Source organism: Mauremys reevesii, linkage group 6, assembly GCF_016161935.1.
Source record: "Mauremys reevesii isolate NIE-2019 linkage group 6, ASM1616193v1, whole genome shotgun sequence".
NCBI lineage: Eukaryota > Metazoa > Chordata > Testudines > Geoemydidae > Mauremys > Mauremys reevesii.
In genome coordinates, this window is record NC_052628.1 from 30,505,027 (window position 1) to 30,577,115 (window position 72,089).

Genomic DNA, 72,089 nt, shown 5'->3' on the forward strand with positions numbered 1-72,089 from the left:
AGAGACAGAGAAGTATTAATGCCATTGCACAAGGCACTGGTAAGACCTCATTTGGACTACTGTGTACAATTCTAGTCACCCATTTTCAAGAAAGATGCATAAAACTGAAACCGGTGCAAATAAGAGCTACTAGGATGACCAGGGGAATGGAGGCCCTCCCTTATGAGAGGAGACTGGGAGAGCTTGGCTTATTTAGTCTAGCCAAAAGAAGACTGAGAGGGGAAATGATTGCTCTATATAATATAAATTCATCAGGGAGTAAATATGAAGAAGGGTGAAGAGCTATTTAAGCTAAAGGACAGTGCTGGCACAAAAACAAACTGGCCATGAACAAATTCAGGCCTGAAATTAGAAGAGGGTTTCTAATCATGAGAGGGATGAGGTTCTGAAACAGCCTCTCAATAGAAGTTGTGGGGACAAGCAACTTAATTAGCTTTAAAAGAGAGCTGGATAAATTTACGAGTGTAATTGCATGATAGGGTTGCTTGTGATGGTAGGGGGCAGGGGCTCACTTTTGGTTTATATCTTACATTCACAAAGCTCATGCTTCAGTATTTCAGCCAGCCACCAGCATTGGTCAGAAAAGGATTTTTTTTCCCCTATGTATTTGGAGGTGGGTTTTTTTAACTCCCCCCTCTGAAGCCATTGGCTCATATGGTACATTGGGCAAGGAGGTCCATGGCTCTGAGGTGACACCAAGCATTCTCCTTCTCTCACATGTGTGGCTGGCTGGTTCTTGCTCACATGCTCAAGGTCTAACTGATCACCATATGTGAGGTGCGGAAGGATTTTTCCCCCAGGTCAGATTTTTTCAGGGGTCTCCTTCTTCTGCAGTATGTGGTCTCATTTTGGTTGTTGGGTTTAATGTGTATTCTGGGTGGGGTTGGTAGCCTGTGATATACAGACTAGATGATGTAGTGGTCCCTTCTGGCCTTAGACCTTATGAAATTTGTTACACACACACACGCGCACACACACACACACACACACACACACACACACACACCACAAGCAGGAGACCCACCACTCCAGAATAGCCTGGATGTCAGAGACCCTGGGTCAATTCATTGCTCACCCTAATTTGGAGCAGGGACTTGACCCTGGGGTTATCATGTCCTAAACCAGTGCCCTGACCATCAGGCTATTGAGTCAGTCCCTAACTTGCTGGCCTAATGAATATTTAATGAGTTACACAAAGTGGAATAGCTCTGTGATGGGATATACAAACCCCACACTGGACAGCAAGGGGTTAAGGAGCTGCCCTACCCTGCCACACTTGCTGGGTGTGTACAGGCTGGAAAAGGAGTTCAAAAGGAAGCAGAACAGCTCATTTGTGAGCAGGTCAAGGAAGAGAACAGACCTTCAACTCTCAGCTCCTGAGGAAAGGGCCAAGGGAAGGCAAGAATTTCCCCAACAACAACTGCCTGAAGGTCCCTCCATGAGGAAAGAGTCTGATTCTGATACACCCTGAGAGGGAGGCATTCTCCCCCTTGCCCCCACCACTTACTAACTCAATTTATTTCTGTTCATTCACCTTGCTTTTTGTTGATAGACTACCCCAGAAGGGAAGAGAGTTGGAAGTGACCTGGCTGGAGGACCAAGTCACAGAGGCAGAGCAGCCAGTAGCCATAGACCCCAGAGGAGAGAAAGAGCTGCCACACCATACCTGGTCACAAGGAGGAGCCAAGCAGTGAGCTGACCCCTTCGCAACTGGTGGAAAAAGTGAGCATCCTTCCCACCCCTGAAGACAGGGGAGGAATGACTGACCCAGATGGTCAAATTCCTTTGATCTAGAGCCATGGGTTGGTAGGCAACATGGACCTAGAGCATCTTTTTAAATGGGTGACTGATAACCAGCAGCAGCAGCTGGTCCAGGACTTAGGGGCACAACAGCAGGAACAATAGTAAAGGCTGGTCCAACACATAGTGACTTTTATGGAGCCTCAGGGCCTCCCTGGGGCTTCCCTTCCAGAAGCTATAGGCCAGGCCCAGTGGCCCCAACCATTCCAGTGATCACCTGTAGGCCTTCCTGATAACGTTTGAGCAAGAGACAATGGCAGCACAGTGGCCACCTGACCAAAGGGTCACCCTTACTTGACAGGACCAGCATAGGCTGCATATCAGCAGCTGGATGCAGCATCTTCTCAAGAATATGCACAGGTGAAAGCAGCCAGACTTGACTACCTTGACATCATGGAGGAAACCTTCCAATAGCGGTTCCATGGAGAGAAATACTCCCAGATTGCCCAGCCTCACATGGCCACCCAGAAATTAAGAGACCTATGATATAGGTAGCTATAGCTGGAGATGTGGACTAGAGTCGAGGTGGCCGAGGTCATTGTGGTGGAGCAGTTTGCCCACATACTTCCGGAACAGGGTAGGGACTGGGTGCTCAAACACCAACCAGAATCTCTAGCCAATGCATTCTGGCAGATGTAAAATTATTTATAAGTGGAGAGATGGCTCTGACTGCCTCATATGAGCAACTGCCTGAGGCCAACGGGGCCCTTCAACTCAGGGTAGAGCCCAACTGGGCAGCTGGCAATCAGATAGGATGGTCTCAGATGCATCAGCCTCTAAGGGGCCAGGCAGGCTGCCGAGCCCTGGACTAGGCCCCGATAGGAACTCCCAGTATCTCAGACCCCAGCCCAGACAAAGGCCCTTGGGATCCCGATTGGCTCCTCTGCTTGAAAGCCAGGAGGTGGGGAGCAGACAAGACACATAGGGAAGGGTTATCTCAGATATCAGGGCCAGGGCCAGTGGCCAGTTGGCCAGCAGTAGGGGCTTGCTTTTCATGAGGGCGCCCAGGTCACCAGTGTCACAGGTGTCCCTATGTCTCGTGTGGCTATGGAAAGGTGTGGACAGCAGAAAGCAATGTCTGTAAGTGAACTCCAGCTAAAGTAATGGTCCCTGTGCAGATAAATGGAACTGAGGTAATGGACCTGATGGATTCTGGGCAGAAGCGGATTACCATTTTGTGGGGCCCTAGTCCAGGGAAAATGGGGGCCCCTCTCCACTCCTTCTGCTTGCAGTCGCCCCCCACCCTCCTGGCGCTCCTGACAGAGAAATGGGGTAGGGCCGTGGGGGCTTCCCCTGCCTGTCACTTTTGCCAGGGAGAAGGGTCGAGGCATGGGGGCTTACCCCACTCCCCAGCAGGAGCACTGGGTGGGCAGAGTGGGTCAGGGCACAGGGGTGCCCATTTTTCTGGGGGCCCCTAATTAGCTGGGGCCCCTGGGCATGGGCCTCGTTAGCCCAGTGGCAAATCCACCACTAATTCTGAGTGTGCGCAGACTTGGTCTTGGTGGATTCTGAATGTGGGCAGACCCTGAGGCCCCTGGGGAGACTATCTTCCTACAGTGTATCCACGGAGATGTTAAACCTGTCTCAGTGCACATGTGCAGTTGACTGTAGGGGAAAAAACAAAGTCCCTTGTAGTCAGGCTGGCCTCAACCCTAGCCTACCCAATTATATTGGGTCAGGATTGGGAGTATTTCTCAGAGGTATTGAGGGGGTTAAACCAACTGAAGAGACCCCAGAGAAAGTAGCCAAAGGGGCCCAGGGAAATGGAAGACCAAAATCTGCAATGTTGCTAGGTGTAGGCGAGGTGCTGAACCATAGGCGCCAACTTCTGGTGCCAGTGGGTGCTTGACCCCCCTCTGCCCCCCGCCCCACCTTGACTCCACCCCATCCTGCCCCCTCCCACACCCATTCCAACCCCTTCCCCAAAGTCCCTATCCCAATTCCGTCCCCCGCCAGCCCCTATTCAACTCCATCCCCAAATCCCTCCCCTGTCCCTCCCAGAGCTTGCTACAGCTGTTTGGCAGCGGCAAGCACTGAGAGGTAAGTGGAGAAGCAGGGATTTGGCACACACAGAGGAGGAGGAGGGGAGGAGCTTGGCTGCCGGTGGGTGCACTCTGCCCACCCAGTGCAGCCACTAATTTTTCCCCACAGAGTTGGCGCCTATGTGCTGAACCCTGGAGAGGGGATCCAGCCAGTGGGAAGCTCCTCCAGAAGGAATTCCTAACAACAAAGCAATATTAGCCCCCGCTTCCCCCCCCCCCGCCCATAAAGGACAGCGACATCCAGAGAGACTGGCTTCATAAAAAACCGAAGGGAAGATTAAACCTTGAGCAGCTCCTGATTTTCCAAGTGTAGATGCCTCCAGGTCCAGTGTGTGATAATCCTAGACATATGCTAACAAGCTCAGAAATATGTATCCTACTGGAGGACTTCTGGGGGCAGGGCCAGCTCCAGGGTTTTGGCCGTCCCAAGCAGCAAAAAGAGGAGTGGGGGGGGGGGGGGAAAGCCACGGTTGTGATCTGCAGCTCTACCGCCGCCGCTTCAGTTTTTGGCGGCAATTCAGCGGCTGGTCCTTCACTCCGAGAGGGAGTGAGAGACCCACCGCTGAATTGCCGCCAAAGACCCGGACGTGCCGCCCCTCTCCGTTGGCAGCCCCAAGCAGCTGCTTGCTGTGCTGGAGCCTGGATCCAGCCCTGGGTGGGGGGTGGAGGGGGAGGAGGGAAACATGAGAAGGTTTCAGTGAAACAGGGAGCACTAGGTCAGGGAAACAGAGGAGAAGGAGAGGGAGGCTCAGCAAACTCCCAGGAAGAGCAAGCCCTGGGCAGAGGATGGAGAACAATCCAGAGAGTAGGTATTCCTGGCAAAGGAAGCCTTAATGGGCAAACCTACCCTGATAATCCAGAATCAGGGACAAGATAATTCAGGGGAAGAGGGATCCCAAGATTGTGTCTCTAGAGCGGCAACTTATGTGGGTAGATATAAACCAGGAGCTGGAGGAAAGACCTTTGGGATGTGATTGGTGTAATGACCAATAGGCCAAGATGAAGCTATTGGGGAAACCTCCACCTTCTAAATGTACCTTTTGTAGGTTGAAGACAGGAGATCCTCACTGGTGGTCCATAGAAGGCCAGCCCCAAAGAGTCCAAAAAAGTCCTGTAGAATGCCAACCTCTTACAGAGGGTAAGGCATGGGTAGCAAAGAAGAGCTCTTCTGGATGCAAGAAAAGTCCTCAAGTGAATAAGTGATGGGGTGGGAGAAGTGTGACAGGGCACTATTAGTAGCACCCTGGTTACTGAGGTTGTTCCAGCACCAGGAAAAGTGCAGACTTACTTGAAGACAGTTAACCAAATTCCATTGGGGATTATTGGCACTTGGATGGTGATACCTGGGGCAATTGGCTCAGCAACTGGGAGGCTATAACTGGGAGAAACAGGAATCGGGGGGAGGGAACGGTGTGAGCTCAGAGGATCAGCCTGGGCTAAAGAATGAAAGGTACATGGAAGCCTCCTCTGTTATACTTTGTAAGGAAAGAATAAATACACATATGGTGTAAGAGTAATAACCTGGTGTGTGTTTGTGATTGCGAGGCCACATGACCTAGCCAGGCAGTGTGATATACAGGGTAGCAACAGAGGCGCCCTGTGACAGGCGCATATGCATATATTTAAGTGGGGATATGGGGTACTACTACTTCCGAGTATAGAGTACAAGTTACTTGCTAAATGGCAAGGACTATACAAAGTAGTCCACCAAGTTGGGCCAGTTAACCATGAAATCAGGCAGCTCAACAAGAGGAAACTCATCCAGGTCTACCATGTTAACCTTCTGAAACCAGGGGAGGAGCAAGAAAGCTTATTATCACATCTTATCCCACCCACCCCCAGCCAGAACAGGATCCTCAAGTGCCAGACCCAAATCCTATACAGATGAGGGAACGCCTCCACCTGGAACAAAGTGTCCAAGTGAGATGATGTTTTCCTCCTCGCTGGGGAAGACTCATCTCATGGACCACCATATTTAACAGAATCTGGGCAACTCATCTGGGAGAATCCATGGCCACTCACCAAAAAATGAAGGAATCCTTGAGGCAAGAGGTCCAGGCAATGTTGGAGCAAGGGATCATTGAAGAATCCTGCAATGAATGGTGAAGCCCAGCTGTATTGGTCCCAAAACTGTACAGGACTGTCCTGTTTTGCATAGACTTCAGAAAGGTCAATGTTATCTCCAAATTTGATGCTTACCCCATGCCCCCAGTAGATGAGCTATTGGACTGGCTGGGTGAGGCCTGGTATATCACCACATTAGACTTAACAAAGGGGTACTGGCAGATCACAGGAGAAAACCACCTTTGCCATGTCATTTGGTCTCTATCAATTTAGAACTATGTGCCTTTGGGCTCCACATTGCCCCAGCAATATTCCAATAGCTCATGGATCAAGTTCTTCAACAACATGGCTCATATGCCTATTTTGATGATGTGGTCATCTACAGCTGAGAGTGGGAGGAACATCTAGCACAAGTCTCTGCCCTACTTTGGTCCCTAAGAGGGGGCTGGGCTAACACCAAACCCAGCAAAGTGAAAGACTGGGAAAGAAGAGACCACCTACCTGGGATATGCTTTGTGAAGTGACCAAGTCCAGCCCCTCACGGACAAGGTCCATGCCCTCAAAGCACGCCCACTCCCAGCCAAGAAGAAGCAAGTCCAAAGGTTTTTGGGGCTTGCAGGCTACTACCACTGATTTATGCCAGGGTTTTCGATGATAGCATCCCCCCTTACAGGCCTAAATCGGCCTAATCCTTGGACCAGTGCATCTGCTTAGGGCCTGTGAGAAGGCCTTTCAGAAGTTTAAAGAACACTTATGTAAAGAGCCTGGCCTGTCCGGTCCCAACTTCTCCAAAGAGTTTATTTTACAAACTGACACCTCAGAAGTGGGACTAGGTGCAGTATTGTTCCAGGAAACAAATGGAGAGGACATCCAGTATTCTATTTGAGCCACAAACTTCCCAAAATGCAAAGCTCCCCAATACTGATATTTGATCTCATGAATTGCCATTGCTTCATGTACCACTTATACATTATAAAAAGAGCATCACCTTTTTAGATGCTCATTTTTGCATAACATTTGGATTCCTAATTGAAAAGGAAATTGTTGGTAGTAGTTGGAAGTTTTTAAACCCCTTGATTTAATTATCAGAATCCTGTTGCTGCTTCAAGGCAGGGTATTTTTTTTAATTCAAAACAAACTATGAAGCAAGAAAATAACTTGGGGTAAACTCAAGACCCATTAAAATAATATTGCATTGCCATATGTTTGCGAGCAGTTGTTTAAATGTATTGTATGAATGCTACATAACATTATAACAAACAGTGTGCTGAGTGCTCCTTTGTTGCTAATGAAGTTAGAAAGACATTCCCTATGGCTGCATCTTAAAGAATGGTACACGTATCTCCAATCTAATGTAAGCAAGGGTCCTTTTATAGTGACATATAAACCACCTAGCTCTTTACTTGCTGAAATAATGGGTAAGGTGATGGACTAAGATTTATAGGTTTACAAAAAGAAACCTGTTTTTCTTATAAAATTAGAGTAGGCTGCTTCCACCTTGCCAAATAAAGTATCTTCAAAAAGTATCAATTATTTAATAATAGACTTTTACATTATATACTGTAACAGGCAGAATCTATCATAACAATGGGTACTGAGCGTTGAACCACCACCTTTTTTTTATAGCAGCCCAAGACAATATATTGACTTCAGATCTTTACCATCTTGACTTTGCACCTAGATATCATGATGCACTATGAAGGGGCAATAGACACTCCTTTGTTAACACTACAACTCTGTTTGTTAACACTACAACTCAGTGTCCATTAAAAGCCTGATTTTGACTCCCCCCCCTACACACACAATCATGTTGACCCCAAAACTGAATTAGATTCACTATTGCTAATTTGTATTCCACACAATAAAATGCAACAATGCATGTTTTCAGATGATAGACATCGTGGAGCTAGGGCAATATTCACATAGTCAAATTGAGCCAAAATAATTCCTGCTGAATCTGCATGGAAATCAGTGAAATACACCACTGGATGAATTTAACCCAGTGACTTTAAAGATCCACTTTACATTTGACCTGCTGACGCCTCTCATTATTGAAAGCCACAGATGGCCATACTGATCCAACTAAGTCATGTTAAAAAGCAGTATTTGAACCTTGACAATTCCTATTCAAATTCCTTACTTGTCTAGATAGATACATTCCAAAGCTGAGCAAGGTCTTAGTGTTAACCCTTGATACTAAGGGATTCTTTGGCACTTGCAAGTATTGCTAATATGTTCTTTTTTCACTAGCAATTATTTCAGAAAATCCTGAACTTTGGCATCGGGGGGAGGGGGTTGATGAATTATAAATGGTTATATTAACCCATTGGACAAATGACCTTCATTGCAGTTCTGGAAGTGGCACATTTGGAGAGCTAGTTTATACTCTCAGCCAGGAAAATAGCATAGACATAGCTGTTAACATCAGCCAGGAAAAGAGCAAAACTCTCATAGGTGATGAAATATGATTCAAAATGCTCCATGTATGGATCTAGGTGCAGATAAATTCTTCATATAATTGTCAGTTAGAGAAAGACACCAACTATGTAATTGCTCAGAGACTCCAGAGGTTACAACAAATGAGAAATCAATCTGAGGGGGACCCTTTAAAATGCTAACGTGGTACAAAAGCAATTTCAAATTTTCTTAAGTAATGCTATTCTGGAGGACTTTTAAAGGCATTATCATTGAAATCTTTACCTTGCAGTTGGCCTCTGAAAAGTCTGTATTTGTATTTCTTTCTCTGAGCTTTATCAGCCCAAAACATCAACAGTAACCCATGCCATTGAATGTGTGGTTGACAATAGATTTATCTTTCTTTTCAGCGCATGATGGAGGAGATTGACAACTTAGGTGCCCAACTCCCATGGATTTTACCCTGTGCCTTTGAAAATCTTCTTTGTTTTATACAGATCTTGTGTGTTAGACCTGGAGCTTGGGTCTACGAAGTGCAGTTGTACAGTAGAAGGTGATAAGAGGGATGTGGAGGACAATGGAAACTGATCCTGAACTAATGAAAGGACTGCTTCCTGGCAGCCAATTTCTTTTTGCCTAACTGTAAGGGAAGGCCTAAGGGGAGAATGTTCCACTAAGCTCCTCATTAACACCTCCCACCCTTTTTTCCCTTAGTAATTTCTAAATAAGGAAGTGGGTTCACAAAGGCCTTGAGACTTATTGCCATATAACTAAACTATATTTGAGTCAAAAAAAGGGCTTCGTTGGCTGTTACCCAGGAGTATTGCAGGAATAATCGTTCATTTGCTTACAGTTGCCCACATTTTGAGACTCTACATAAGCAGGATCCTAAAGCTTGATTTTAAACCTGGTGTGGGTTTGAATTTCATGCCAGTTCAAGGTGAAAGGAGATGAGCAAATCAGAGCCCCAGGAAGTCCCGATCCTGCATTAAGGAGAGCAGAAGTACAGCCTGAGAAGGCAAAAATTAGCTACATTTCTCATTAACATAATGAGATTTGTGTCTCTCCTCAGGCAGGGCCATTTTTCCACCACACCACACCCCTTTTGTCCTTGTGTACTGTGTAAGGAAGTAGACAATTAGGGGACTTGAGCCTGCTCACCCTGAAAGATTGCACTTTATGTGTATCCTTACTGAAGCCCACATACAGCCTCGCCTACACTTGAGATGCAGCACTACAGCCTTGCCTTCCATCCTAAGGTTTAAGGTCATCGAGTACCAGGCATCCATTTTGTGCCATAGGACAGGAATGTTTGTTCATTTTAGTAGACTCAGGGGAAGGACTTATTATGGCATTTGGGTTCGGGCATCATGCAGGCTTTTCCCATATTGTGACCTCTTTACAAGGGATCCTGAAAATGAAATTCCTTTAGTGTGTGGGTTGGAACGTCTTCCTCATTTGTCATAATATGCAAAGGTGCAGGTACAGCCTGAAATCCTGACCACCTTCCTTTCCTTGCTGACCTGGAGACTTCTGAGTTTTGAAAATGGTGGAGAAAATCATCTTGGTTCAGTCTTGTCAATGTCTTTCCTCTCTCTCTCTCTCTCTCCTTTTTTTTTTTTTCCTACAGCCATTATCTGTCACACACTGATTATTCTTTTTGTTCCTGCAAGAGGTTTCCCTGGACCATACTCAAACCATTCCTTTTTATTTTAGAGATAGCATCAACCTCCCAATTATATGACAAAGAGCATGCCCCTTTATCACACACATGAATAAATATTGTAAGATTGCTATACCTTTATATTTAATTAACATTAATTACAGATTTGAGAATTTGTTCTCTCTGTGTGTTTCCACATGATTATTCTGTCTTTGTTTGACTGTCAATTTTCTAACAGGATTATTTAGGGGGAATTAAAAAAACTGATAAAACTTATTTAAATTAATATTTTAACAGGTGATTTAAAAATTATAAAAATGTTAGGACCAAAAATTGAGTTTACACATTTTTTTTAACCTAAATCATGGGGGAAAGCAGGGTGGAAAGAACCTCAAAAGTCTGAGAATAACAGGAATAAATGAAACATAATGAAAGAAGAGGAAAGAGAACAAAAAGATTATGTCATTTTGATTCCAAAGACTTGTTTTTTATTTTAAAGTATCTTATGACTATATGTGACTATTTCTCCATTCTTTCAACACAGTAAAACAAGTGAAGACTAGCTATTTTTAGAATACTATGAGCCAAATTCATCCCTAGCTGACTTCACCAGGAATTAATTTCACCCATTACTGTTATAGGAACAGATCATGCAAAATTCTTACTCTCATTAGTGATACTTATCCATTTGACTTGTCCAGCTGAATTCAATAGGACTGTGAGGATTACTCATCTGAGCAAGAGTGTTCAAGAATTGGGTCCATATACTATGTTTAGTTTGCAAATACTGACCACATAACCAAGGCTTTCTTTGGACTTTATTTTATCTAGTAACTCGTAAATTAATGCAGAACTTCCAAACCAGACCTTTTGCTGTCTATTCATTACTTGCAGTTGCTGTCTGTGCAATTTCCTTTTATTAATGTACAAACAAAACATGATGAATTAAACATGCTATTGCATGTACTTTTTGGCAAGCATCAAACATGAGGCAATTGAAGACAGTTATTATTTCCAGCTGTACAGTGCTTGCACATTGTAACATTTAAATAAATACTGGAGAAAGTATAATAGGTATTTTGGTTTTAACACTATTATCCTTTAAGCTTCCAAACTCAATAATTTAGACTAATTATTTCTGGTGATACCACTGTCATATAGAGAAGTGCCATAGAGAATTTAAATTATTTCTGATATGAAAAAATTACTGCAAAAATAATAGTTTTATTATTAGTAGCTGAATATATATAGATCAAAGTCAAATCATTGGTGTAAATATATTTCCACAGGTAAAGAATCATTTCTAGCACAAATAAACTTATTTTGCCCTTTTTTATGTTAGAGAACTGCATAATGGTAAGAAAATAATTCATCATTATTCAAGATATTACATTAAAATTTGCTCTAAGGATGTAAGTTGTTTCTAAAGTGACCATTTTAATACTGTATCCAAGGTTTCCAGTACATTCATCTGTATAACCTTCAGTTCAAGGCCACCTCTACTAAGCAACCATTGTTGTTGTTGTTTTGCTGGTCCTTTGGCTTGTGGCTTTCTACAGGTTCCATTCTATTTAGTAATTCCTTCTCAGAGGTTTTGATTTAGTATAAATCCATATATATGTTAAAAAAAAGGTTGGACTCAAAATCTTTCAGCAAAACCATACAGCCCTAGAATCTTAAAATACCATCTTCTATCGGCAGAGAGGGAGCGTCCAGCATCTTTATTTAAATAAACATTTACAGTGGTGTTCTACAGTAAATCCTTGAAACATTGCAGTATCACTGTTATAAGATATTAGGCCAGTTCTGCTCTTACATTTACAAGGACAACTCCCAATGAGGGACCTTTGTACCTCAGAAAATCATATATTGCAAGTTGGGCCCCAAAACTTGAGGCACACAAAATTAGTGAATACTTCCAAAAATGTTGGCCCGGGTATTCAGTTATACTTGATTCTGCAAACTATTGCTAATCAACAAAGCACATATGCATATTCATAGAGTTTCAGGACAGAAGGAGTCATTAGATCATCTAGTCTGATCGCCTATCTCTCACAGGCCATTAAACCTCACCCAATACCCCTGTATTGAGCCCAATAACTTGTGTTTGGCTAAAGCATATCTTCCAGAAATGCATCTAGTCTTGCTTTGAAGACGTGAGGTTAAGAGATGGAGAAAACACCTCCCTTTGTAGTATGTTCCCACAGTTTATTGTCCTTACTGTTAAAAAAGTGTGCCTAATTTTTAACTTGAATTTATCTGGCTTCGATTTTTAGCCCTTGGTTCTTGTTATCCATTTCTCCACTAGATTAAAAAGCCCTTTTGTATTTTTTTTCCCTGTGAAGGTACATATATTCTGTAATCAAGTCACCTCTCAATCTTTTTTATAAGCTAAACAGATGGAGCTCTTAAAATCTCTCACTGTAAAGCATTTTCTCCAAACCTCCAATCATCTTTCTGGCTCTTTTCTGCATCCTCTCCAATTTTTCAACATCTTTGTTAAAATGTGGACATCAGAACTGTATTCAGCATTCCAGAATCAGCTTAATCAATGCCATATGAGGGGAATAACTGGTGAGGCAGTAGTTCTGCTGTAAATAATCTAGGGGTTATATGGATCACAAATTGAATATTAATCAACAATTTGATATCCTTCTGAGATGTATCAACAGGAGTTTTGTATGTAACATTCAGGAGGTAACTGTTCAGCTTTACTTGGCTTTGGTGAGGCCTCAGCTTGAGTATTGTGTCTTGTCTGGGGGATCACACTTTCAGAAAGATGTGGACAAATTGGAAAGAGTCCAAAAGAGAGCAACAAAAATGATTAATGGTTTAGAAAACATGACCTGAGAGGAAAGGTTAAAAAAACTGGTCACGTTTAGTTTGAGAAAAGAAGATTGAGCGGGGAACTTGACAACAGACTTCAGATATGTTAAGGACTATTATAAAGAGGATGGTGATCTATTGTTCTCCATGTCCACCAAAGGTAGGCTAAGAAATAATGGGTTTAATATGCAGCAAGGGAGATTGGTTTAATCTGCAGCAAGGTTAGATATTAGGAAAAGTTTACTAACTATAAGAGTAGTTAAGTACTGAAAAAGGTTACCAAGGGAGGTTGTGGAATCCCTGTCACTGGAGGTTTTAAAAAACAGGTTAGACAAACACCTGTCTGGGATGATCCAGGTATATTTGGTCCTGCCTCAGCCCAGGGACTGGACTAGATGACCTCTTGAGTCCCTTCCAGCCCTACATTCCTGTAATTCTGTATACAGAATTAAAGTATAATTACCTTTAAGCACATGCTTAATTCTCATTGAGTTAAAAGGGACTTAAGCATGTTGTTAAGTACTTTGTTGAATTGAGGACTTAATACGTTAAAAATACAGACCACCATTTTTGAATGACTTCTATTAATAGCTTTATTTTTCACTCTAACAAAATACACCAATAAAACTGAATTTTTTTAAACTGTCCACTGACTCAATTAAAATCATGGAACTTTCAAACATTTTTTTTTAATTGTGGGTAAGTACAGGATGTAACATTTGTCTCCTGTCATGTCTCTGCCTTTGGATCTGAAGTATTAGTACAAAAATTTCCATAGCTACACAGTGAACATGTCTGGCCATCATATTGCCACTCCAAGCTGTAGAAAATATTCTTAAAGCATTTATATCTCAGACCATTTATAGGTACAAGTTTTGGTGACTATGGAAATGATTTAGAAATCATCCATTAGCAAAGCATTTTCAAGGTGTGTATCCTCTTCAGTATCATTTTTGTCCTTTTCCACTGATACATTTTCAAATGTTATTGCTCAAAAAGTAACTGTCAATGTCTCTTTGATTCATACTGTAATAAAAATAATAAAAACCAATATTACTTTCATTATTTACTGTACAAATGTGTGAACAGATCTAATCATCTTCGGAGCTGAGGCCCTGATCAGCACTGAAGTAAAACACACGCCAAACTGCTTTAAAGTAGGAATCATATTACTCATGGGCTTAAAGCTAAGCATATGCTTAAGAGCTTTGTTGAACTGGGTCCTGGATCCTTGACATATTAAGGAGTTTTCGCAATTAAAGGGCCCAATTCTGTACTCATTCTTATCTGAATAATCCTCATTCACACGATTTGTCCCAGCTATCAATGGAACTGCATGTGTGAGCAAGGATTACTCACATGAGTAAGGGTTGCAAGATTCATTGCTTCTAACAGATTTTTTAGACTACTTGCTGCTCATGAGTTAATATTAAAGTTTATGCCTTGAATTTCTTGTGACTAATTTAAAGGTCATACTTCTTAACTGTTGCAAATTTTTGCCTATGGAACCTTTGACATTATAAAATGAAATATAATCTTATAACACTCTAAAATTCATTCAGTTAATGGATTTTGTTTCATACTATGTACAGTTTCACATCTTGAAAGCATGGCATTCCAAGCCCAATTCTTCAAGAAAAAAAAATAGGAATATATTGTGTAATTGACTACACAGACACCTGTAAAGATTACTAGGAAGCAAATATACTGTATCTAGAATATTAAGGGCACAAATTTCTTGAAATTGAAAGAAGTTAACTTAAATTAAAAAGTTAAAAATTATTGTTTGTTTCAGAGTTTGCCTGGGAAGAGAAGAGTGTCAGTTTCTGATGTTCCTAATTCATGTTGAGTGGTATCTTACTCTGAGAGTAGTTCCATTTAAATCACTGGAGCTAGTCAAACTACTACTCAACAAGAGTAAGGTTATCAGAATGTGATCTTCTGGGAGTGTATTTTCATGCTCACAGAATGTCCAGGTAGTAGACTTATTAACTCAACGGATTATCAAATTGTTAAAGTAATATTTACAATGATTCAGCTTTTTTAACCTCTGAAACATATGCCAGTCTATGTAATTTTATGACAGTAAGGGTATGTCTACACTACAAAAAAACAAAACAAAACACTTGCAACAGTGAGGCTCAGAGCCTGGCTTGTGGGACTCATGCTATGGTGCTAAAAATAACAATGTACATTTTCCTGCTCTGGCAATTAGATTTGGAGGTGACACTATCACCTTTGTGCCTAGAGATCACATCAAGTCTTCTCTGGAAATCTTGGATGAAGTCCACACACCAACACCCTTGTATTCTGCCTTCTGGCTAGTGGGCTGTAGGAATACAGTCATATCTTTTAGATGACGTTAAATCAAAGTTTTCCAGAGATTAAAGATTACATGGTAAATTTTGAAAAAGAGAAGGGGTTATAAATCTGGTGTCCCGACAAATTTTTTCAGTAGTCTTCATAACCCCTCCCTAAGACGAGGGCATGGTCTCTTTGGAAACAAGCATTCATACTCAAAGAAATGCTCTGTTCAAAAAAAGCTGCTAAAAGATTAACGGATATCTAATGCTCTAGGACACATTGCAATATGCCATTTTTGGAATGCCACAGTTTCACGGTTGCCTTAAAGTATAATTTTATTTCTTTGCTCAGCATACAGAATGCAGATGGCTCTATTTTACACTGGGTTATTGAAACACTGGCCTTTTGAAATACCATAGTATTCAAGACCACACATTTCATATATATATAAAATCCTAGTTTGAAGGTTCTGAGACAGCTTTTGGAATTTTAGTCCAAGAAAATGATTGCTTCTTTTTACATTGTTATTTCCCATGAATAAACTGGATATCAGCAGAACACTTAAATCCAGTTTTTATTTCATATTCAGCAGCATTTTAATAGGATGCTCTGCAGCTGAGTACACTCTTGAAAGAAGAAAGTGTTTTTTGCACAGTATATGAAAATATTGCCTTTTTATCAAAATATATGTTTAATATGTTAGCTTTGAAAGGCCAAATGTTTAATTATATTGTCTTTTTGAGGAAAAAAGTAAAACTTCTTTGCACTAAGCATGAATAAATGTTCCTGATACTGGATATTGATTCTTTCAAAGATTTCAGATCAGCATATTGATATGTTTGGGGATTTCAGTGGAAGTCTTTGCAGAGGTTAAATACATTGACATTTCTATTATTTAAGCAAGAGATTTAGATTTGTTATTTAACAAACAGTTCTTAAAATATTACTGCTATATATTGGGTGTCTACATTAGATCCCTGGCTTTTAGGCATGTAACAAGCATCCTATCATTGTCATAACTGAGATTCACTCAAACTAAACAGAGTGTAGCAATAACATTGACACTTGCTTTGCCTGTAGAAACCTGCAGGCTTACTTGTACTTTGTGTCTACCAGATATACCCTGGGGAACCAAATGCCAGAAATTACAGCACTGAAATGGCAATAGATGTGTTAAAACCACTAAATAAGATATGGCACATAGGTTTTAATTTGATACATGAACAGTTATATATGACATTAAATGAAGATATCTTGATGATCTGTATTAAGGCTTTAAAATGTCTATAAGTGTAGTGCTTGTGCAATGTGCTACATTAACATCCCTGAAGTCTGAAGCCTCCTATTTATCTCTAGAATAGTTACAATATGAGCAATAAAAATGCAGGTCTCTTCTCACTGCCCCACCAATGTGTCTCACACCTGAACTAGAGGGACAGGGATAGTACTGCATGTTTACTGATTGACTTCTTTGAGGGTCCTGTTCTCTGAGGTGCTGAATACCTGTTGAGAAGCACTGAATTCTGCCTCCAGGCTCAGGCCCTGCAATTACTAAAAAGGCAGACAAATTGGTACTAGTTGTGGTGGTAGGTTTGTGTTAGGGGCACCTGTCCAATCGGAAATGGAACTCACTTCACACAGACCATTGAACAGCCCTGAAACTGTGACCACTTTAGGCCTAACACATGGGCAGACTTCTGTACCCAAGTGCAGCCCTACTGACTTCTATGGGGCTTTGTGCAGATGCAAGAGTTGGTTTAGATGAGTAATCTGAAAAATCAGGGCCATGGAGACAACTGCCTTTGGCTATATCCAGAATAATGATGTAGAAGTGAAAGACCTGATTGACCCTTCCTAACCACTTGAACCACTGTCTTCTATGAACTCACTTTTGAAACAAAACTATTGGAAAACATTTGATTTAGAAGACTAAAAATAACAAGTGTCTGAGAATGAACTTTCATATAAAAGAGATCAAATGGAATAACTCTACTTTTCTATTTTCACTGTTCTATCTTCATTCTTTGTATAAGCTAAAAAAAGTCACATTATTAATTCCTATTGATATAATACACATATCACTGTCCATGCCAAGGGGGATTCCAAGATATCTGGCATGTGCTGACTTCTATAGTCATGGTTGCTATATAGAAGTACCTAGACAGATACATATACTACCTCTTAATGCACCTATTACCAGAGAAATATTAGACTTTTAGTCATACTGGTGTAAATCTGGAGTATCTTCACTGAAGGAAATAACTAGAGAAAGTTCAGAAATAGCTCATGTCAGGCATTGAATTAATTGAATAGTTTTAAGTTTTTCCCTGCTGGAAATTTGGCCACATCACCAAAAACAAAACAAAAGCCTTAAATTGGGCTATCCTGAGAACAGCTGACAGACTGCAGAGACTCAAATCTGAGAACAGCTGGCAGGCTTGAATAGAAAGCCAGAACTGAAAGTGACTGTCAGAACTCTGCATCCATAGTGCCTAACCACACTGTGAACTTGATTCTCCACTCAAATCTTCACTTTGAAATTGGTAAGAACAGGCATTACAGCGGCTCCAGAATAAGTTGGATGAATAAACCCATACATTTGGGTGGGGATACAGGCAAAAAGGGCCCTAAAAAAGATAAGTGGTCTCCCATTACTTCCTCAGAATATAAGTATTATGTCCAAGCCAGGAAGACATTGTAATGGACATATTTGGGGACAGATTGTCCCCAATACTTCTGCAAGCGGAAGGAACCCATATCTGTAGAACTGGCTGAGAGGGCATAAAGGGGAAACTGGCATGATCTCTCCTCTGGAATGCAATAAAACTCCGTCCTCTGGAGTTTCATGAGGATTGGGCTCTGTGGAATTTCAGGGACTTGAAGAAGAACTTTATATCATTGCCTTCCTCCACAAAGCAGTAGTGGATATGTTTTCAGATTTCTGTGCCTAAGTTAATATTGCTTGGAGCAGTAGTTACAGTCTTCATTTCTCCACCACTCTTAGGAGTGGGAGAAGGGGGAGTTGTGCAGGCACAGATTGGCTGCCCAATAAAAACAGAATTCTGCAGGAGTCATGTCTCCCCAGGAGAGGAGAGACAGAAAATCTGCAGCACACAAGTCATTTCTCTTCAGCACTGGGGTTCCCTTCCTGTCATATCTCCAGGACCTATGAGATTGGAAGGATGCAGCATTACCTCCTCCAACATTTCCCTAAAATGCTCTTCCTTGAGAAGTGAATATAAGGATGAGTTAGTCTCCCACAGGCATATCCTGAGAAGGGTAGCATTTGCTCCTTAATGTCTGAGATAGGCTTAGTTCAAGAAAACTTGAATGCAACTTCAGAACCTGCTAAAAACATGGTTTGATCCTGTGGAGATTTGAAAAGAGGGTAAGTTGGTAAGGCATAGAAATGCAGGAAGGATGAAGAGGTGAAGGTGAGATTCTGCAATGGTGAGATTCTGAGAAGGGACAGAGAGAAAGCAGATGCTAGATGAATGAAAGGAGCAGTGAGTAGAACAGAGATATACAAAAGATCCATGACGTAAACTGTAGAAAATCCTCAGGGAGTTTGTCAAACAAGGAGGGTAATTTTAAACTGGATTCTGAAATCTATGCCAATAGAGTCATTTATGGCTCAGAATGATATGGTCAAATTTCTTGGTATATGTAAGAAAGCAGGCTGCAGCATTTTGTATTCCAGAGACCAGAAAATTGGGGGCATTTGAGAGAAGGGAGATGCAACAGTCAAATAAATGCTGATTGTTTTGCAGGAGATAGATTTCAGGCAGCATAATTCAAGGGAAGTAGTATGTAGGTGTTAGTAGATAGATTTCAATTATATGAGGCACAAGAGGAGAAGGAAAATTCAGGGACAATGAAGCATATCCAAGAGTGGGAGCAGTGGAAGCAAATGGGAGGTGAGAGTTAAGGACAGAGAAGGGGTTTTGGGGAAGTTCTTCTTATTCTAAGAAAGCACTTCTGTCTTTGAGATGTTCTACTGAAGGAAGAGACAAAGCCCTGAGTTTAAGTCAAGGCAGAGTGTGAGGAATCATTAAAGGTGTCAAAAGATACATTCAATTAAGTGTCATCAGTGTGAAAATGGAACATGTAGTTATGTTTAAAAGTAATTAAATAAGATGACTGATATGGTACATAAAAAAGAGCAGAGAGCTGAGAATTAACCTTATGAGACTCCAGGAGCCAATTCCTGCTCTCATAGCTGGAGTAACTTTGTTGATGTAAGTGGAGTTAAACAGTATTTATACCCATGTTACAGAGAACAGTAACATGGCCCCATATGCTTACAAGTATTATATTATGCAATTTGGGTTAAGATGAGAATTGGGATTTTTATAAATATGAAGGGAACATTAGTGGATTTCTGATTTTAGTGAAGGACATTTTAACTCAATAGATAAATATACCCCCTTCTCCCTCATTTAAAGATCTATGGATTATGCATTACAGAGGAAAAACTTACCTGTGGTCTTATGTGGGTTGAAGTCTGCTTCTTATATACCTAGGGTGACCAGATAGCAACTGTGAAAAAAACAGGACAGGGGATGGGGGGTAATAGGAACCTATATAATAAAAAGTCCCCAAAAATGGGACTGTCCCTATAAACACGGGACATCTGGTCACCCTATGTATACCCCACTTACCAGCCACACTAGCTGCTTGTTTAGCTCCTTTGATACACAATAGTAGAAGAGATTATATGAACCATGATCAGAGTCTTTTGGGGTATAACCAGGCACCCAGTGGTCTCATGTGATGTAAAGTGTGGGAGGTCTGAAACAGTGTAGTAAGTGGAGCCAGAACTGCCCACAGTTTCCCTGAGATAGGCAGGGCTGGAATGAGATTTCTTGTGCATCTTTGGGCTCTGTATAACTCAGAATCCATAGCAACTGCCACTCTAAACTCATGCTTCCCAAGGGGATAATGCCTTGACAGCTCTATGCAGTGAACCACATGGAGTTTTATGAGTTACTTTTCCAATTCCACACATTGCTATATCTTTGGCTTTGGCCTAGGAGAAGCCTGGGTCTGATAACCTCTATCACATCCAGATCTTCAAACAGAGATCTGTGAAAATAATCTCTCAACGTTCTGAGGTCATATGTACATCTATTAAGTGGCTGAGAATTAGGCCAGTGATACCAACCTCTCATTCCATGTAGGATAAAATTTAGTCACAACGTTCTGAAAGGAACTACACAGATAGAAAATGTATGACCCTGATCCTCTAGCTGAATTGTGACCAGAGAAGAGCTTGGGAGATGCGGGAGGGATACAAATGGATTTATGCCATCGTTCTGTTTCCCTGATCCTAGGGACCCAGCACAACTTAGAGCAGCTGAAGGGGCTGTTGCACCCACAAAGGACCAGCTGGAGCTCCGGGGTGCTGCTGACACATGGCCTGTGGTGGAGGTTGTGAGACGGGGGAGGTATACAGCTAATATAGCAAGCCTAAAACATTTGTGGATTCCCACATCAGCTGTCTGACTGGGCCACCTTTATGACCCCTTTTTGCCACTAGAACAACACAAATGGGCTGTAGTGGAGGGCACAATCTGACCCTATATGTAAAGTGTAATGTAATAATCTACTTATGTACATGGATGAATGTATAGTGTGTGCCTAGCAAACTTTTGAGGAAAATCTCAGAGCACCAGGTATGTGCAAATTACAGGGGTAGTGTATTTATTCTTGGAATTCCTGTGACCCTAAACCTAAAGGAGAGTGTTTTAATTGGAGAAAGGGGAGATTATTTGAATAGTATAGTTTTCCTAAAGTCCCAGAACGAAAAACCCACACTAAAATAACAATATTAAGTGTGGAAATGGAAGCTGGTTTGGACCAGGCAGGCTGGCAAATATAACGTTTAACTGAAAGAGGCACCAACAAGTTTTCTCTCCTATTAAAAACCTAAAGAATTTTAATTTAAACTTAATTAGAATTTCAAGTAAAACATTACACATTCGCCAATCAGCAGGGAACATGCAAAATAATGTCCTTCTTCAGGAAGTTGGTTTGGTTCTGACAAGCTGCCAACTGTCAAACGTAAGTAAACATTTTCTTAAGGAACTTGCATACTCACAGATGAAAATGTACAGGAGCTGAAATACATACAGGAAAAAAAGAGACACTATCAAATCTGGTTAAAGTTTACCTGTGTGGTGGTTGTATTCTGCTTCTGATGGTGGAATGATAGTGTATAGGATTCCAGTGAAACATTTGTTAAAAGATTTCTACAATAGCTAAAAATGTTAAGTGCTTTCCTTTAGAGATAGATAGATAGATAGATAGATAGATAGATAGATAGATAGATAGATAGATCCATTTATTGGAGTTGTTGTGAAGGCTTTAGCCAATGCCTTGTTGTAATAGCCACTGGGGAGTCACATGGCTAAAACATTCTCACCACTCTAACAAATTTACTCATAAATGTAAGTATACCTAGTTTAAAATATAAGAGAAAGCCCTGAAATATCAGCGCACTGCAGCAGAAATGGAAATCACAGCCCCAGGCCTGCAGTCAGATGCACATAGGCAGGCCTTTAAGCTGCTCAGGGGTCAGCTTGTACAAAGCAGATTGCAGGATCGAGGTCTGGATTTGTAATCTTCATCTTTTTCTCTTATCCATCAGTTTGTCTACTCATATTTTTATAATGCACCCAAGACGGGTATCTGAACACCTTATAGTGGAAATGCACTACTTTGTTATTGTATGTGAACTATGTCAAGTCTGCTAATGGGATTCCATGGGATTTTGCTTAATTAAGAAATGCAGAATTTGGCCCAAATACTGAACTTCTAAGTTAACTTTTGATTGTATTGCACCTCTCACAATATTTAGTCCTTTTCTTGAAACCCCAGCTCCTGGAAGCAGCAGATTAAAGGAGAACTTCAGCTTTTATGTAAAAACAGGATTCTAGTGCTCCTGGCTACAGAAAAAAGGTTAAAGACATGACAAACACACGACCCACACTCCCTCTTACAGCTCAAACACCAGAAGGCAAATAAAAAGAACCCAAAATGTATTATTTTAAAATTGTCTTAAAGTCAGTTGCATGATTATTGGGGCCTGACTCATGATTTTTGAATGCTTGGAGTTGGCAATACTGTAAGTGTAGAGTTAGGGTACTTATTCTTAGTTATCATATTATAGAGAATGCAAAACCCATACCTGATTATACTAAATTCAGTATTGTCCCCTCTTACGGCCTGATTGACTTACATTGTCAGTGATGGATGTCAAGAAATTTATCAAGAATCAGATAGACAGCCCACAGGAATCCATTAAAATAACAAATAAAAGAAGCCACTCAACATCAAACAAAGGAAATGTGTAAGGCCAACCAAAAGAGAGAACTCAGGCAAATCACTTATTTCCTGCCATTGCTGAATGGAGTGTACTGAAAGTATCTCAGCTGGGGCAAAACGAGAGTGTTAAAATAGAGATTGCAAAAGTGAGGAATAACTCAGCATCCTCCTTGGAGCTTAGAGGTACACCTCTAATCAGCAGTCTGTCAGGGTTCCTATATTCACCCCTAAGTGTAGGGCCAGGGGATGGAGAGCACAGTTGGAAATAAGATGGTGGGCAGGAGAGGAGCCGCAGTGGGAGGAAGGAAGAAGAGGGGTCTAAGGAAAACAGCAGAGGGAGATGCTGACATGAACTGGCCACGTGGCCAAGGGAAGAAGAAATGACCCATGTTACAGGGAGGTATCAGAACGAAGTGGAGCGTCTTCCATTGGACTGACTCAGCCCCATCATAATTGTCACGGAAGAAGAAGTGGTTGAGCTGTCCAAGTTACATGTACTATAGGGAGGACACTGCCTGGAATTGTACCTGCATAGGTGTTGGACAGACATCATTCAGCCAAAGGCAAATATCAGAATCTTTTCTGGAATTCAAGATGAATAATTATTACTAGGTAAATGTCAGTACAGCCCTAATGGCTCAAAACTCCAGGACACATGAATGACAAGATCTCCAGTGCAGTGAACTTACAGACTAACATATACACATTGAATTAGTATCAGAGGGGTAGCTGTGTTAGTCTGTATCCACAAAAACAACAAGGAGTCCGGTGGCACCTTAAAGACTAATAGATTTATTTGGGCATAATCGTTTGTGGGTAAAAAACCCCGCTTCTTCAGATGCAAGATCCACCTGGGGAAGTGAGGAAACAGATTGACAGAGTGAGACAGGTACCCAGAAGTCACCTACTACAGGACAGGCCCAACAAGGAAAACACAGAACACTGGCCATCACATACAGCCCCCAACTAAAACCTCTCCAGCACATCATAAAAGATCTACAACCTATCCTGGAAAACGATCCCTCAGTCTCACAGACCTTGGGAGGCAGGACAGTCGTCACTTACAGACAGCTCCTCAACCTGAAGCAAATATTCACCAGCAACTACACACCACACCACAGAAACACTAACCCAGGAACCAATCCCTGTAACAAACCCCATTGCCTACTCTGTCCCCATATCTACTCTAGCGACACCATCAAGGACCCAACCACATGAGCCACACCATCAGGAGCTCATTCACCTGCACATCTACTAATGTGATATATGCCATCATGTGCCAGCAGTACCCCTCTGCCATGTACATTGGCCAAACCTGACAGTCTCTGCATAAAAGAATAAATGGACACAAATCAGACATCAGGAATGGTAAAATACAAAAGCCAGTAGGAGAACACTTCAATCTCCCTGGACATTCTATAACAGATTTAAAAGTAGCCATTCTTCAACAGAAAAACTTCAAAAACAGACTTCAAAGAGAAACTGCAGAGCTACAATTCATTTGCAAATTTAACACCATTAATTTGGGCTTGAATAGGGATTGGGAGTGACTGGCTCACTACCAAAGCAATTTTCCCTCTTTTGGTATTGACATCTCCTCATCAATTATTGCTAGTGGACCACATCCACCCTGATTGAATTGGCCCTGTCAGCACTGGTTCTCCACTTGTAAGGTCACTCCTTTCTCTTCATGTGTCAGTATATGTTTGCCTGCATCTGTAATTTTCATTCCAAGCATCTGAAGAAGTGGAGTTTTTTACCCAGGAAAGCTTATGGCCAAATAAATCTGTTAGTCTTTAAGGTGCCACCAGACTCCTGTTGTTTTTGTGGATACAGACTAACAGGGCTACCCCTCTGTTGCAAATTATACCTGTAGGCCACACACCATTCGTTTCTAGGCTGAGGCACAAAAACCAAAGATTTACAGAGTGTCCAAACAACAAAGTTTTATTGCACAAGGTTCAAACAACGTTCGAACGTGGTGTCCCCCTGCTAGTCAGGGAGAGACCCAGGCTGCAGATTACATAGAAGCTATATACCTTTTAGGAGTGCATGCTACCCTCATGGATCGGAAGCCTTAGCCAATAAACAAGCCATTTTCTTATCTTTAGCCTATTACAGCTAGTCATTGTCCTCGTGCTGGCTAGTGCACAGTCCAGCTGTTACCTTGCATACTAGAATTTTTCCTTAATTATGCTGTTGCAGCTGTTTTCCTATCCTCTTTCCTGTTTCTGGCTTTATCTTTCTTTAATGCTGCCCTTGGGAGCTTTGTACATGATGTGCTCGCTTTTAGTTAATGATGGATACAAAATAGGGGAACTTACAAAATGGAGTCGCTCATGTTAATTACCCTTAACACCCTCTGATACTTGACACCATGCAGGGCACTACATTTAGCCATATGAAGTGTAAATCCATCAACCTCATCAAAAAACTTGCACAGATACAGACATGCATCATCTTCCTCTCCAAGTGCAAACAAATGGATATCATACCAAATGGACTGAAGGTAGAAAAATCCATTGCAGTCAACATACTACACTACTATGGTGAGAGATTGTGCCACACACTCTCAAAGAAACTGAGGAACCACCTGATCAGTATCCTGTACAGCAAACAGGAGAAGATCAAGAATGAGCTCTCAAAACTGGAGACTCTCATACAAAACCAACCTTCCACACATTGAATTAGGAAATTATATTAATGAGACATTAAGACCTACATTTAGAATCACAAAATATCAGGAAAGGAAAATTTTATGCATTATTAATTCAGCCACATTGCAAGTAAACAAGCCATGCTGTGGGGGACAAAGAGGGGTAGTCTGTGGAAATCAGAGGGACAGTGAGGGTCATAATCCTACATCACTGACCAGGGAACAGCAGTAAAGAGATTATGTATCCCTACATAGTAGGCCACACAGCTGCTATAGCACACACATTGTGGAAAGAGTTGGCTAGACAGAACTAAACCAAGCTGTTGAAATGGTACATAGGGAGAAAATTGGTCTCTGCGGTTGCATTGACTCAAATCATGTAGGGCTTTATAGATCAAAGTCATCACCATGAATTGACCTGGAAGTAAACTGGAAGCCAGTACAGTCTACAGGTGTAATATGCTCCATATGGCTAGCAATGCTAAATAGATGAGAAATTGTGTTGTGAACTAGCTGTAGATTGCAAGTGGACTTCAAAGCTAAACCAAGTAGAGAGCACTGAAGTAATCCAGTGGAGTCACAAAGGGCTAGTCTACACTTACCTGCCGGGTCGACGTGGTGAGTTCGATTTCTCGGAGTTCGAACTATCGCGTCTAATCTGGACACGATAGTTCGAACTCCCCGCGTGCTCCGGTCGACTCCGGTACTCCACCACTGCAAACGGCGGTGGCAGAGTCGACCTTGGAGCCGCGGACTTCGATTCCGCGGCGTCTGGACGGGTGAGTAGTTCGAACTAGGGTACTTCGAATTCAGCTACGCTATTCATGTAGCTGAATTTGCATACCCTAGTTCGACCCCCCTTCTTAGTGTGGACCAGCCCAAAGGCATGAATAACTGTGGCAAGGTCCATATCAGAGCAAATGAAGGCAGAAAAAGGCACTCCTGGAAATCTTGGCTACCTGATAATCCAGAAACAGCTGTGCATTGCAGACTGTGAACTCAGGGTAGACAAGAGGGACACAGGTGTCACCTCATTCTCTCCTTCTAGTTGTATCATTCCAGCATCCTGAAGGATTCATCTCTATCTCGTCTGGACTGAACTAATTTGCTGGTACTGAAGTTAGGTTTACCAGCCTGTAATTGCCAGGATCGCCCCTGGAGCCTTTTTTAATAATTACATTAGCTATCCTTCAGTCATCTGCTACAGAGGCTGATTTACATTTGATAGTTCTACAATTTCATATTTGAGTTCCTTCAGAACTGGTCACCATCTGGTCTTTGTGACTTATTACTGTGTAATTTATTCATTTGTTCCAAAACTTCCTCTACTGACACCTCAATCTGGGACAGTTGCTCAGATTTGTCACCTAAAAAGAGTGGCTCAGGTGTGGGAATCTCCCTCACATCCTCTGCCAAGAAGACTAGTGACAAGAATTCATTTAGCTTCTCCACAACAGCCTTGTCTTCCCTGAGTGCTTGTTTGGAACCTTCCTTGAGTGATTCTTTGGCAAACTTCCTATGTCTGATGTAATTAAAAAAAATTCTATTAGTTTTTGTGTCTTTTGCTGGTTGCTCTTCAAATTCTTTTTTGACCTGCCTAATTATACTTTTATGCTTGACTTGCCAGAATTTTTGCTTCTTTCTGTTTTCCTCACTAGTATTTGACATCCAATATTTAAAGGATGCCTTTTTGCCTCTAACCACTTCTTTTACTCTGTTTAGCCATTATGGCATTTTTTAGCTTTTCTTACTGTTGTTACTTATTTATTTGGAGTATACATTTCATTTGAGCCTCTATTATAGTGTTTTTAATAGTCTCCTTGCAGTTTGCAGGCATTTTATCCTGGTGACTATTCCTTTTCTTTTCCATTTAACTAGCTTCTTAATTTTTCCATCATTTCCATTTTTGAAGTGAAATGCCACTGTGACAGGTTTCTGTGGCATTTCCTCCCCCCTTCCCCCCCCCCCCGCCCAAGGATGTTAAATTCAATTACATTATGGTCACTATTACCAAGCAGTTCAGTTGTGCTCACCTGTGCTGCATTTAGGAAGACTTGCCTCTTCCCTTGTGGGTTCCAGGACAAGCTGCTTCAAGAAACAGTCATCTACGGTGTCTAGAAATTTTCTCTCTGCATCCCTTGCTGGGGTGACATATACTCAGTCAGTATGAGGATAGTTGAAATTCCCCATTACTATTGCATTTTCTGCCTTTGTAGCCTCTCTAATCTCCCTTGGTGTTTTACAGCCTGGTCAGGTGGAGAGTAATATATTTTTACTGCTGTACTCTTATTATTCAACTATGGAATTTCTATCCATATAGATTCTATACATTATTTAAGACTTTTACTATATTTGACTCTATTCTTTCTTTCACATATAGTGCATGACCTACTCTGTCATTCCTATATATTTTGTACCCTGATATTACCATGTCCCATTGATTTTTCTCATTCCACCAAGTTTCCATGATGCCTGTTATATCAATGTATTCAATATCCTTGTGCATAGCAGACCCAATCTTACAAACTATTATTCACATGAGTAAGGCCTATACACATGAATAAGAATTTGCAGGCTCAGGCCCACAAAGCCCATACCCACTACTCTTCTCAAATTTCGGAATACTGTAAATATTAAGGATAATCTTAGCTTTCATTTAATACAGAGGTCCTGTTTCTTTGCAGTGATAGCCTTGAAAATGTAAGCCAGTGAAAATCAATGTAAACTGATAGCTGAAGCTAGAAGTTTGTCACTGTGATTTTTTCAATAACTCATATGTTGCAGGGTTACTCTTTGTTGCCCTGTGAAGATCACAACATGTCCATGTTTGCGGGGAAGGGGAATGGGGAGGAATGCCAGACTAGCTGGTGGCTACAGTGGACTCAGGGCTTCCTAGGCAGCCATTAATGGTGCTAACGTCAACAGTCTCCCTCCCAGATACCAGGCCACAGCTGAACTCCACCTCTGCTGAGCAGTGAGTGATCCTCTGATCAAATAGGGAACAGCTCAATAATGTGAGAAGCAGTGTAGACTAGGGGTTTGGAAACAAGGGACACCTGAATTCTAGTTTTGGCTTTATTGGAGCTAATAATATGTATCTACCTGACAGCATTGATATGGCTAGTGAGTATTAACGTATTAGTACATTGGGGGAGAGGGGTGATGCAGGAAGACTTTGAAAGACAATAGTGGCCTAAAGACAACAGCTGCTCTAAAGTTGGCATAAAAGGAACATAGGTTAAGACTGAGGCCACTACAGCGAATATCGATACTGCACTCCCCATGCAGTGACACCCCCACTGCAAGGGGCATTCAAGGGTGGAGGTAAGGGATGGTCAGGGAGTGGAGGGAGATGCAGTCAGGGTATCCCTCCCCCTCATCTATTCTCTGTTGCCTCAGCATCCAATCAGGTGATAGCAGCAGGGGTTGCAACTGAAGGTGGCCCTTAAGGCTGCCCAAACCTGCATCAGGGACTGAGCCACAAGGCCACCTCCTCTCTAATCCTGTGTAGCGCCCCACAAAACCCATAGCTAGTCCAAGGGTGAATTTAATTGAGAGAAAATAGTACAAAAAGTGAAAAGAAAGAAAACGGTTCAGAGATGGATTGAACAGGCAGGATTCCATTAAGACGATCCAGGGCCATAGTCAGATCCCATACAGAGACCTTTGAACCTCTCCCCCTCCACCATCATGGCCACATGCTCTGCTTTAAGGAGCTGGTGATAAGGGCCTTTAACTAAAAAATCATTGAAGTGGTGAGGGGATCCCACATCTCTTCTTCAGCCAGGCTGGGGCCTCTCTTCCTCAAGCCCTGGCTCCTTGTCTTTGGGCAAGCTGAAGGAAGGAAGCAGAGGACTTTATTTTGGGGGGATGGTGTTGGGGGTAGTTCTGCTGTCATCCCAGCAAAGGACTCTGTTTTGTGAAAAAGGACAAAGAAAATCCAAAAAATATAACTACACATAAACTACACACACATAGTTACTGCATATAACTGCCTACACTGGTCCATATTGGTTCCCAATGCAATTACAGAATATCATTATATATACTTAAATTAGTTACATGGTCATCCTTCATTGTAAACCAAAACAGAGATGCTATAGTTTGTTTAGGATGTCGTTTAACACCTTTCCAGTTCCTGTCCCATTCCTACTGCTTTTCCATCTTTTTTTAGTGCCATCATAGCTTGAATGAAGATGACATTAAAGAATTCATGAAATTATACTTCATCTTTGTGATATATTTTAAGCCTAAGAATTCCATTCTCAACAGTATTTTGACTGTATCTGAGTCATTTCCAGTCCTCATTTTCTTTTCTGAAAAACCACTTTTGTTAATTGTCAGAACAAATTGGGTTTGTCTTAAGTACAATTTTAAGTTGCTATTACAAATTTTGTTTCTGAAACCAGACACAGTTTAAAAATACACTCAACTAATGCTGGAGAGAAATGCTAATGATAGCACTGTGCTTTGGTTTGTGACTTTTTGAAAAAGATTTACATGTGTAGTGTATATATGAAAAAGAAAAATATATATATCAAGGGCTTTGTCTTACAACCTTTATTCACATAAACCTTTATAACAAATGGCCCAATCCCATGTGAATAAACCAAACCATACATATCAGTAGTCCCATCAACATCAGTGGGACCACTCACATGAATATGTGTTTAGTTATCAGAAAAGGATTTCCAAGCTAAGGCCCAAAACCAGGTCTCAGTACAAACCTGAACCTGGCTCAACCTTACTCATCCAAGTACTCCGTAGTCATGCTTTTGACACAGTCCTACATTATAAGCAAACTAGGGAAATGTGGTCAAGATGAAATTATTCTAAGGGTGCATAACTGGTTAAAAGACCATTCTCATAGAGTAGTTACACTCTCCCAGTTTGACAGTGGATCATTGGCATCTACTGGAGCCTCACAGGGGTTAGTCCTGAATTAGGTATTATTCAATATTTTCATTAGCGACTTGGATAATAGAGTAGAGACTATGCTTTTAAGAGTAGAGGTTGATCCCAGGATGCGAGGGGTTGCTAACACTTTGGAGGACAAGATTAGAATTCAAAAGGACCTTGACAAATTAGAGAACTGGTTTGAAATCAACAAGGTGAAATTCAATAAAGACAAGTGCAAAGTACTTCGCTTAGGAACCAAAAATCAAATGCATGACTACAAAATGGGAAATAACTGTGTAGGTGTTAGTACTGCTGAAAAGGATTTGAGGGTTATAGTAGATCACAAATTGAATATGAGTCAACCACCTGATGCAATTGTGAAAAAGACTATTATTATTCTGGGGTGTATTAAAAGGACTGTTGTGTGTAAGACATGGGAGGCATTTTCCTGCTCCACTCAACACTGGTAAGGACTCAACTGGAGTTCCTTGTCCTTTTCTGGGTGCCACACTTCAGGAAAGATGTGGATAAAATGAAGGGAATCCAGAGGAGAGCAACAAAAATAATAAAAAGTTTAGAAAACCTGATCTATGAGGAAAGGTTAAAAAAATGGGCATGTTTAGATCTGAGAAAAAGAAGACTGAGTGGGGACCTGATAACAGTCTTCAAATATGGTAAGGGCTGGTAGAAAGAGGACAGTGATCAATTGTCCTCCATATTCCTGAAGGTAAACAAGAATGGGTTTAATCTGCAATGAGGGAGATTTAAATTAAGAAAAACTATAAAGGTAGCTAAACTCTGGAATAGGCTTCCATGGGAGGTTGTGAAATCCCCATCATTTGAGATTTTTAAGACCAGGTTGGATGAAGATATGTCAGGGATGGTCTAGATTTATTTGGTTCTGGCTCAACACAGGAGGCTGGATTTGATGACGTCTTGAGGTCCTTTTCAGATCTACATTTCTATGCAACTGGACCCTGAAATCTGTTTGAATATGAATTACTCACAGGGGGAAAGATTTGCAGGATCTGAAGTTGGGCCAGGTTTACAAACAAGGGCCAACATCCAAAAGAATCTTATCTGATTTCTGATCAATATTTTATGGAGTCCTTGCAACATTCAGCTATTTTACAGTTATTCCCCTGAAACCAGGCAAAACTTGCCAGTTCCAGAAACTCTCTTTGAGTTTTGGGGTTCACAAGAGCCTCCAAATTCAAAATGAAATTAGGTACTGCAGAACCACATAAACTAACTGCCTCGTCTCAAAAACAGAAAGCAAAATTTCACACAGATCCCAGCAAATTGAAATCAATCAGATTAAAACAGACCTGTTAGACTTTGTTCTTACTGTGTCATTGCTTAGGCTCTTTGAGCCTGATTCTCCACTCATGTACACTAGTGTAAACTGGGAGTAACTCCAAGGAAAGCAATGAAGTTATTCTGGAGTAAAATCATTGTAAATCAGGATAATCAGATAATCTGGATAATCAGTGCCCTTCCTCTTCATGTGTGGTAAAAGATTGCTTAGTCCAAATGTACTTTCTCTTGGATAGTAGAGGAAGTTTACTGTTGAAACAAAGATGGTCAATGGGATTCCCTGTCAGAACATTTCCAGGAACTGTATGTCTCTGTAACTGTTGTTACAGAGACATACCAATTCAGCTCATCAGTGAAATAAAAATAATGGCTGCTAAAAACACAGGTCCAAATTCTGCCCTCAGTGGCCTGAATTGTGCTTTTTGGGGGATAGTGAAAGTGAGAAGCAGGGCAGGATCCAAATCTAGGACTCAAGGGGACATGGTCTGCTGCTATTGTGGATATTCATGCTGCTTCTTTTCAAAAGAGCAGCAGGATGGCTCTCGCTTTTCACTAACACACAGCTGGTTATGCTCTGCTCCTCTCCCTCTTTCTTTCCCCAGTGTGGTTCCTAGGAGTAAGGGCAGTATTTCACCCAAAGTCACAAAAATTGCTACTTTATCGTCACAATAATATGTAAACAATCTTGTAAACATGTAAAGATGATAGAGGCCTGGGTTCAGCAAGGTACTTAAACATTCACCCTAACTTTAAACTTGAACATAATCCCACTGACTTCATGGAGACATGAGCTTAAAGTTGGGCACATGCTTAAGTGACTTGCTGAATTGCGATCTAACTGCATAAGAGTCCACTGGGTCAGTAACCAGAGTCACGGTTATTTTTTACACTGTAAAGTAATGGGGAGAAATCAGAAGCAGGAAGCCTGCTAAACAATCAGTGTGGTCTCTAGATGACAGAAGTGCTTATGGAACACCCAGCAAAGACAATGTCATTGCGGAGTAGCTAAATGAATTCTTTGCATCGGTTTTCACTGCAGAGGATGTGAGGGAGGATCCCACACCTGAACCATTCTTTTTACGTGACAAATCTGAGCAACTGTCCCAGATTGATATGTCAGTAGAGGACGTTTTGGAACAAATGGATAAATTACACAGTAGTAAGTCACCAGGACCAGATTGGATTCACCCAAGAGTTCTGAAGGAATTCAAATATGAAATTGCAGAACTACCAATATCTGGTATGTAACCTATCACTTAAACCAGCCTCTGTACCAGACGACTGGAGAATAGCTAATGTAATGCCAATTTTTTTAAAGGCTCCAGAGGCTATCCTGGCAATTACAGGCTGGTAAGTCTAACTTTTAGTATCAGCAAATTAGTTGAAACTATAGAAAAGAACAGCATTATCAGATACATAGATTAACACAATATGTTGGGGAAGAGTCAACATGGCTTTTGCAAAGGTAAATTCATGCCTCACCAATCTATTTGAATTCTCTGAGGGTGTCAACAAACACATGGATAAGAGTGATCCAGTGAATATAGTGTACTTGGACTTTCAGAAAGCCTTTGGTAAGTCCCTCTCCAAATGATCTTAAGCAAAGTAAGCTGTCATGGGATAAGAGGGAAGGTCTTCTCAGGGATCACTAACTGGTTAAAAGATAGAAAACAAAGGGTAGGAATAAATGATCAGTTTTTACCGTGGTGACAGGTAGCAAAGTTCTCCAAGGAATCTGTGCCATTCAACATATTCATAAAAGAGCTAGGGGAAAGGGTAAACAGTGATGTGGCAAAATTTGCAAATGATACTCAAGATAGTTAAGTTCAAAGCTGCCTATGAAGAGCTACAAAAGGATCTCACAAAACCGGGTGCCTAGGAAACAAAATGGCAGATGAAATTCAATGTCGATAAGTGAAAAATAATGCACACTGGAAAACATAATCCCAACTATACATACAAAATGGCAGGGTCTAAATTAGCTGTTACCACTCAAGAAAGAGATCTTGGAGTCATTGTGGATAGTTACTCAATGTGCGGTGGCAGTCAAAAAAGCTAACAGAATGTTAGGAACCATTAGTAAAGGGATAAATAATTAGATAAACATATCATAATGCCACAATAAATCCATGGTATGCCCACACCTTGAATATTGTGTGCAGTTATGGTTGCCTCATCTCAAAAAAAATCTATTAGAACTGGAAAAAGTACAGAAAAGGGTAATAAAAATAAGTAGGGGTGAGAACAGCTTCCATATGAGGAGAGATTAAAAAAACTGGGACTGCTGATATTAGAAAAGAGAGGAGTAAGGTGGAATATGATAAAGGTCTATAAATTCATGAATGGTGTGGAGAAAGTGAATAAGTAAGTGTTATTTACTCCCTCGCATAAGGCAAGAGCCAGGAATCACCTAATGAAATTAAGAGGCAGCAGGTTTAAAACAAAATAAAGAAGTATTTCTTCACACAGTGCACAGTCAACCTGTGAAACTCATTACCAGGGGATGTGGTGAAGGCCAAAAGTATAACTGGGTTCAAAAAAGAATTAGATAAGTTCATGGAGGATAGATCCATCAATGGGTCAGCAAGGCTGCCCCATCCCCTGGGTGTCTCTAAGTCTCCAACTGCCAGAAGTTGATACTAAACAACCAGGGAATGGATCATTCAATAATTGTCCTGTTCAGTTTATTCCCTCTGAAGCATCTGGCACAGGCCACTGTCAGAAAACAGGATACTGGGCTAGATGAACCATTGCTCTGATCTAGTATGGCAGCTCTTATGTTCTTATTTTCTTAAACAGAGTCAAGATTTTTGTTTTTACCTACTTGCTGATCAACATATACATAAATTCAAGATCCTGTGCAGTTCATATTTACAGATGTTGATGAATCTCAGCAAAAAATGTATGTACAATAGCTTTGCTTTTGTTAAGTGCATAATTATTGGAGCTCATACCAAAGCATAACATTGTAATAGGTTCTAATGCATATATATAATTTCAATGTGGGTATTTATTTTCTAGAATTTATCCAGTATCATACTTTAGCAATAGTGGAAAAGCAGTACTGTTTAGTTATGAAAGGTGAGGAATCTGCCCCTAATTAACTGTGTGATATTAGTCAATACACAACCTTGTTCCATTTCAATCAGTGGCAGAACTCCCATTGACTACAATTGCAGTAGAACTGGGCCCTTAACTTTTTGTGATTTCGCCCATCTGTAAAATGGGCATAATAATAATTTCCTGCCTCACAAAGCTGTTGTGATGACTAATCTAATGTATCCCAGTCCTGCAGTCCTTATTTGTGTGAAGGCCCAGTCCTAAGCACCTTCTACTCCTAACCCAGTATTAAGAACTGGGGCCTTTAATATTTAACAAATGTAATAAATGTTTAAAACACTTTGAAATAATCTGTTGAAAGGCAATGTGTGAGTGCAAAGTATTGTTATCATTAAGGCCAATAATTAAACTATTGTTAAAAAGTGAATGTTGATTTTTAAAATCCTTCTTCAGTGATTCCTATAAATGAATGTTTTCACTATATTTATGCTTTGTACATATGAAATACATGATATTTGTTTTGAAATTTGTGGGCATAACCTTTTCTAGATCTATGGACTGAGAGGGCCGGATCCGCAACTGGTGTGAAGAGCCATATATCCATTAACTTCAGTGAAGTTACATTGATTGACCCCAGCTGAAGAGCATAGATTTTAAGGCCACGAGAGACCACTATGTTCATTTATTCTGACCCCTGGCCATTGAATTTCACCCAGTAATTCCTGCAGTGAAGAGATCTTTTCCCCCTACTTTGTAAGTGTACACTATCACCCCCCACCCCGTTTCAATATCAATAGAATAACATTTATGCTTCAGACTAACTAGATGTACAGGATGCTGACAATAAATGAGGCTGACCCCAATTATCTTTGAAAATGCAAGTATTACAAAATATAGCAACAATAAAAACATTCATATCTTGACACACGTGGGTGGGAGATGGTGCAGTGCAACATGTGGTGCCAGTATTAGGGTTTCTCGTGTCATACAGCAAATCAATTTCTAAATTAAAAAAAAAAGTAATTTCAGGTTTTAAAAAATCTGATAAGAATTCTCCATCTGCCATGTGCCAGAGTTGACAGCTGCTTCCTTTTACATAGCTAAGATCAACCTGACCTTAGCCAATCAGTCTGTGTGGGATGTATGTTCATTGTTGAACATATTAGTAGAGAAGTATTAAAGCTTGGCAGAATTTTCTGTTCTGTTCCCTCTGTCTTTTGCACTGATTAATACTTATTCCCCTCTATACTGTTTCTGTCTGTCTCATATTTCTTCTCCATGGTAGATGCCTTTTAAAAGTAGCTTGATTCTGGCTGTAGCTGACCTTTTATGGGGTAGTGCTGATTCACATCAAGCTTTTATAGGCCTGTTAGTTTCTGCACATGTGCAAACCAGGGATACTCTCTGACCTACAGAGAAGTTTTTTCTGAAACAACAGTATTTTATTTTATTTTTTTAAATCCATGTTTAGGAAAAGAGAAAATGCTATGCAAATCCAAGCATGACAAATAAATGTTTATACTTACGTTTTGTCATTTGTATTAGGAGTGTTTGTTGAAAAGAATCTAAACAGACAAATGCTTTCTGTTAGAAGGGAAATGGGGAAACTTTCGCTGTCTAATGCAAAAAAAAAAAAGAAAGAAAGAAAGAAAATCAGATTTGGCACAGCCTCAGATGCCAAACGTAAACATAAACACTATCTCCCATTCCCTGCCCTTCCCTCCCTCTTTAATCCCTTGATCTTTCCCCATCTCTCCTCTCTCCATTTCTTATTCTGTCATCCTCATTCTTTTATTTCACCCTTCACCATCTGTTTCTTTCTTTCTTTTCTGTTCCCTTTGGCACTGGGATCAGTTTAAGATCTTAGTTCACCTCTTCACCTCTCTGGTTCTACTTATTCCACTCCACCCCTTCCTCTCTTGTTTTCCCTACTTCATTCATCCCTTTTCCTTCCCTAGTTCCACTTTCTTAAATCCTTATTCCTATATCTTTTTTACTTCTCCATGCACACAAGCTTCTTCCATGCACATAGGTGTGGCCTTCTGATGATTACCACCTTTCTTACCTCCATTCAATTAAGCACTCTCAACTACAATGGGGATGAGACACACTTTACCCTTGGCCACATCAGCAGCCCCTTTGCTGGTTCTACTTGCACTTCTTTCTAGAACAGCATTAAGGTCACATACTGTAGGGAATGTCATCAAATACCATTTGGCACATATTTTCCTGAGGTTTGCCATTTACTGACCAGGCTTATGAAACACATATTTTCTTTTTGTGCCACTCTGAAGACCAACATTTCTTCTTGTTATGGGGCTAACGATTCATACTGGATAATATCCAACACGCTATGAAATCAGTTCTGAAAATAGAGATGGTGAAAATAGTACAGTGACCCAAATCTGTAACTCAGACATACGATAAATTATTATATTAACATAATAGAATGTAGTTATACACAGCTTCCTGGAATGCAAAACAATATGATCCCATAACATATTTCACACATAAAGTTTCTTCAGATGTGGAGTTCATCCTTTAATGTTTGTTTACATGGGGAAACAGAAGCTGTATGGAATAGAAATTGATGAATCACTAGATATGTATGCAAATAACCATACATGTACAAATATACATCATATACAGACAGAACAAATGATGACAGGCTTGAGATCTTGCTGCACTTATCTCTGATACATTTATTTCCATGAGGTTGGGCGGAGCACAGAATTACAAAGAAACAAAGCCATAAGTGGCTCTAATAATGGTTATATACTCCACATTAATGTTAGTAATGTGCAACATATGTATCAGCTGTATCTGTTGCCCTAATGCTCATTCCCTTTTTATATCTATACATATCCATATAGAACACAATATGGTGATATGATATACCTTTCATCTTCATAAGTCATGGATGGCATATGTCCCACTAGTGGGGAAAAATGCTAAGCTATACGTATGTTGTGCATGGCCAGTCTTAATGTATGATTTATGATTTACTGAAGGTTTTTATTTGCCGCCGTTCAGAACAGAGACCACAGAACAGTGGACAGTACATAAAACTACACTTTTTATTTTCATGAATCAGAGATGGTTGCATGAGGAGCCGTTGTTCATCTCTAGTTCACAAAGATAACATGTTGATTACACTTCTTACTCTCAGGATTCTTCTTTACCTTTTCATTTTGTGTTTAGCTACTGTAACAAATTTGTGTTTTCCATATGTACAGTTTAGAAGCTTCTAATGCCGGCATTAGATGATTTTGTCTTCTCATTAGAATATAATAAACTTATGTAATGCTGGTGTGTGTGTGTGTGTGTATACACATATACATATATCTCCATACACACACACACACAAACACACCCTGCATGTACAATAATGGTGTAGGTTAGGCACAAACAAGCTTTAACTGTTCCAAGTCCAAACCTCAGCTCCCTTAAGAGTCTCACTAACACTTATTTGGTCACTGATTTTGCAAGATTTATGTTTCCAAGCTGTAAGTCAACAGTAGCCAATTTAAAGGGGTAACATTTCATGATTTTATACATATTTCTATTGTATTAACTCAGCTAATTTATTTTAAACTATCTGTCTAAACTGTGTGTGGATAAATGTGTGTTTATTTGAAATAGGTAAATGAAATAATTCAGTAAGAATTAGAAGGCTATAGATGCTAATTTTATTTTATTTTTATGCAATAAAATATACCTGTATAAGGACCAAATCCTAGTGACATATGTATATAAGGTTTAAGGCAGTATAACAGATCAACACCTGTCAATCAAAGATCCCATAACCAATTATCAAACTGATTGTCTTGATTCATATACAGATATATTCCTTTACTTATAATGTCCTTTCTGCCTTTTTTGTTTCCCCAGCTTTAAAATGTATTAAGAAAATACAACTGATGCATTGAACAGGCGAATGATCATTTGGAAAGCAAAACCGGGAGTGCTGCTTTCAATAGGGATGATTTAACAAAGATTTTGGAAGCTCCAAAAATCGGTGTCTAATTGCTTAAAGTAAAAACATCATTTGTTTAACTAAAGAAGCTCTTTGTAACGCAACAGGCATAGATATGACTCAGATAGTTTATACACTTTTAAAATATACTCTCCACTTCGATAAAATCAGAAACTATCTCCCGTTTCCATCAAAAAATCCTGTTATGTGAGATGTGGAAATGATAAGTACTAATAAGGTATTAAGTTTAGCTTTCAAATTCCTACCCCTGTAAGTTATGGCTCATTGTCTAAGAACTGAGATATTTTCCTATCAACTTCAGCCCTGATCTCTGCACTCTCCCTAAAGCTCCCCAATTTCCTCCCTCTCCCATACACACTTGTGTGCAATGACTTATTCCACACCACAGTGGACAAAGTATACACCAATGTTCCAAGTTGCAATAATTGCAATATGCTGTTATCCTGGCAGGGCTTCTCAAAGCTGACTTTCCCGAGCCTGTGATCACGCTTGTTTCTGAGAAAGCAGAGAGAATTATTTAGCAAATATGTAAGGACGCAGGATTAGCACACGCTTCCCTTTAAAATTTAAAGATCATACTTTATCTTAAAAACAATGAGTTTCTTTTCTTTTGTTAATTGACTGGTTTAAGGCCCCGTTTCGGAAGTTGTTTCGGTCCTTGCGCGTCCATTATCTACAAAGATCTCAAAACAAACGTCTTTGGTCATCTACTCAGCAACAGTGGGTCGGGATCTAGAATTCACCTTTTGTACCCAAAGCCATTCTCAAGTGCATGACTTTTCACGGTTTTAAAGGAACGGGAGAGATGGCTCATGTACTTGAAAAAGTGACCATTTTATAAACAGCACTTAGCTAGGCATTATGCGTGGGGCTGTTATGATGAAGCATGTTCAAATATAACTGTACATGTTTACAGACCCCACCCTTCAACCCCCAGGAAAATGGATGAGACCAGCTTTTCGCGTTTTGATCCCTTCCCTCTGTTCCTCACTAGTTTCTCCCTACCTATCGGTACATCAGTGGTTTTACAAGCGGAGATGTGGTTTCAAAGTATTTTTGTCTAGTTATTAAGCAAAGAGTTCATCAGTTCGAGTTGATGTATGTCTTTGTGCCAGGGACTAAGATGACAAACACCCATCCTTCTCTCTCTCTCTCTGGTATATTTAAGCCACTGAAGGGCCCGATCCCGCGGTTCTTAGTCCCATTGGAGTCAATGGGACTCTGTCCTGAGTAAGGACTGCAAATCAGACGCTAAAATTTCACACACACACGATCTTTCCACTTATTTCTAGACAAGGTCCCGGATTTATTTCCTTTAGTCGTACAGTTCCTGGCGTGGGGAAAGATAACAAAGGGAAAAGTTTAAAGCAATAAATATCAAAGCTGCGTCCCCGTGTCCCTTATTTTTGGCTACAGCCCTGCTTTTCGATCGCGTTCAATGGATACTAAGTATAGGTAACACTTCACTGACCAAATCTGTGTATTTAAACCTTTCCTTGAGATTATCTCATTTTAAAGCATTCGCTTCTGAACCAATCTCATCATTGTAAAGGAACATTTTTGGGTGAGGGCTTGATGAATTTTCTTGCCCCAGTGCAAGATGTTACTTTCCTCCATGTATTTTTGTTTATAAATTTCCCGTTTCTGCCTGGATTAAACCTAGGGACGTTTTAGCTGCCCTGTTTAGTGATAGATTTAATGCTGTCAGATCTGGTAGGGAAGGGATGTTACTTCTTTAAGTGGTTGGACGATTTAATAAACCGTATTGTATTATTAACTCGAGAAGGCTCTAAGCTTCCAGAAAGCCACTGACAGTTTTTCTTGTGTTTTGATAGATTTAGTGCTGATATGGTACATTTCTTCTGAACATTCAGCAGCCAGGGCTTGAAGATTAAAGATCGCACCCCTCTGGAGAATCAAGCCCTATTCTCCGGAGAATCTAATAAATTTCATGATTGATTTCTCCGCTGCATTGTTTTGTATTTCAATATTAACAAAAACCCGTCCTCAGCATATTTCATTGGCACAAACCTGATTCACATGCCGGATTCCGTGATGCAATTAAAATAAATTTGAACCTTCAGGAGTCCAAATCTGCTCGACCAATTCAATCCGCTCTGTTTTAGAATCGTCTGTCTGGTCCCAAGCGTTACAGAAAAGTTTTGAACTGACCTTAGTCCACACTGTCAATTCTTAAGGCTTGAATAAACTGTCGGATAACTCTTTCCGCGTGCGTATTTTACGGTAGTGTTGTAGTGGAACACAAATATACCCCGCCAGAATCTAATCTATAGCAAAGAATCAAACGTTGTCTCTGCGGAGACTTTCCTCTACTGTCTGAATAAAATAGAATGTCAATATAAACGTTAGTCTCGTAAATGTACGCCGAAAGACTACATTAGATCCGGTGATCGGTCTAGCATTTTAAAAGGCAAGTCTCATTCATTAAAAATATAACACCGATTCAACGCAGTGTCTGCACAATTCAAGTTCAGGCTTAAAGTCCAGTTGTGAACTAAATTACCGCATCCCTTTACTAAAATCAAAATGACTGGCTGCCTTTACACTCGTGGAGATATATATTTTAAAAAAACCAACAACCGTGATGTTGTCTTCCGAGACAGTGCTGTAATTATTTTGTTCAGTGGATGAATCTTCTGCAGTTTTACCGCTATCAAAATACATACCTGTGCCTTTGTATGTATAAATAGATACACATTATTTATGGAATGTAAAGGGTTAATCGCTGCTTCTTTTAAATGCACATAATCTCAACGGAGTCCCTGACCGTGGTGAAAGCTATTGATTGCTTGTATTGCCATACACTTGTCAGAAGACGACCTCTCTCCCCCTTTCCCCCCCCCCCCAAGTAAATAAATAAGGAAAGAAAAGTACAAGGAACAAACAAATAACAGGTTTTCGGAAGTGTCTAAAATACGTACAAATCCCGTTTTATGTCTTCCCAATCACGTGCCTATTGGTATCATAAAAGAGATCCTGCGGCAGCCTTTTTCCTCTAAATACCTTACTCATTGAAACTGGCAGTTCCACTCATTATTCCACTCCCTTAAACCCGATTCTGATGCTGGCTAAATATAGAGCTTTGCCTTCACAGGAACGCGAATCGAATACACAGTAAGCAAATCAGTAGCTGGGGGGAGAGGGAGGGAGAGAGGGGATCTTGATCAAAGCCTCAAATCCCTCCTTTCCTTCCCAATCCTGGTTTGTTGGGCGGAGACAGGTTTCTCGCTTACCGCACATCATTTACAAAGATCAAGCTTAAAATTCAGTCACCTCCGCCAGAAGTATTTCCAAAAAAGGGGGGGGGGGGTAATAGAATTAAAACCAGATTGGGTTATTTTCAAACAAACAATGGTGTTCCACTGGAAAACAGAGGCAGTGTTTCAGAAATGGACTCCTGATTGTAATCCTCGTCGTGTTTAGGCAAATGGAGAAGAATACAGACCATCTCTGGGAAAAGAACACATGGGCCCGGCACAGAAAAGACCCCTCTATATTAAAGTCACTTGTAAACCCCCTCGATGTTTATAATTAAGATCGGGCGCATTTTCTGAGTTACACGTGTTTTTGTATGTGTGGTCCATCAAGGTCTTCCATTCATTTGCTCCCGGAGGAGGTTCATTAGTATGCCACGTTCAATAAGGAATTATTTTTGACCCGACGTAGAAATTCACAAAAGGTCAAAAAATATGCCTGCGCTTGTGACATTAGGGGGATAAATGCCTCTTTTGAACACAAGAGGTCGCTGCTGCGATCGTGTATTAAAAATATTGTCTAAACGGCTAATCACTGCTAGATTTAATCTGCAACAGCCACATTTTTAAAGCGTGTCAGTGGGTTTTCTTGGTTCGTTTGTTTGGTTGGTTTGTTCATGGGTAATGGTAGAAATGGTATAAGGATGGAGAAAGAGAGAGGTCTGAAAAGGAGAATAAATCAGTGATAAGACAAAACGTGAGCGCAAAGGTTATCAAATGATCGTGCTAGTATTTTTATTGCGATATTTCCATGCTACACATTTTATTTTACAGTCACTGTGTAATGGCCTGATCTCTCCCCAGGAGTGTCCCAGACAAAACTCTCACAAATATTCTGCAGTGAGGATGACACTCCCCACCCTGAACTGACTATAGGTTTGATGTATATATTTAATATTCAGTTATGGAATGTCTCCTATTAGAGCTCATAGTGGATGATAGTTGCTTACAATATGTGTGTGAGTTGTGCACAAAATAAGTGTATTCATGTGAAATTGCCCATTATTAAAAGTTTGCCCCAGCCCCATGCCAGCTTGTTTGTTTGGAATTGCTACCATCAGCAATAATTCTTGGTCATTGCTTGTTGGGCTACAGAGCGAAAACACCGCATTGTGGGGCGGGGGTGATTAAAAAAAAAGTAAATAAATAAATAAAACCTCGCCGGTTTCGAGGAGAATTAAATGGTCACCTAGCTGCAACTTCAACTGTTCATTTAAATGTTAAATATGTGAGGTGTGTGTATTTACAACATCTTTGTCTTCTGACATCTTGAACTCCTACTAAGACGGTCATCTTAGTATCTTTACAGGAACCTTCGATTCCCTTTCTAGTAGATTACAATACACCCTCCACATTGCAAATGAAAACATCTTTCAGCCTAAACTAGGATTCCTACGAGGTCATTTGCTTAGTAGTAGCATAATAATCATCACATTTAAATTTAATAACTTTTTGACCATTCCATCGCAACACAATTTCCATGTGTGTATATATAGTCTAGCTGGACTGTTGTTTTTTTCTTTTATCCAAACTCTTGCCGTGTCAGTTTCCTTTAAAAGAAAGGGACGCTGGGGGGAAAAAAGAAAACATTTAGCTGATAAACATTGTTTAGAAGCCTCCAGCTGGAAGGCGCTTAGATAATAAGGTGATGACGGCGGTATAAGAACCCATACAGAACGAGACAGAAGCGGGTTCCAAACAAACCCTAAAAGAATTGTGTAAGGTATTGTTTCATTTTGCATAGTGGAGTTATAACGGTCTGAGGAGGATACAGCTTCACATATTTAACAACTAAGAGAGGTTCAGGTCATAGTATGATCAAAGCCTGAATTTTGCAAAGATATAAAGAAACGGGTGCCTTAAACTTTAAAAATATGCATGTGTTTTACTAGATTTGAAAGCTTTAAATAATTGAGAGTCAAATTATTAAGCCAGCAGCCCCTTAAGCGGTCACTGAAATTGGTTGTGGAAGGTTCCATGGCCCTAAAGTTACAAGGACTTTAGTTTTAGGAGTGCCTGTGTACCGATGTGCATAACTGAAAAAAACACAAACAATATTATTGGGGACCAGCTACACAATATTTCTTATATTTTAGTTCCCTTGAGTAACTTAATGAAATGCTCCACATTTCTCAAAGAAGAGGTACATTTAAAGACTTATGTTACCTCCAGCATTTTCACTGCTGTAAATCCAGACAAAACATAGTAAAAAGGGGGTAGAATTACGTGGGGGGCATAAATTAGTACGTTTGCCACGAAAAGAGACTCTCTGCGCTTTACTGTACGTGTATATCCATTATTGTCGAACCGATGAAAGTGGATAGACCTAAACTTCGGCTTAAACTAAAGGAGACGCAAAAAGGGTTTGAAAAGGGGGAAAAATAGAAAGGAGAGATTTTGAGGGACAGTTTAAGGTAAATATTTGTATCATCTTCTTCGATCTCGTGTTTAGCAGAAATCTATAAAGCAGTTATTCACAGTTGCAAGGGGGAAAAGGAGAATGGAAACGACAGTTGAACCTTGTATATTTGGCTTCATACAGCGAGTATTTCTTTTTATCCCCTGACAAAAGTAGGTGAGCCCCTCATCTAACTGGGGCAAATTCTGCTGCCTGGCAAAGACAGATACCAAGGAAGGAGATAGCTGAAGCCACCCCGCCCCCCAAATATGGAATTATAAATAGCGAAATGTAAATAGCCAGAATCTCCCCCCCCCCCCAAAACAAAAAAAAAGTTCAGTGGGGAGGGGGATCTGACAAGCGCAGCAAGAAATGGAGCAAAGACAGTACTGTAAAGTGAAGGGTACCAGGGGCGCTCGGAAGGAGACCCGAGGACGAGTGGCCAGAATAAAGTCTAAAGGGGAACACAAATGAGGAGTGGGAAAGTTACCCCCGAGCCGCTGCAGCAGCGTTGCAAGGCTACAGCGACTGAAATATGATAATCAGAACAGCTGCTCTGCGCTGCCTTCCACCAATCGGCGCGGGCCAGGCTTGACGTCCCCGCGCGTTACGTCAGGCCAATGGAGATCTAGCCGAGTTGGAGCAGAGAAGTTTGAGTAAGAGATAAGGAAGAGACTAGTGCCCGATCAGCGCTGAGTCCGGCTCCGCAGCGCCTCTTCCAGTCCCAGCACACGGGCAAAACTGGACTGCCCGGCAGCGCGAGAGAGGGCAGTGCCGCCCGGCCAGCAGCGCCTCTGCAGTCCGGCTGCTGCCCAGATCTCACGCTCTGCTTTTCTTTTTAGCAACCGCTTTAAAACCTACTTTGGGGTCTTAACACGAAAGCGCACACCACCATTCCACTGTGGACAATACCCCCTCTTACAGATATGGGAGACATGGGAGACCCACCAAAAAGTAAGGAGGATTTTTTTTTACCGTTGTTGGAATCAATGTGCTGTCTGTTGTGACCGTGTCAGGCAGGGAGCTGCTATGAGCTGCTCATCTGAACTTCCCTGGAATGGTAGAGAAGGTGCCTTTGTTGCCATGCCTGCATGCTTGCTGTGTTTTAACCTCTTATCCTTGTATTTCCATAGCCTTGGGTCCTGGGCGCCTTTAAAGTTTGGGGCGCAGGCAGGATTTTAATGGTACCTCTGCCCCGGAGATTTAGCTACCTTCGCGTTAGACTCCAGTGGGTCTGCCTGAATACACAGCACCTAGCCCATTTAGGCGAATTAGCATTAGGCGTGCGAAGGAGAGCAAGTGACAACTGGAATGCTGTCTAAGCTTGCTCACAATATCGAGCCCTGTGTTATACGGGAGAGGGGTTTAAACATCCACGCGTTCAGTTCCCAACGCTTCCAGCCAAACCCTTTTTAATTTATATATAAAATGATTTCCCCTGGAGCGAAGAAAAATGCAAAACGAGGGAGTTTGGGTTGTGTGCAAGGCTTGCAAAATTAGAAGCTTCACACCGAAGGCTGTTCACATCTGCATTTTAACATACGTTCCCCGCCTCCTTTCTAAATGAGGCAAGGTTTTGATGGCACACTTCAATTACCATCCAAAAGTGCAATGCTTTTTTTAAAAAAAAATCTAAACCTTCCAGAGTATGCCCTATAAGGGATCGACACTAAAAGTGTGTTTATCTCTGTAGGAGAGTAAACGGTTAGTCAATCATGTATTTATTTTCATTTCAGAAAAACGTCTGATTTCCCTATGTGTTGGTTGCGGCAATCAAATTCACGATCAGTATATTCTGAGGGTTTCTCCGGATTTGGAATGGCATGCGGCGTGTTTGAAGTGTGCAGAGTGTAATCAGTATTTGGACGAGACCTGTACGTGCTTTGTTAGGGATGGCAAAACCTACTGTAAAAGAGATTATATCAGGTACGCCATTTACGCTGTTTGATTATTTGGTTAGATTTTACTGTATATAGAGACAGACTGAGGGAGAGGGCTTTTTTGTTTTGTTTTGTTTTTTGGTAAAAAAAAAAAAGTTAGTTCTCCAAAGGTACAAGGAGAAAAGTTCTAGTCAAGTTTATTCCATAAATTAAAATGAAAAATATAAAAAACACTCGAAGTCAGGAATAACTAGGGTTTGTAAGGACGTCTCCTGGTAAAGCACAATTTCCTGCAATGTGTGCTGTGGTCCTAACAAAGCAGGATAGCATCTAAATATATATTTAAATAGTATAGCTATTCAGGCACAGAGCTGATCGCTTTTAAACACATACCTGCATCTCTGTGTGTTTGTTGTATGAGTTACAGGAAGGCAAAAGCATATACAGAATTAAGACACTTCAAACATGTATGCAGTAAAAAAAAATGAACGGACAAATAAACCAATTTACAGCAGGGCCTATTTAAAAAAAAGAAGTTGAAGTTTACAATTCTGTTCTGAAGGAAGATCCTTTTATTGTAAGGTTAAAAGATAGACTACAATGTTTCTTTGCTAAAATAACTGGCAAGTAATCTTTTTAAATATTAACCCCTTGGTGATATCTGACTGCCTTTTCTTTCTTATCTTATCTGTGCTGATGAATTAGACAGAGCAGATCAAATTGCCCATCATCTGTTCGCGAACAATTGGGTATATTTAGATAATGGAACTGCTTCCTTCCTCACATTAAAATCTGGTAACTGATAAAATGTGAGAGTTGCCAATCCTAACACTATAGCGAAACCAAAGCAGAACTTTGGGGGTGTTTATTATTTGCGCTCTTGGGTCATGTTTATCTATTGCTAGCCTTTGGTGTCATCTGCTAGGTTTGTGTATAGCAGAACTTTGTATATTACCTATGCTGTATGGCCAAAACATCGTTACAGAAAATTTCAGGAATAAATATCACCCATTACAGATACCTTTGTAGATTCATTTTAATTCCGAATTAGAACAAACCACTTGAGTTCCTCCAATGCATATATCATAAATAGTTGGGTCCTTAAAGCCTCGTTGTGAAATTATCCTCCAAGTTTTGCAATGTTGAGAACAATCCACTCCGTTCTTAGCTTTACTTTTAAACATATCTGGGAGCGGTGTTTTTATTTTACTTTATTTTATTTATTTTTTAACATTCTTCTTTGACTCTTTCCCAGTTTCAAAAGAGAGAAAATGTTTAGGAGTGTGATCTGGTCGTTTCGTTCCTGTGTGAATTTCATTGATTAGGGGAAATGAGCAAATAATTGCAACTTTGAAAAGTTTCTGCAAAACAAATTTATTTTGTTCAAATTATTTAAAATAAAGAAGTGTACAGTCTGTGCTTGGCGACCTTGAATTAGACTCTGAGCAAATATAAAATTGTCAAGCATATGCGCAAAAATAACTCCTGTGCCTATTAAGCTATAATATTTGGAGATCGAGCAGTTCTTTCATTATTTTTCATGAGATCTTATAATTCAGAAATTTTAGATCTGAGTAGAAATTGAATACATTGTGTGTGACACACACTCTGCTATACATGCACACACAAATAAGGTGTAAATGTGTGTGTGTGTAGACGTACACACAACAGAGATTGTGTGCATTATAGAGGGTATTTAGAAGAGTATCTGTGTGTATACATATTGTAAACTATTTAGGAGTGTGTGAACACGTATATACGTATGTGTGCATATATTTTTAGAATTATACTAACTTGCCTTGTTAATCAAAGAGGTTAGCTAAATAATATTCAGTTTGAGCCGATACACCGCGGAGCTGTGAAATCTGACTCAGAACTACAGCTAATAGACATATATCTCTGTCTATGTAGATAGATACTGCTACCTGAAATGTCCCCCTCTTTCCGTATCGAAGAGGACTCAAGCTACAACACAGTAGCTATTAAAGATGTATAAAACAAAGAGGCGAATTATTTGCTCTGTTGAAATATCAGTAAGGAAGTTTTCCTTTCGTTTGTGTTTGAAGGCTTTAGCGTTCAGCTTAAGGTGGTGCTGGTGGGGAGAGTGGAAAGATTGAATTAGCAGAAAGGCTGGAACGCGGCGGCATTTAAAACGCACTTTAATAGAAAAGTTATGCGACAGAAAGAAGGCGGAAGGTAGAGAGATCTTGAGACCTGTAGTGCCTAGAAAAGTTCCTCCTTCGGTGTCCTGAGAAGGGAAAAGTAGAACTCTAGCTACTGGAAACCCTCGTGTGCAGGAGGCGGCAAAACTCCTGAAGGTTTCATTCAAAAAAAAAAAAAAAAGCTAATAGGTTTGTGTTTGTGCAATGGGTGTCACTCTCTGTCATCGGAGCCAGCCTTTATTTTACATATTATACACGAGCGGGTTGCTACAGCTCTGGAGCAGCGTGGGGGCAGCCAACGTGCCCTGAACCCAGTGTGAGAGCGCCCGGTGCCCCCTCCCCCCCGCCACCCCTTTGCTGGGCGGCTCAGGCTGTGGGGCAGGAGAGGGGTTAGGAAAATCCTTCCTGAGGTTTTGTGTTTGTTCCCCCCCCCCAGTGGTGCTTGAGTGGGGGGGGGGTCGTCTGAGCTCTGCTGCCTTTTACAGCGGCGAGATCTGGGCATTGGCGGTAACTGAATCCGTTTTATTCCTTTCCCCCTTCCAGCTCCTGTGCTGTAAAGGCTTGTTTAACTAGCGGGCGGCGTGTGGCGAGTGGAGCAGGGCCGGGGGGCTGCACACGACTGGGGGTGAAACCTCTTTTCTCCTTCTTGTCTCTGGGCCGGGCCCTGCTCAGGTTATACGGCATCAAGTGCGCCAAGTGCAGCATCGGCTTCAGCAAGAACGACTTCGTGATGCGCGCCCGCTCCAAGGTGTATCACATCGAGTGTTTCCGCTGCGTGGCCTGCAGCCGCCAGCTCATCCCAGGGGACGAGTTCGCGCTGCGGGAGGACGGCCTCTTCTGCCGAGCCGACCACGACGTGGTGGAGAGGGCCAGCCTGGGAGCAGGGGACCCGCTCAGCCCCCTTCATCCCGCCAGACCGCTGCAGATGGCAGGTACTCCTCCAGTCCACAGAGAGAGGGAGAGAGAGAGGGGGGGAGCTGCTGCGACTGCAGGCCACAGCCACTCTGTGCATCTATCGGCTCTGCAGCGAGAGCGGCCAGGGCTTTGTTCCAGCCCTTCCTTCATTCCTCTGCCTCTGTGTGTGTGTGTGTACCGTACAGCCCTGTAGCCATATATGTGCATGCATGCGTCTGGCGTGTTCTATAGAACACGTGTGTGCTGTGTAGATCTCTTTATGGATGAGCCTGCCTATAGAAATGCTATAACCACACTCATAACATGCACATATAGATGACAAAGTAACGGCACATATGACAACAGCACAGGTATACACACACCTGTCTATATCTATGTACACCCATGTATATATCCGAAAGCATATCATTTTATATCTATCTCTAAAACATTATATGTGTGTATGTATTTATATAAACACACTAATACATTATAGGTGTATATAATCTCGTGTTTATATAAATACTTGTGTACACACAGATATAAGCCAGTTTTAAAACCTTTGAAATCTAGTGGTTCGCTGGAAGTACATACCTAAGGTATTGTATGTGCATTTTTCTAATGAGAGCCCTGGGAGAACCAGTGGACTCTTTGGGGCATAAATTTCCTCTTTTGAAAGTGGTTAGTTAGATAGCTAGATAGATAATCTAATGTGTATCTAGTACTTCTATATTAAATCACAAATACCTTTCCATTTACCCTCCCCTCCCCCCCAAAAAACCCCAAAACATTTGGAACAGATTGTTTTAAAACATTGGTAGAAAGGGGGTCCGAAAAGGGATAGACTTAATAACTACAGGCGAGCACTTAGGCTGTAATTTAAAACTGTCAACAAGCTAATCTTCACTAATTGCCTTTTAAAGTGATTCTGCCTTCTTGAAACGTTTTATGTGATTTGATGAGAATTTCATCTTAAACTCTGCGTTGCAACTTTAGACTCGACCCAACATAGAGGTTTACTTACACTTTTAGTTTTCGACCTGTGCAGTAGATATTTATAGAAACTGAGCTTTAGGAAGGGGAACAGCTTTCACGGACAAATAAACAACACAAGATTGGAATGGAGAACTGCTATTCAGGTAACTAACGCTAAGGGATATTTACAAACCTAGCCACGTTTATAGGGGCACAGCTGCCTCTTCTGAACAGTTTTCAAGTGACCTATGTATATATAGCAGAGAAACATATAGCCAATCATTCCAGAATTTCGGACAGATTATGCATATCCCTTCAAGCATATTTGTGCATGTCTTATAAGGAATATTGTGTCTGCAGTTACAAAATTACCAGTTCGATCTTCATCGAATGTCTTTGCTGTTTTGTTGTGTCCATGGAGAAATAGAAACCCGATTTTACAGGACAAAATTGAACACTCCTTGGCCAAGCATTTTAGTAATGTTTACCCTTTATTTTTGGCCAAGTGACATTTAGGGTATTCTAGTAAATTTAATTTCTGAAGGAAAAAAAAGAATCTATGCACTATCAGTAAAAAGATGTATTTCTAACTTTCGATTGACAATGTCCATTTGGTTGCATGTCCCGACGGTTTCCATGAAAATAATCAACCGCCATGCTTTCCCTTCCCCTTTTATGATTTTGCAATATCTTTAGATTTTTAAGGGACACGGTGACATAACTTCACCTTGAACCTCCACTTTCACAAACAGCCCCTTCTCTCGGGATGTGCCTTTCACATACAAGGTTTTCTACAATGGATACGTTTGCTTTGTTTTGGAGCAGTAGTGTAAAACTGTTGGTAGCCGGTGCATGTAATTGTGCTCGAGGTCTCAGGCCATGTTGTGATAGAGTCTACATACAACAGGCAGGCACACAAATTATGCAAAGTGCTCCCGTTTAAAACTTTTAAGCTAACTATCTACTTTTGTGGTTTCTCCATAAATAAATACTTCCCCCCACCCCTTGACTATTATTAAGTAGAATATTGCTTGTCTGTCAAAGATAATACAGGGTTGATCTTCTGTTTGTTTGTTGTCCTCCCACCCCAATCATTTGTACAGTAAAAAATGCCAATTGTGGTGTGATTCCATCAGCTGGTAGGGGAGAGATAAGGACAAGACCTCAGCTGAATGCCAATGGCCTTTTCAGTAAGGATCTACCCCAGAACGCCAGACTCTCTGTAGATTCTCTGCCTCTTACTTATGGGGATCCTGTTCGTTCCTCCCCCCTTCCTTTGCAGCAGAACCTATCTCTGCCAGACAGCCCGCTCTTCGACCCCACGTCCACAAGCAGCCCGAGAAGACCACCCGAGTCCGGACTGTGCTTAATGAGAAACAGCTTCACACCTTGAGGACCTGCTACGCTGCCAACCCCAGACCCGACGCGCTTATGAAGGAGCAACTGGTGGAAATGACTGGCCTCAGCCCGAGGGTCATCAGGGTCTGGTTTCAAAACAAGCGATGCAAGGACAAAAAAAGGAGCATCATGATGAAGCAGCTTCAGCAACAGCAGCCCAATGACAAAACTGTAAGTGGCTGCAGCCTGTGATCCTAATGGAACGTTCCTTCCTGAAGTGGAAATGATCCTTTGATCTTGAAATTGTACCGAGACCATCTCTGACCAGCCTTCTTTGGGGCTGGGTTTTGTCTGGGCAGATAAATGCCGCTGATTATGTGAGAGCTCCATTTTTAAGAAGTACAGCTGTGGTACAAGTTGGTTTGCCTTCAGATTACTGTAAATATTATTCACGTATTCTGTTGTCAGTGCAATTAAAATAGACCATAGCGAGAGGATTACACCGCCTGCTCAAGCGGACACGCCTTTTGGTGGGGCGAAGGATTCAGTGTGCATTAGAGTAAATGTGAGTTGTGACCCGAAGAGTTTAGGGGATGTAATTAAGCCGAGCATTTTGTAATATTTATTTTGCAAATGCGATGGACTCAACGGGAAAAGACGCATTCCCCCTCTTCAATGGGGGAGTCAAAAACACAAATCCGATGCATTTTCTTAGCATTTTCTATATTATAACGTGCATATTCGTATAGGTGAGCAACTGCACCCAATGTAGGAAAAGACAAATGCAAAGGAAAGATTTTGATTTGTCATCCTAGTCACAGTAATTTCAGCGTTACATACGTGTGCATATGCACATATGATGCAAACAAGCTGTCTCGCGTTTAAATTGCAGGATTTAGCAAAACAAGTTGCCTTGCTCCATTTTGCAACCTTTCCCCCCCTCTCCCCCCCCCTTGAGCCTTTTAAGAAGCGACAAGGTGGGTGAGGTAATATCTTTTATTGGACCAACTTCTGTTGGTGAAAGACACAAGCAGCTACTTATTCCCTCTATATTCAGTATATTGACTGACCTGAAAAAGACTATGAATTCATAAGGCTGCCTAGTTAAATGGAATTTAAGGAGATTCATTTTGCCGTATTAGCATGCAATAAAACACAATGTTAGCACACTGTTCCTCAAGACTCCGAGTCATTTTGTACATAAGAGCCGTAGCATTTAGAATACACAAAGGTTTTTCTAAAGCTACTCAGGCACCCGAGGTTGGTAGCGTAGAGGTTATGCGATCCAGTTAAGGTCACAGAGAAAGCCAGCATGGATGCAAAATATAAACCCAGGGTGGTTAACCCTTTCTGGTTCCTTGCCATGTATGCATCGCCAGGCAGTGGTATTTGGTGTAAGTAGTTAATAACCTTTTAGGCAACCGGGCATGAAGAAATACAAGGATTAAGGAGAAAGAAAGTAAGCTTCCAGTGTGATAAATGCAGAAATAGGCTGACCCATAGTAGAATAGAGTAAGACATTCACAGCAGATTAACTATGTAAATACAGGCGACTGTATAGATAAGATAGAATAGCAGTTTATTGACTCAGCGCTTATATACAATAAAGTTAACAAAGCTCATTAACATCTTTTGGTCGGTTGTTTACAGAATATTCAAGGGATGACAGGAACTCCTATGGTGGCTGCTAGTCCTGAGAGACATGATGGGGGTTTACAGGCTAACCCAGTGGAAGTGCAGAGTTACCAGCCTCCTTGGAAAGTACTGAGTGACTTCGCATTGCAGAGTGACATAGATCAACCTGCTTTTCAGCAGCTAGTAAGTGTTAGTTCCCAGATTGAATATGCTAATGTATACACGGGGCAGAATATTGGGTATTCTCTAAACTTGGTGTATCTGTGCTGTGAGATATGAACCCCAGACTATAAATGCATTCCTGACATTTGCATTATTGCAATATGTCAGTACTTAGAATAAAATGGATTTTATATGTCTCCATTCAAAGCCCACTTGAAGTCAGTAAAAAGGCTCCTATTGATTTCAATGGGCTTTGGATCAGACCCATAAACAAGGTCTGAAATAGTAATTAAGATAATTATAGTCACAGAATTTTAAAGCAAATCTATGGCGGAGGCTAGCATTAAAAACTATAAGCAATTCATCATTTTACTCTTTGTAAACTTACAACTTACAACAGCAATTACTAACATTGGGTCCACATTTTTTTCATTTTGCCTATGTAGTACTGAATTGAGTTCAACTATATGAATATGTCAGCCAGACCGATGAGATTCTTAAAACAGGGAGGGTGGGAAAGTGTAAATCTTTCTTTAAGTATGCACCACTAGGCAGATATTTATATCTACCCCATCTGAAATTATGTCTTATATTTTATAAAGGGAATTGTTATTACATAGTCACATGCAAAAGCCAAACAATATTAATGGACTGGCTTAACCAACAAGAAGACAGAAATTTAAGAATAAATTCTGTTCTTAACTCACTTCCTTATGCCTACGTCATTTGGCAGCTCATATGGGACCATATCATCTGCAATACTTAGGCTCAACAAGGTGAATTAAGGACAGAAGTTCAACCTTAACTCAATTTCCTGGCCTAAGTGTGTTTAAACCAGATCTTTAAAATAATAAGGTACGTTGTGTATGGTTTTTCAGTGATTCACAGTGATAACAAATAATAATGAAATATTACCATAGAGGTTTTTGATTGGTCAAGCAACTTTTCAAAATGATCCCTTGGAAAATAGAAATAAAGGTTTGAGGCACCAATGTATATTTCTAGATCTTTCCCTTTAGTGACCCACTCATTTTTATGATGTTTTTTTCTCTTATTCTGATGCTGAAGAATGAATGGAATGCTATGTCCATTTGGAATGCCCTGTAAATTAGCAGACTGTTCTGTGGATGCTATGATACAGATCATCTTGGTTCTAGAGCATCTTCTAGTCCCCATGCTTAAACCAAGCCATCCGATAGGCAGGGGAAAAAAAGAAACAACAACAAAACAAAACAGTGACCTGCTTTGTCTGGTTTACTTTTTATGGGTTAATGGAACAGAAGATCTTTAAGCCTTGGGATAGACTGGCTGTTGGTGGGTACTAGGTCTAGCAACAGAATTCAATATTTTGGGATGTAACCAGGAGGCAAAATTTGCCCTATATTTTTAATGTCAGCTTGACCAAAAATAGAGCATATAGATTGAAAAATGGATGCCTCAGGAGCATTTTGTAGCATGGACATGGTGTAGTGACTGTTCAAGTGGCTGGTGCAAATTTCAGCTATGTAGGCAGGGCCTTAGTCACAGAATCTTCTAACCAAGAAGGAGCAAACTGAATTGTGGGTGTATTAGAAATGCTAAACTCTCCATATTATGGACACTGTTAGATTAAGATCTGATCTCCAACGCACAGTGGCTTTGGTTACCCTTTTTACCCAATTCACTCTCATTTAATATGGACCCATGGAGTCCGCATCCCACTTGGGGAAGAAGATGGCTTGTTGAAAAGAAAACACATTATGCTCATAGAGCCTTGTGCCATTTTTTATTGTATTATGCACCACAAAGGGGAGTGGGAAGTAGCCTTGCAGTTTCATGTCAGAAAACACATAAAGTTCTTAAATAATTGACTGCAACATACTGTTGGGAATTCCCAAACAATTAGAATGCAAAGATTTCTGAAAGACCTGAGAAAACAGGTCTAATTAATATCAGTTTTTGTCATCATTCTCTCCCCCGTCCCCCGGTTTTGGTTTTAGAAATCAATTTTGTTCAGTGAACTGTTCTGGGGACTGATTCAAAAGTCATTCAAGTCAATGGAAAAACTCCCATTGTTTTCACTGGGATTTGGATGATGCCCTTTGTAGTGCATGTTGCTTATGTATTTGTGTTTCTTTTTCTTCTCCTCCTGCCTTTCATTGATAACTATAACTACATTTGTAACCTCCCCTCCCCTCCCCTTATTTTCTTTTGGGCAGGTTAATTTTTCAGAAGGAGGACCAGGTTCCAATTCCACCGGAAGTGAAGTAGCATCAATGTCCTCTCAGCTCCCAGATACACCTAACAGCATGGTAGCCAGTCCTATTGAGGCATGAGGAACAATTAATTCAGATTTTTTTATTATTATTTCCCCCTGTTGAAGAGAGCGGGAAAGTTATCACGTTGGGACTCTGAAACTTAAAAGTATTTAATAAACCTGTAATGAACCTAGCAAAGAACGCTCCAGAAGTGCACGGAGTCTTGTTATAAATGACAAGGTGAAATGGTAGCAACACTGTGAAGACAATCATGGGATCTTACTAGAATAATAATAATTTAAAAGAGTAAATAAACACATGATATCCAGTGATCACAGGAGCATCGAAAAGACGTTTTTGAAACGTAGAGGATTTGTATTTATGGATCTCAGAAAAAAAGAAGCATCCTTTCATTTGACTGAACATAGAAAGAAACCGAGCTAGAGAGACTGTCTGTACTCCATCCTAATCCAAATGGTGCTGTTTCTTATTGGTCATTGCCTTGCCAAAAAGGAGCTCCAATAGGTTTCACAACATCAGGAAAAGACAATCCAGCCCCGCATGGTTGAAAGATTCATTGCAGGAAGCAGGAGCTGCATTGGTTTGCAATGGTTTTTTTTAGTTGACTCTTAAGGGGTTGTTTCCTGGGTCTCTTATAGCATGTACTGTAGCTGGGGTTTTGGTTTTGGTTTTGCTGAGATCCATCCTCTATGGAGAAGTCTGAAGCGACTTTAAAAATAGGTTTTTGAATTCCTATTTAAAAACCGACTTATAAAGCATTGCAACAAGGTATACCTCTACTTTGCCACAAAGCGTCTCGGGATTGTGTTTGAATCGTGTCCGTCCAAGAACTTTCCCCCCCAAAGATGTGTATAGTTATGGGTTTAAACGACTGTTTCTCTCTCTCTCTCTCTCTCTCTCTCTCTCTGGAAATAAAGAGGAAAAAAGAATTTTTTTTGGTTTGCTCTTGCATTGCAAAAATTATAAAGTAATTTATTATTTATTATCGGAAGACTTGCCACTTTTCATGTCATTTGACTCTATTTTTTGTTTTTGTTTGCTGAAGTAAAAGAAAAAAGAAAAAAAGAAGAAAAAGGTTGTACCGTGGTCTTTGAATTATATGTCTAATTCTATGTGATTTTGTCTTTTTTTCTTAAATATTATGTGAAATAAAAGCGCCATATGTAGAATTATTATATCTTCAGGACTATTTCACTAAATAAGCGTTTGGAATATAGAAAAATAAAACTGATAAAAGTTCCCTCTTTTCTATATTTACAAGTTCGCAGCTAAATACCTGAAATAAAATATTGCATGCGAAGTCGGTATTATTGAAAATACAGAGTGTGATATTTTATTGCAAGTATTAACGATCAGCTTGTAAATTTCAATTTCGACAACTGTATCAGGGCTAGTTGGATGCCTTAGCGTTCAATTGATAACGTTACAAACTTTCCCTCCCCCCTCCTCTCCTACCCTTTAAAAGTGATACTACTCTAGGCATAACCAGACAATGCTGAGAAACCTAAAGAACTGACATAGCCAATAGAGCTCAGCTTTTCTGAGCTGTATTATTTAAAAAAAATAAGAAGAAAGTGCTGTATACCAAAGCCTCGTTAAGACTGCTGAAGTGACCTGTATTTGAAGTATAAGCTCCTGATAAAAGGGACATATTTTGCTTAGTAAGTCAAGTATGACTATTATTTATCAGTGTCTGCTGTCAAAACGATTGAAAAATGCTGCAGGAGGAATAGATTTGAGGGGATGTTGCTGTGAAATCTCACGATTGGTGTTTCTCTTATTTTCTTTCGACTTCCTTTCCCCGCCCCCCTCTCCACCTTTTCTTCAATTTTTTTAATTTGGGGGAAGGGTGGAAGGTGGTGGTGAAAGCTAGAAACGTGGGGGGATTTCTTGGGGAGGGAAGAGGGGAAGAAAACCACAGGAAAGGGTAAGGGGTTTGTTTTTTTTTTGCTCCTTTTCAAGTATTCCCTCGTGTTCACAGCCATTACAGGACAAAGGCTCACTTAAAAAAAATCCTTAACAACTGGGATACACAGAGATTTCGAGTCTGACAAAGACAGGTTGGGTTGCATGACCGTTTCTCCAAAGCGTCATGTTTTCTTAACATAATCTTATTCTCTCTTAGCCTCCCTCCTCCACCGCCCATCATCCCCACCCACCCCGAGCTAGGTAAGCTATAGACAAACCATTTCGACAGTGGGGGGGGGGAGTTAAAAGTCTAATATAAGGATAGAAACTGGATTCATTTTGTATGCTCAAGTGTAATACATTTTTGAATACTTGATAAATATTTAAATAAATATGAAATCTACCTTAAACCGTGTGAGGAGTAACACTTGTATTTTCACACAGGATCGTAGGGTTGGTAAAATTCTTTTCGGGAGGGGGGGAGGTGAGGATGTCATTATGTCATTTGGTTCAATGCATGTTCTACTGTTGAAAAGAGGGAATTTAGTACTCAGTTCCAGGGAGAGCGTCGCTTGCCGAGCATAAGCTGCGGTTAAAGACAAGACTGTGGGCTTTTCTTTCACTCTTTCTGCCAAACCGGGCTGCACCCTCTTAATGTGGACACAGGAAACAAAATAATTTATCGTTGCAAATGCTGGGGGAATACCATTGCACTGGACTTGCTTGTTGAGTGATATGTTTAATTTGTGGCAAATGCTCCAGTTCACCCCTCCTTGAGCAAGAAAATCTCCCACTGAAATCAAAATTGGGCCACGGTGATCAGGGTTAGTCATAATATTGCTGAGCGTTAGAATGTACTGGCCTAGGAGTTTATAGACAAGGAAAAAATGGCAAGTCTCTTATTGTTCCGGATTACAAGGCTTTGTTTTGATTTTCTCTTTTAACTGTTATTTATACAAGATTCATGTCTGAATTTGACATTTCTAAGTAGCCATGTGTCTCCCAGCTACGGGTACAAAAGTCCATTCCAGTTCGCTCTGGAATATAGAATACCATGTTCCCCACTGCACAGCTTCTTGGAATTGGTGGCAATTTGACCTTTCGATGTGAAGATAAAATGTGTAATTATTTTTCCTTATGAAAAACAATCCCGGATTTCTTGTATATCTTTTGTGGACTACTTTAAATGGAGTCTTCTGGAGCTGAAATGAAATTTGCCAATTTGGGGATTTAAAAAAAAATACATTTAGGAGCTAGTACACTGAGCTTTTGAATCCCTCATTACAGTTATCTCGATTTTTTATCCTAATTGCTAAAGAGATGCCAGTGTATACGTCTGCATCTGTGTGTGTGTGGTGTGTGTGTGTATTGAATCCACAGTATGAAAGTGTCACCTCTCTCTGCAGTTTGCAAATGTTTCACACAGAGCTTATTGGAGTGCAGTGAAATAGACTGATCGGTGTCATTCTACTTGTGTTCGTTGTATTTTTTGTAAACAAAAAAATCAGATTCGTGTTTATGTTCATAGTTCAGCACATTTTCTGATCTCTTTAGCTTAGTTCTAGATTTTAAGTTTTACAGTTTTGCCTCAAGAAGAGGACTCCCGATTTATATATATCCCGAGAGAGTGTGTCTAAAAATCTCTTCTAATCGTATGCCTTTAGATTGCCATTATGATTCCGGAGCCTTCCCCAACTCATTGCTCTGAGTTCTTCTTTCTGGATAATATGATTTATTCTCTGCAGCATTTCTAAAAAAGCATAGAGCTCTTTTCCCGACACAAATCTCTCTCTTTATGTGTTTCATCCCAACTCTTGTGCCAGGATCAGAATTATCCTTCAAGTAGACTCAGTTTTACACGCTACCAGGCAGCTCTGTGTTCCTAGTGCTCAGACCTTGGGGCAGGAGGGTGTTAAAGGATGCATTAGTTATATTAAGAAGTGCTGATTTTTTAAAAAAATGAAGCTAAAGATAATTTCAAACAAGTCTCGTGCTGTCTGAAGATTCCTGCATTCTTGTATTTTTCTTTGTATCCCTCCTCCTCAGGAGCTTGAGAGACATACACTGCGGGACAAAATCTATCCATACAAATGTATGTGAATAGTTCATTGCTAGTGACTTCACTGAGAATATTCAGGTGAGCCAGGGCACCACGATTTATGAGAGAGAGAGAGGGAGAGGGAATCATTGTCTGGATGCGTTCATTTGTTCTATTTCATTCGCTAGTTTTTCCATGCACTTTAAGAAACGGATGGTAATTAACAAAACCAGCAGCTATGGCTCTTTTCCCGGCTCTTGTCTCTTGATAACGAACAACCTGCACCATCAGTGTTCAATTTCAAAGTGTTTTGTTCACACGAACATCTTGTTTTGCTCTTATTAAAGAATTGTTTTAGTTCACTCTGAATTTTGTCTGCCCCAAGGTCATATTCAAAACTATTCTCATTTCATGTTTTTCTAGGTAAATCTATCTCCGAACACCCCAAACCAACGTTTGGATGAAACGCAGGCGATCTGGCGTCTGAATTTCAATTTTAAGACAAATCAAATAGCTCAAGAGTAAGTACTCGATTTTATGTATATATTTGTAAATTTCAATTTGGGTCACCTAATTGAAAAAAACAAACAGCGTGACCCTTAAGCGCTATCTGTGTGTGGAGGGGCTGCTCATTAACACCCTTTTGCAAGATTTCCCTCTGATCAGTTTAAGTCGAATAAAACCAGGAACACTACAAAGTAGCTTTCAGGGGGAAGTAATACCAAGATTGTTTTAACAATGAAAGTCACATGCTGCAGCAATTTCTCCATGTTTAAAATCCTTAACATATTTTACAATATTAAGTCTCACTGCTGTGTGGTTTGTGTTTTTCAGCTGAGCTGTGAGTAGTTTCTAAAGGGTGCTGGAAAGAGATCCTGTTTACTGATTGTTTCTGATTGTTGTTTTCTTGATAACAGAGCAAGCCACTGAATGGCTGTTTGAGCTCAGGCGCCACAAACATAAACTTAACTGCTAACAATGTCCCGGTCCGTGATGGAGGATCTATCCGCTCCTCCCAGGGACTCCTGAAGTGTAGACAGAGAAGCTAGTTCATAAGGAGTCAGAAAGCAAGAGAGGCTGGAGTGGGGGTGGGGAGAGAGAGGAGACTTGCGATAGGACTGACCAGTTTGCAGTAGCGTTGTATATTTCATTGTCTGCACTGTCATTAGCGAGGGAAGCTGATGCAAAGTTCGTCTGCCTGTGTCTTGGGAAAGACTTGTGTGATTTATTTTGCAGACATCTAGCCTTCCTGACCTGATTTGTTTATGATGTTATTTGTATGTAGTTTCCCGCCGCTTCCTTTTATTTTCATTGTATCGTAACCAGATACGTGATTTAAAAAAAAATCAAATTCTAAGGTGACACTCAGCAATTTGGGCCCGATCCTGTTTGTAGGGAAACTAAAATGAGTTGTTGCTATTATTGAGGGCAGGGCGAGAGGGATCGGATCCCCGCGCGGCTGTATGTCTTTGCTGTTGAAATTGAATTGATTCCCGGTAGCTATGGAGTTCTACGAGGGAATTTGCAAAGATTAGATTTCAGGAGTAAGTTTATTTATACACCCCCCCCCCCCCCGCAGATTGGGACAAAGCAAGGCAAGGAGCCGTGAGAGAGAGATAGAAAGGGAGGTGGGGGAGGTGTTGGGAAATAGAGACACTGGTCAAACCAGATCTCGGCTCCTATCTATGGGGCAGAGCTTGAGAAGCAATGGGAAGAGGAAAATAGGGTGTTACTGTGTCTTTTCTTTCGGAGGCTGTTCAGGTTGGTAGATCTCCGAGGCTAATCCAAACAACTAGCTTGACTTGTGAGGTCCGAAGTCTAGACAGAGCTGGTGGCTCGGCGGCTCCTTATCTGTCTTTGGAATCAGCCAAAAAGACTTTCTTAATGTCCACAGCAGCTCTAGGATCTGCCAGGCCAGGAGCCACCACACCTCGCAGACAGGACAACAAATACACCACCTGGAGGCTTTACAGCTCGCTTTATTGTTCTAATGGTGAATGTTTCAAAACATTCAGCTGTCTGTCTCTCCCTCTGCACCTCGCTTCCTCTCCCCTCCCACAGGCGAAGGGTGTAAACAAGAGCGCACGAGTTTACTAAATAGCCGGTTTCTTTTAAAAGCCTCTCTCATTTGGGGGAGGGGGGGGGCTCCACCTGACTGCCAGAAAAGGGAACGTGCTAATAGAGACCTCGAATTGTGTCACGAGAGTCAGGGTCAAAAATCGGGTTCCGATCGTGTTGCTTAAGTTCAAGTTTTTGGGGGTGGTGTGGGGGGGAGGAAGCTAAACTCCCTCGTACTCCTTATCATTAGGGAGCGATCGAACCAATTCAATTCAAGGAGAGGAAGTCAGCTCAGATCCCAGATCTTCTTTGGGAACTGGAAATTAACCTCTTTATGCAAGGTTTGTGGATACTGCAGTCAGTTAAGGTGGTTTGATGCAGTTTTTGGTTATATGTCACCCCGATTTCTTTTGATCTTTCAAATTTTTTTGGTGTCCTCGTTTGTCTGGGCGATTTGTAGATGTATATTTCCTTATTGTACAGTGAATGAGTCCGTAAGAATTCTAGTTCTATCTATCTAGCACAGACAGGAGCAGATTCGGATCGCGGCAGCAGTGTAAATCCAGAGTATCCCTTTCGGAGTCAATGAAGTTTCTCGGGGTTTACACCGGTGTAATTGAGATCAGGGCTATAATCATGCTAGTCCATTTTGAGAGAAGGAAGTTGATTGCTATAACCACAGAGCATTGCATACTATTTGCAGTAGCTATTGTAATTGAGCGTACTAACCTGAAATTAGGAAATTTGTCTGTGGCCAGCAACTCAATTCCTATACAATTTGGAAAACTGCAGTTTGTGGATGACTAGTGTTTCTATGTTTAGACTTCATAGTTATAAACACCTTTGTGTTTGGAGCAGAACAATTACAACCTATAACTTTCCTAATCGTTTTTCATCAAAGACATTTAAACAACATAGGAGAATCTCCAATGTTTCAGGGAATTCAGGACTAAGATAGCTACATTTTCCCCAGAAAAGGATTCTTAACAGTAATCCTGGCACTATTTTTTTTCTCATGGGTAAAACTTTCTGTTTATTTTGATCTGTCACAAATACAAGGTGTTGTTTGAATTGTGTTAAACTTAGCAGGTATATAGAGATAATATTAGACAGGTCACTGGGCATGATAAAGTAAAATATGGTGGGAATTAACTTGAAAAGTTTATGAAGGGTTTTACTACAGCTCATAAGTTATCCTTCCTATAGAAATGCGATGCTATGGATAAGATCTTATAATGAATGTGACACTTTTAAAATAAACCAGGGTTTGGAGTCCAAATATTTTATCCCAATATTAATATCAGGATACAAACTATGGGTCCAACCCTGCAAATGCAGAGCAGAATTCTTCTCATTGGTGTACCTAGTCCCATATAATTAATTGGACTACTCCTGGGAGTAAGGATTTTCAGAATCAGGCCCTATATATTAGTTCACATAGGGCCTTCTGTTTCCGTTAAAGCCAGTGGAAGATTTACCCTTTACAAGTACGAATGCTTGAGCACATAGCTCCTAAGGTAAATCATCATCTCTGAGACTGTCCTACTACCATTGAAGTCAATAGCAAAAGCCCATGGACTTCAATGGGTGGGAAATCGATGCCGAATTTTGTAGTTGAAAATACCAATTTTTTCAGTCATTTTTCTCTACTTTGCATTAAATATTTATTTTACCGTATGTAGCCACACAATATTTACCATCCAAAACTATTAACCTATCAATACATCACTAAAAAACATCTTATTTGGTATAATAATTAGAAACCATGTTGTGGAACCAAACAGTTCTTCCCTTACTCAAGTGTAGCTCCCTAGCAGACACAATTGTAGGAATTCCTATTTCATGAATCACTGGCAGGACAATATATTTTATGCAAATTGCCTAGATATTATTTTACAGAACTTAGCGAAACTAAGAAAACAAAAACAATCCTCCCCCAACAAAAAAAAAACTAATTTAACATCCTAAATACTTCTGATGTTCTAATTTCAGTGCACTACCCCTTTGTAATATGAAGTGGATAAGGGTTTGCAGGATCGGGCCCTATGTGTGTAAGTTTAAGTGTTTACATATAGAGAATGATCCTGAATTCCTTCCACACCCATTGAAGCCAGTGGCAATTTGGGATGTACAAGAAATCCAGGATTCAGGCCAATAAAAGAGAACTGAAAAGCTTTTTAATCCCCCCCTGTCTAAATCACTATCGCTGAAGCAGTAGAGTAATTTTACTCACTTGAGTAAGGGCTTTCAGGATCTGGCTCTTCTTGTTTTGCCCATTATCACTGAAGTCAATTAGGTTTTGCTAAGGAATTCAGTGGGAGCAGGATTGAGCTCCTAATGGCCTGTGAGCTCACCTAGTTGCACACCTCTACCCCGATATAACGCCACCCGATATAACACAAATTCTGGTATAATGCGGTAAAGCAGTGCTCCGGGGGGGGGGGGGGCTGCGCACTCCGGTGGATCAAAGCAAGTTCGATATAACACGGTTTCACCTATAATGCAGTAAGATTTTTTGGCTCCCAAGGACAGCGTTATATCAGGGTAGAGGGGTATCAGTTTTGTTTAAAGAATGTTTCAGTTCAGTTGTCATTTTGAGACTCCTTGCCTCTAGAGCTGTGTAATGTAACTGTGGGGTTGGGGTGGGGGAGGGAAGAAACAAAACAATATTCATACAGAAGCAGTATATTAAAGTTAGTTGGATACTTATACTTCGCCATTTTTTAAACAGCAGTTTTGTAAATTCACATCTATGGACTTTATAAATTGCAGCACCTTGAACTGGTAAACCTTCAATGCCATTTTTATCTACCATGTAAATATACGTACTGATGTATTTTAGAACACAGACTGTAGGCCCCAATCTTCAAGCCCTCCATGAATCGAACACACATTGACTTCAGTGGAGCTGTGCCTCTTTACTTAAATTTGGCCCATTGACTTTCATCACTTTTCAAAGTCAAATATCTCTGCTGATGAAATGTAGGTAATGCCCAAAACAATTAGGCTATATCATGGACTGATCACATGCCAAATTTCTTTTCATATACTGTATTAATATCATTTTTGGGTACTAGGAGTTAAAGAATTAGCCATTAAAATTGTCCTGGAAGGAAACATTGTACAGGGAGACTTTGGCAAACTAGTAAAGTGCCTAAAACCACTATGGCTTATTGTTAAAAAGCAACCTAGTCAGCAAACTGTAAATTGGCCATTCAGCAATCTCAGCTTGACCAAGGCAGGAGGGGAGGGGGTTTTGGGTGCCACGGAAAGGGAAGTTACCAAGAGCTTTGGGTTGAAAGAACCCCTGGTAACAACATGTCACCTAAATTCTCAGCTCAGCAGTTTGTAGATTCTTTAAGATTGATTATGTCATTTTGAAATGTCTTGAGTTTGCTTTCGCTAGCTAACTTCTCAATTCATAGCACCCAAAACACAGGAGAAAATGAAGAGACAATAGAAAATCTATTAAGGTTTTAACTACCGTGAACATTAGTTTTATAACTATCATGTTATTAATTTTCAATTTTATATAACTTCTTTCCAGTAAATATTTTGTCTATTAAAATGTTTTTCTTGTTTGAATCATCAGCTCATTTATTCAGAGATTTATTTTACTATTCTTTACAGTACTCTGTGTTTGGGCAGTGCTTGGTGAAATCTCAGGCACTCTCATAATAAACAGGAACAATAATAATAATAATTAGAAGCATAAAAAGGCCTACTTGGTGACTTTAGCACATGGACACAAAGCCAGCTCTTCTAAGCATTTAGTTTATTCACTCACACACAGGTTCAAATTCGGGTCTGCTTCTGCTCCCACCCTCATTGCAAAACTCCTGACAAGTTAATGGGAGAAGAATTGGGCCCCGGAGTTCACTGTGCTTCTCCAGGAAAAATGGGAAATAAGAATGAAAGGCATGAGAGAAAACAGCTTAATCACTGACAGTACATTTGTTTTATGCTGCAAAAAGGGAGCCTTTCTAAAACAAAAAGCATGATCAAATATTTGGCTGAAGAATAGGTTTATAAAAACAATACACTTATTTAGTAGGTTTTTGATTTCGTCACAATCAGGAATAAGTTGTGTGTTTAGGCCAGTAATGCTAGTAGAGGTGGTGGGAGCCCTTCATTCTACAACCTGCTTCAGATCAATATCCTTTTTGGCTAATTAAGGCCATTAGGGAAGAAAGAGTGTCAACTGCTGTTGGAGCACATCAGTGTTTCTCTTAGGGAGGGCATATTTCTTACTTCACTTATGGATGATGTGGTGCAGCCTTTACTGAAGCAATCATCAACTGATACTGACAACCTGGTATCTGTTATCTTTTCCTGGTTAAAATCTGTACAGAGTTGTGGCAAGACAAACAACTCCCAAAGTATGTGGGTGCTGCAGATCTTCATCAGTCCAGGTATAGATCTAGGAAGAATATTGAGGTTAGAATTAGAAGATCTCCCAATGATGGATGAAGATCGGGTGTCCATGCTACTACCGATTATCTATTGCATGCCTTTGAGATGGCTGAGGTGAGGTGCTGTTGATGGGTCTGTGAATCCTACTGGGAATAGACAGGTCTGTAATTCAGTGGGGCTGTTAGAGTGTAGTTCTGGGCAATTGTACTTCTGCCCAAGAGTTCTGTCATGTGGAGTCTGCAGGACTCAGCCCTCCTCCTCATGGCCCCTCCTCTTGTTCAAAGTACATATGGGTCTATAGGTATTGCTAGTGAGAAGACATAGTCTATCATGTTTACAGTATGCTAATGGCACTAAGCATAGAGGGCCCAGATTCTCTGCTGTACAAGAGATCTAGCCAGCCTTAGCAGTGTGGAGGGGACAGAACAAGGGAGAATCTGGTCCTAGATATCTGTCTCAACCGACTCACTCATTGCTGTCTAGTGCCACCCACTGTTTGGGTGAGATTGAGGAATAGATGAGAACCGGCTGGCTGAGCGTAATCTGGATAAGACTTGAGGCTGGTAGGTTGAGAGAAGCTGCCAGCAGATATGGCAAAGATTGTATCTGCCCTTCTTCCTGAGGGTGTGTTTCTGTAAATTCACAATCCGGAGGTATGACTGAATTCTCAGCTATTAGTTGATCATATTGCAGCAGGGTGAAGGATGGCCTTTTCCCCATCATTTGCTGTTCAGAAGGCTGTTGTCGCTTCTTTTGGATGTATACCTCATTCTTAGGATCCCGGGCCCCGCCACTTAGATTGCTGCAATGCAGTCAATATTGCATCAAATAAATCACTCTGAACTGAAGCTTGGGCAGAATGCTGCAGCTGCTCATTAAGTTGTGTATCTTGCTGGGAGCACATGACACCGGTGCTCCTGGATCGACACTGGCTGCCTATTAGTTTCCAGGTGGAGTTTAAAGTGTTATTTTTGACCTACAAAGCTCTAAGTGGTCTGCGACCTGCCTACTTGAGAGAATGATTCTCTCCCCATGTGATATGGTCACAGCTGCAGTCAGTGGGAGGTGCTGAAGTTGAAGCCCCTTCAGTATAAAAGAAAGGCAGCTGCCAGCAGTGTGTTTTCTACAAGGGTTCCTCTCCTTTTTAACCTTCCCTTTCCCCTTTGGTCTGCAATAGCTTGAATATGTTGACCTTCAGGGCATACTTCAAGGTCCGTCTATTCACCCAGACTTCTGGGGGGAGGGAAGGACACAAGAAGGTTTGGTAGCTGTGCTGAAAGAGGATATCAATTATGGGTTTGATTCTTTCTCTGGATAGTTATTTTCTAGTTTGGGGATGAGGATTAGCTGCTTAATTTTTTTCTATCTGATTTTATTTTTAATTTGTGGCAAAGGTGCCTTATGCCTCCACTTCAATTCTGGCCCCTTCCATGCAAGAAAGGGGAGATCAATCTACACAGGGGCCCCTTCACACACAGATTGGGTGGGGGTATGGGTGGGGGGGAACAATTCCCTCCCTGCCCGCCCCCGGCAATGAAATTTCAAAAGACACGATCTCCTTTCTAGAGTTTGTCTGAACTATCTTGTAGGATTCAACGGCAGGGATATAATTCTGTACTGAATTCTATAGGATGGTCCAAACAACTTATAGAAAAAGATTATCATTTTCTATGGGACTTGTTCAAAATGGTTAAGTAAATATAATTAGTGACAATTGATTTAAATCATAAAGAGATCATTTTGGCTTGAGTAGCAGGAGAAAGCATCTTCACAGTAAGAGACTGGGATAGAGAGTGGAAGAATTTCCCCAGGGAAAGAAATGGAAACTCTGTGGGTTGGGACATTTAAAATTAGCCTGGACAAAAAAGTAAATGGCCAACAGGGATAATCTTACATTGGGAGGGAAATACTTTATCATCATAAACATTTATTCAAAGCTAAAATGGTGCTAGGTATTTTACAGAGAAGTAAATTAGACACAGTCCCTGCCCCAGAGATCTTAAGAATCTTGATCTAATGGTAGACATGACACAAGTGAAAGCAACAACACCATGGGAACAGTGGGATAAGAACACAACAATAATATTGGATGGTTTCTCACAACCAAGAATTTATGAGGAGACTCAAAATAAGCTTGATTCTTAATTCTGTTTGTCAATGCTGCCTACAGTATCTAGCAAAACACACTGACTAATTAAATTATATTTTTAAATAAATTATTTTATTTTAAAACAGATTGTTTAACAGTAAATTAATCTCTTAAGTGGACAGCATGGTTACAAATGGAAAACTATGGATATAATTTTATTGCTGACTCTGTGGAATGCTTGTATTTCAGACTGCATACAGCAGGGGTGGCCAACCTGAGCCTGAGAAGGAGCCAGAATTTTCCAATGTACATTACCAAAGAGCCACAGTAATATGTCAGCAGCCCCCCATCAGCTCCCAGCACCTCCCATCCACTAGCAGCCCCGCTGATCAGCGCTTCCCCCTCCCTCCCTTCATGCACCTCCCGATCAGCTGTTTTGTGGCATGCAGGAGGCTCGTAGGGGAAGGGAGAGGAGCGAGGGCATAGCAGGCTCAGGGGAGGGAGCGGGACAGGGTGGTATAGGGGCAGAGCCAGGGGTTGAGCAGTGAGCACCCCTGGCACATTGGAAAGTTGGCACCTGTAGCTCCACCCCTGGAGTCGGTGCCTATACAAGGAGCTACATATTAACTTCTGAAGAGCCGCATCTGGCTCCGGAGCCACAGGTTGGCCATCCCTGGCATACAGCATTCTAAAACTGAGGGCCACATATTCAAAAGGTAGGCCCTTACTTCTGTGGATGTAAATTTACAAAATACCTGGAAATATATTCCTATGTCATTATCCTCAATAGTATAAACAATGTGGTACTCCAAAACAAAACAAACAGAGTAAAGATATTCAAAGTAGTAGCTCAGAGCATGAGGTCTAGCTGGATCTTGGTGTGGGAAGCTTGGGCAGGGACAATGGTGTCTTTAGTTTAAACATCCTTTGTGCTCTTATGATCCTGGAGCCAGTCAGGTGCCAATTCAACTCAAGGTGCAAATTAGGGCAGCCTCAGGGCTGCTCTAATTTATGAAGACTGGTAATAGCTCCCTAGGGGTCATTGTCCAGCTGAGGCTCATTGGAGCATAGCATTATCTGTCCACACTTCATTCCATCCTGAATGTATCTGCCTCCCACTCCTGACACACCCTATGTGCAGGAGGGTTGGGTAAAGAGTCCTATTTCTGTCCCTTTTGCCCCACTCCCACAACACAGGGTGGCCAGAGCATGCATTGAGGATCTGACCCAGGATGTTTTAAAATGCCATATGTCTACTGAATAAGCTAACCCTCCTCAAAGATGTTTTGAAAGAACTTGTTCTACACTTAATCACCCAAATGGTCAGTCTGTTTGCCCCTAGAGAGTTTCAAGGTCATCATGAAAAAGTTGGGGATTTTCCCACAGCAAGGCTCAGTCTCTGTGTGAGGTTTGGAGGTTCTGCTTGGTCCAGTCTTTTATATCAGAGTACAGAGGCAATGTATTGTCATTTAGGGACTGACTGAAAACCACCCAAGCTGCCTGTCAGTTGGCTTAGTTATGTTTTACCTATTTTAATATTCAATAAAGTTGTGGCCTTTTCTTCTTCCAGCCAACGTGTGTGTGTCTTCATTTGAGTGTGCGTTCTGCAACCTTAATTCTGTATTTCTCGTCCTAAAATATTGCCAGCTTCTCTTTCATTTGTCTCTGTCCTGGCTCTGTTAATTCTTTGTCATGATGTGCTAGAGTCTAAATTGAGTCAAATGTGGAAAGTAAATGTGACAATGATATTTTAAACAGAACCTCACAGAGCAGGAAAATCCTACTTTCTCAATATCTGGTAATTCACGCAGGCCTAGAGTGACCAGACAGTAAGTGTGAAAAATTGGGATGGGGAGTCAGGTAATAGGCGCCTATATAAGAAAAAGATCAAAAAATCGGGACTGTCCCTATAAAATCGGGATATCTGGTCACTCTACACAGGTCAATGGTCACATTCTGCCTCAAATTATATATTGGTCAATTCCAATGATTTGAGGGCAGTTTCCTGGGGGATAAGTCAGGACAGAATTTGCTCCTTAAAGTTTTCCTTGGTGGTCTGATGAAATCATATTTTTAAAAGTCAGAAAAAAATGCAAGGGTCTATTTGGAAATCTTTATTCTTTCACTAGGAAAAAATGCATGTGTTTGTTTTGATATACATCACCTATTATGCTGTTGGCTGTACCTTTATTAAATGCTGTGCCCATCAGTCGTTTTATTCCTATACCATTGTGCTGGGCAGGAAGTGATGCTAATACATAATGCTTAGGGTGACCGTATTTCCCAAAGGGGAAACGGGACACCACCCGAGCCCTCCTCCCCTCCCCAGCCTCTGCGGGGATGGCCTGAGCCGCTCACTTTATCCCCCCACAGGGCTGGCCTGAGCAACTCACCCAAGCTTCCCTCCTTCGCCCCCATGGGGCTGGCCCCAGCTGCTCGGCCAAGCCCCCCTCCCCACGGGTGGGGCAGGCAGGGTTCAAACGAGCAGCAACTAGATGGAATGAGCATATTTTCCAAAGGCTGGGGCTGCTGTTGCTGAACGTTCGAGCTCTGCCTGCCCTGCGCTTGAGCCCTGCCTCCCCCCTGTGTGGGGCTTATATCACTGCTCCCCCTCCTGCATTTTCCTGAGCATCCCACTTTTTTTGACAAAAGTGGGCATGTGTCCCATTTGCTCTTGCCAACTGATCAAGTCAGGACACATGGCCACTTTTGCCAAAAAAAGTCAGGACAGAGCTTAAAAAAGGGACTGTCCTGGCCAAAACGGGACATATGTCACCCTAATAATGCTTCAGCTATGCAGGAACATGAGAGAAAATATTATTTCTCTTTCAAAAGTCTGCTCCTGTTGAGTTACAAAGCTGCATTTCTTGGTGAGGGAAGGATGTGAAACTCCAGGGGGTGAGGGCTACTGCATACGGGAATGGCCAGCTGCCGCTGCACGTGCTACAGAATCAACCAATCACCTTTGTCCCTGTCTCTGCAGGCAACTTGGAACTGAGCCCTCCAAAAACTGCAGCCATTAACAACAGAATTGTGTACAGATTTGTTAAGGTCTGAACTATCAACACCTGAGTCCCCAGAGTGGTGGAGACTCAAACTGCAGCTAGCCCTGTGCTGCCATGAATGGTTATGATCGATAATAAGCTGAAGTGGTGTGTCATTGGAAACTGGACCTACTAGATGCCATGGAGGAGAAAGCACAAACTATGAACACCAATGCAACCTTTCCCCTGCCCTCCTGCACGTCCTACTTTTGTGGTTGGGCATAGTGCCCAAGGAAATGGCTGCACTCTTAGGCCAGTGCTGGCCCTGACCATGGCTGCAAAGTGTATACATGCCTATGGATGTTGGACTGGTCTGGCCAGCTACGCTTCTCTGCAACATACTGAGGTACCTATGTAAGGTCATATGGGTTAGCCACCTATTTTTGCTTGTCCCTTGAGTGGTTGTTTAAAATAGGTTTCATTGTAATAGCTGTCATAGTTCCTGGGCTAGCTATACCTCTGCCCGCTTTTTGGTCTCTCTGTGTGCACTCCTGCAGACCACAGAACTTGTGCCTTACTTCTCCTGGGGTAAAATTTCACAATTTTCCTGCTCTTAGAGCAGGCCCCAGGCTGCAATACTCTGTGTATCAACCCTGCTTATCCAGCAGGTCTGACAAGCAGTTCTTCCCGCTGGGAGTCTGTGATCATTGGTGTATATGGTTAGAGCTGGTGAAACAATTTTTGTGGAAATAGGTTTTTTTTGGTCAGAAAATGCCCTTTTGATTACATTTCATTGAGAAAACTATTTTGAAAATGTTGAAATGTTCCATTTCAAGATTTTTGGAATGGAAAATTTTGATTTTTTTATTTTGAAATACCTTTTGGTTTTGAAATTTATTTAATTTTATATAAAAATATAAAAATAGTAGAAATCAGAGTAAAATGTTTTGAATTTATTGAAACAAAACATTTTGACTGACCTGAAATAAACTCTTTTTGGAATGTTATTTAGGAAAATAGTTCCAAGAATTTTGGCTTTTGATCCCAATTTCGAACAATTTTTTTAAAAATCTCAATTTATTATTTATTTATTTATTTATTTTTACAGAAAGGAATATTCTTTTTCCAACCGGCTCTAGTGCAGCCTACTTAAAACCAAAGTATTATTTGGCAAAATGAACAAAGCATAACAGAAAAAGGATTTTAAAATGCCAAACAGTCCACACACATATATATCTTACCTAAAGGCTTGC

General features: G+C 40.9%; 1 protein-coding gene and 1 long non-coding RNA gene across 6 annotated transcripts; one reads left to right on the top strand and one right to left on the bottom strand.

The window, feature by feature from the left end:
* Positions 1-13,439: 13,439 nt before the first annotated feature.
* On the bottom strand, positions 13,440-41,445 carry LOC120408540. 4 transcript variants are annotated; one of them, XR_005600767.1, is made up of 5 exons: positions 41,312-41,445; positions 36,624-36,737; positions 35,899-35,989; positions 27,130-27,237; positions 13,440-13,836 (listed from the first exon to the last, which is right to left on the bottom strand). It is a non-coding gene; the product is annotated as an uncharacterized LOC120408540 (long non-coding RNA). The 4 variants fall into 4 exon arrangements; XR_005600766.1 differs by lacking the exon at positions 13,440-13,836 and adding an exon at positions 21,143-21,233; XR_005600768.1 differs by lacking the exons at positions 13,440-13,836; positions 27,130-27,237 and adding an exon at positions 21,143-21,233.
* Positions 41,446-44,698: 3,253 nt separating this feature from the next.
* ISL1 (ISL LIM homeobox 1) lies at positions 44,699-56,242 on the top strand. Of its 2 annotated transcripts, none has more exons than XM_039544977.1 (6): positions 44,699-44,996; positions 45,779-45,968; positions 48,757-49,016; positions 51,236-51,522; positions 52,942-53,109; positions 55,287-56,242. In XM_039544977.1, the coding sequence occupies exons 1-6, from the start codon at positions 44,969-44,971 to the stop codon at positions 55,401-55,403; spliced, it is 1,050 nt and encodes a 349-aa protein (XP_039400911.1). In that variant the 5' UTR covers positions 44,699-44,968; the 3' UTR covers positions 55,404-56,242. The 2 variants fall into 2 exon arrangements, with proteins under 2 accessions (XP_039400911.1, XP_039400912.1); XM_039544978.1 differs by having other exon boundaries at positions 51,239-51,522.
* The last annotated feature ends 15,847 nt before the right edge of the window (positions 56,243-72,089 follow it).

What these genes read in the sequence shown, in the direction of transcription:
- ISL1 (XM_039544977.1), top strand. Translation starts at nt 44,969, where the DNA reads ATGGGAGACATGGGAGACCCACCAAAAA. An exon ending in TGTAAAAGAGATTATATCAG is followed by an intron (nt 45,969 to 48,756) that starts GTACGCCATTTA and finishes GGCCCTGCTCAG; the next exon opens with GTTATACGGCATCAAGTGCG. An exon ending in AGCAGCCCAATGACAAAACT is followed by an intron (nt 51,523 to 52,941) that starts GTAAGTGGCTGC and finishes GGTTGTTTACAG; the next exon opens with AATATTCAAGGGATGACAGG.